This window comes from Neopsephotus bourkii, unplaced genomic scaffold (genome assembly GCF_033783945.1).
Source record: "Neopsephotus bourkii isolate Nb327-2 ecotype Australia unplaced genomic scaffold, CSIRO-AGI_Nbou_v1 NB_1511, whole genome shotgun sequence".
NCBI lineage: Eukaryota > Metazoa > Chordata > Aves > Psittaciformes > Psittacidae > Neopsephotus > Neopsephotus bourkii.
The window spans coordinates 2,169,791-2,241,879 of NW_026901987.1; the positions used below are offsets into that span (position 1 = coordinate 2,169,791).

The 72,089-nt window shown below is 38.1% G+C and overlaps 1 protein-coding gene and 1 long non-coding RNA gene across 9 annotated transcripts; one reads left to right on the top strand and one right to left on the bottom strand.

Moving 5' to 3' along the window:
- Positions 1-281: 281 nt before the first annotated feature.
- Positions 282-49,496, bottom strand: MAP3K7 (mitogen-activated protein kinase kinase kinase 7). 8 transcript variants are annotated; one of them, XM_061369825.1, is made up of 19 exons: positions 48,920-49,204; positions 38,148-38,258; positions 36,413-36,478; positions 35,477-35,522; positions 34,715-34,853; positions 33,273-33,397; positions 30,203-30,331; positions 27,257-27,387; positions 26,783-26,864; positions 24,409-24,560; positions 23,626-23,785; positions 20,969-21,049; positions 14,527-14,594; positions 8,837-8,955; positions 8,432-8,469; positions 6,906-6,992; positions 6,017-6,078; positions 5,363-5,478; positions 282-3,395 (listed from the first exon to the last, which is right to left on the bottom strand). In XM_061369825.1, the coding sequence occupies exons 1-19, from the start codon at positions 49,007-49,009 to the stop codon at positions 3,215-3,217; spliced, it is 1,983 nt and encodes a 660-aa protein (XP_061225809.1). In that variant the 5' UTR covers positions 49,010-49,204; the 3' UTR covers positions 282-3,214. The 8 variants fall into 8 exon arrangements, with proteins under 8 accessions (XP_061225809.1, XP_061225800.1, XP_061225801.1 ...); XM_061369816.1 differs by lacking the exons at positions 6,906-6,992; positions 8,432-8,469 and adding an exon at positions 49,479-49,496 and having other exon boundaries at positions 8,847-8,955; positions 48,920-49,023; XM_061369817.1 differs by lacking the exons at positions 6,906-6,992; positions 8,432-8,469 and having other exon boundaries at positions 8,847-8,955; positions 14,527-14,591; positions 48,920-49,194.
- Positions 17,118-19,680, top strand: LOC133221147 (uncharacterized). Its single transcript, XR_009727908.1, has 3 exons — positions 17,118-17,303; positions 19,383-19,459; positions 19,569-19,680. It is a non-coding gene; the product is annotated as an uncharacterized LOC133221147 (long non-coding RNA).
- Positions 49,497-72,089: the final 22,593 nt, after the last annotated feature.

The following is a 72,089-nucleotide window of genomic DNA, read 5'->3' on the forward strand; positions in this document are numbered from 1 at the left end:
ATACCTTGATACTCAGTTATGAGTAAGACTATTCATCCTACACCCTACTTCTGCACACAGCAAGGGAAGAGCTAACAGCAGAAGAATTTTCTTTTAGTGGTGGGAACAACTGCATGATGATTATTCCCCACCCAGTGTGGGATTCCATTGGAGATCAAGGATGCCCTAGCAAGTGCTGGGGCATTACTACATGTTTGTGGAAGTCTCTCAGCTTTTATTAATTAGATTCCTGACAACACAGTAAAACCCTGTAGCAGAAAGCCACACTCTTCATTCCTGAATCATATGAAATCATTCACCATTTTATGTACAAGTTTTGAATTACAATCTTCAACTTATCAGAAAAAAAAACCCCAAACCCTAAAAAGAGCATTTTGGCAGAACTGCACAGTGTACAGAAGCATACTTTCAATTACACAATATCTTACAGAACACATACTGTAACAAAAAGCAGAGCCTGTCATCTTTTCTGAGAAGGCAGTGCCCAGGCAAAACTAGGTGTTTCACCTCCATTATTAGAGGAGCAGCTTTAACTGGACAAAAAAAAAAAAAAAAAAAGAAAAAAACAAAAAAACAACAAAACCACAAAAAAAATCCTGAAAACTCCAGCTAGTTTAACACACACACAAAAAAAGTACATTTGTAAACAACTTTAAAACAAGAGCCTTATGAAAATACTAAAGGTCACTGAAAGTCAAGCTGTTAAAACTCTTCTTAGCCCAAACCACTATATTCTACCCTTAGAGGATTTTTTTTGCTAATGATACAGAGACTTTGCCACACAGAACACATCACTGAGAAACTTGGGCAAATAATTTTTCAACTTTTGATAGAATTAAGAAAGAGACAATTTGGAGGCAAAAGGCCAAACTCCAAATTCCCTTTGAAAATTGGAACAAGAGCAATATAACCCAACTACCGACTGGAGCAGAGTTCAACAGCGCATGGCAGCACAGTACTTATTTTACAATCTGAGACCCTTTTCAATGTAAACCCTAGCAAGTCATAAGCAACTGTTAGAAAAGACTTCTGTATTATGTACCATCAAGTTAGCATTGCTGTCATTACTCTAACTTTGCCATAAACTGATTCTTCATATACAATACTGATTTACCTGAAAACAGTGTCTATGTTTTACGACAGAGCAAACTGCAAAAACTGTCCTGGGAAATGATTTTGTGTATGTAATTATCTACCATGCATGTGAAGTTGAGCATCAGTATTTATGCTGCCCTACTTCATGCTTCAGCGTGTGTTAAGTAAGCTGCTGATCACTGCGTGTGTCCATTTTGGTAGAAGGACAGATGTATGTGAACAGCAATGCTCTGGATAACTTGTGCTATTCCTAATACTACAGTTATTTTCTCTGCCAATTACATTTTGCTATAAATATGTGTGCCCTTAAGTTGATCCCAATATCAATTTCAGCTAACTAATCAAATTATCTGCTAAGGATTTGGGAATGATAACCCTTCCTTTATTTAAATAAAATGAGGGAAGGGTTTCTGACTCCCAAGGGTTTGCCAGTGACAGATTTATTTTCAAGACAGGATGACACCGTTCAGTAAACTGTTCGTCATCTTTCTTGTCCACAGATAAGCAAAATAGTATTGATGTTTTTTGTCTGGTAGGTAGGAAGGGGAAGAGAAAAATCCTGTGATGTTTTTACCCTTAATATTTTTCCAAGTTCTGCTCATGGGCTTTTGTGAGTAATTATTCATTTGTAGTAAGTCCAATTTCAGATTGCTTCTCTTGTATTTCAAGAGCTCAGCAGCTAAACGGCAATTTTCTGTTTTCCTTTTGTAAGACTGTTTGTTAGTAAAACCCTGCCCACAACTGAGCACACCAAGAGCTTATGTAAGGAATAATTTCTCATTATATTTAGAAATGCCTCATTTTTGCACCAGTTAAAAGTTAATTCATAATCCAAATAACCAACCTGCAATGTAAACAAGTAGTTATTTTCTCCCATGTAATAACAGTAAATAATGACACTGATCATTACACATTCTGCTTGAGCTCATTAAAAGCAATTCTTCAGTCATGAAGACAGCAGGCATTCTGTGATGTACTTCCTCTGAACTATGTTCAAATGAGTGGAATAACTGAGATTCCTGATGGAGATCTAAGCCATTTCCCTCATTCTCTTAATAGCTTCCGCTATTTGCATACTCAACTCCATAATTTGATTTAAAATAAATTCATTTCCCCAAACCCTTCTCCTCCCTAGCTAAACAAAACTTATTTACATTTATGGTAAGTGCTTTTCAGCAAATAAGGTTTAAGAAAAAACTCCAAAATAACCAAAACCCAAGAGGTGGTATAAAGGGAGGGAGCAAGTATTTAAAGTTTTGTATTAATTCGATTTCTGAATTTTCTTCCAAAGATGCTGTAGGGATAAAAGTTTTAAAGGTCTTAAACACACTTTCACACAATTTTGATTCTCCCTCTCTTTTACAGAAGCGAACAACTGTGCCCAGTAAATCTTCTTCCTAACTTTTGCCCAGTAACTGAAAGAAACTGCATGTCATTCCCCCCAAGAAAGTAAAGAAAATACAGACTTTTACTTCAAATATTTTATGAAAGCAAGATTACAAGAAATATATTAGTCAAAATGCAGGGCTTATCAAGCACTGAACCAAGGATGCTGGCATCAGTTTGCCTACCATTTTGCATGTGGAAAAAATATACTACGTCTAAAGGTAAAAGGCATTATTAATGCATCATGAATTACTCTAGCTGGCCAGCATCACCTCTGCACCTTGATGCATGTTTAAGTCCTGAAAATAATCGTCATATTAATAGTCTGAGATGAGACACTGGAACAAAAACATTCTTAGACAGGGAAGTTTTTGTTTTGCTCATATCGAGGTAATAACCAAAACTAAAAACAAGATCTTAAAATTTAGCAGCCACTTTAACACTTGTTAGGCTAGCCTTCACACAAGGAGCATGCATACAGCCACTGGTCTTGCTTTAAACTGAGTGCTGTTGGTTAATTCAAGTCACTGTTCTCTCACCTTATTCGATTAACCTGTTGAACTGGATGTCCACCATAGGAAAAAGAAAATTAAACGATGGTAGTGTAGCAGACAAATACAGATCACACCAAGAAGCTAACACTCATGAGTTGTCATAATAAGGGATAATAATAACAATTAAAAAAATATCAGTCTTTTCTGTGCATATTTTTCATTTGAAAGGTCCCAGGAAATCATGATGTGCCTGGCCGTTTCTGTTGCTGATTTCTGATGACCTCTAATTGTTTTTTGCATTGCTGGTAGTAAGTTGAGAGACTTTTGTTTTCATCTAACAGCTTTTTATGTTCTTGTACCAGACGGGACGTATTTTGCTGGTCTTTTTCATCCTGGTCCAGTTCTGCTATTAGTTCTTGTCTAAAAGTAATAAAAAAGTAATTGTCATTTAGAATCTATTTCTATTTGTAAGACGATTTCACATGTTTCAAATCAGTATTTAATTATCAGTCTGAACTCACGGATGGTGATATTTTGTGCAAAAAAATTTAAAACCTTATTCTTTACTGTAGTCTGGGGAAAAAAATCTCTTCCAAATCAAATCCATATTTAAACTTTAAAATAGCTCCTTGCCATAGCCTCAGTCTCTGAAATTGTCCTTTATATCATGTCTTTCACATGTAATTCTACAGGTCACAGTAAAACAGCTAAGGATCCACACAGAACCTCATCAATTTATTCAACTCTTAAATTTGCTGAACTACATGTGTATTTAAAAATTCAAAAGGCAATTTAAAAAGACAAAATTGCAGTAATTTTGGTAACTTTTTAGTGAAGTGCTGTTTTCTATTTGAACTTGAACTTCTTAAAGCAGTGGAAAAGCAGAATGAAATAAATTATTTTTGTAACTGTCATTTCACTTAATTTATGCCATAAGTGCTCAATATGTTTTTTAACAACAATTTGAGAGGAACAAACACACTGATAAACTTACTATAAATTATCCTGCAAAACTGATGTAGCAGTTTGTTTTACTATTTGTTTATGAGGTGACAAGAAGGCAAGCTGCCAGCTATATTTTAGCAACAAAATAGTAGAGGAGAAAGTTCATGTTAATTAATTGTTGCCATATGGTTTGTAATTACAGTTAAAGAAAACTTAATCATTCTATAAAGACTGAACTAATAACTACTTTAACCGGCATTGAATTCATCAATCACAATACCGTTTTTTTGTTTTAACACCTATGGGCAATCATGGTCTAAGAAAAAACAGTTTGGGAGAAACACGTATGCAAACTTCCTAGAAAAAAAGATAAAGTAGGAATCTAAAGGTAACAAGTTAACAATTTTGAAACAGAAATACATTTTAATGTAATTTATTGACCTTTAGAGACAACAGAAATAAAACCAAATTGAAGATCTTCAAGCCAGCTTCAGCATCTCCTCATGAAGTCTAAAAATTCTAGTTGCACTTGAAAACTAAGGATGCTAAGCCAAAAGCAAATAGATGATAGGTCAATCTCACAGTAACTTTGCCCCCCTATTCTGTATGCTATTTCTAACGTAGAAGAGGTTTATACACACGTTTTTCTCATTAGCTATTCCACAAACACCAATGCAAGCTCCTCATTAACAACTGCTTGCCTGCACTGGCTCAGACACTGGTGGGTAACAAGCTGATTCCTTGGTCTAGCATGGAAGTATATATGACCTCTCAGAGCTGCTCCCAAGCATCAGGAAACAGAAATTATAAGAAGCACAACTGAAGTTCTAGAACAGCTATAACTTTGGCCTTAATCCAACATTACATGCAGTTGCTTCACTTATAGGCAAACAAAATCTAAGAGAAAAGAGTTTATTTCTGGTGCACAAAGCTGAGAAGGTACATGATGGCTTTTAAGTAGTAGGTCCTACACCCCCAGTAGAAAAAACTTAAGATGTGTGTTTATAATATAATTGTAAATGCAATGCTTGAAGTCAGATAGAACTGAGTAAAATGAGTAACTTTGACATATCACTCAAAATTCTATAACCCATTAATCAAGTGGTTATCTGCAAACTAAAACTGAAATTCTTCTACTGGACAGTATTGGAAATACAATTCCAAAATTCCTTGACAGTCCAGATTCTTAATTTGAGATGATACAAATATTACTAGCATGTTAAATACACAGATGTGCCACAGACTGAAGTAGGATTTTTCTAGAAGAGTCCTGGTATTAATTAAAACTTCCAATCACCTTCTCTAAACATCTTATCTGTAATGAACAGCTCAGTATTTCTATGAAACGTTACTTCATAAAGCCAGAAATAAGTTACAGATAAAAGACTTGGTGTAAAAGAAACATACAGAAGAACAGAAAAGGTTAAACACATTTAACTTACTTCCTCTGCAACAGCAATGCAATTTCTGTCTGAACTTTCATATATTCTTGTGCCATTTTGCAGTGCTGTTCAAACACAGCCATAGATTCTTTGGAGTTCGGGCATGGTGCTAGAGGCTGAAAATAAATCAGACATGTTAAAAACTAATGAACCGACATCCTAGTATACAGTGTGTTAGAATGTCTCTGCAGTGTATTTATAAAGGCTTTTCAAAATAAGTAAGCTTTTAAAAATAAGTGTTAAACCATGCCCTGCAAAATGTTACTGCAATGATGTCAAAGTTGACTTAAACCCCAAATCTATAGTTATTGACCCAATAGTCTCTCCATCACAAAAGTCAAAGTAGTATTTAACCTCACACACAATAAATAAAGTATATCCAACAATTTAATCCAGTAACACTCAGCAAATAATGTCTTATTTTGACAGTCAAACTCAGCTTATATTTGGTTTTAGGGATCGTGTTTCCCAGGGCCTGTTTTTAATAGCTTGATCAAATCTGAGTCAACCAATCTCAGATTACATATTTTTTTAGCCTTGGTTGAAAGTTAGACAGAAGATAAACACAGGTAAACACATAGCACTGTATTTTGCAGCCCAAAATTCACATATTAGAATAAACTAAAAGAATCTAATAAAGCATGTATTTATTACCTGTAATTGATGATCTAATGTAAGATATGCCATTGGGATGGAGTTATCTGACCCATTGGTCTCTGTAACAATACCAAGAAAATTTTAATGTATTTTGAGAGCTAATTCTTTTCTTACAGGAAAAAAAGACCAACAAGAATTCTAAGTATTTTCACAATACACAGTCTGAATGTGAAAAGGCAAATGGTAACAGCAGAGCTCCAATCCCAAGGCAGATGAATCATTTTTTCTGATAAAGTTAAGAACTTCAAAGTACGGTCTGTCACACCGAGAAGGAATAAAGATTAATGTTATCAGCCTACACTTCTAAAAGCCACGTAACAGCACACAGATTTCTTAAATACTATTTTTATACAGTTTGCAATCATGCTCTCTATTTATAAAAGAATTGTCATTTCATTCTTGTTTATGAAAGATCAGCCAGCCAGCCCATGCATCTAATGATTTTAAAATTAGAAGCTGTGCAAATCAATTCTGTCAAAACAAAATAAGCACAACCTCCTGCTCAGTTTTGAAACCTGCTCCCAATGAAGTCTGTTAGGATCTTCCTCACACCATGCTCTGGGGCATCTTCTCTGCTCTGTAGAGATACTTGTGGGTAGCAAGGAACCCAGTAACCAATCTATCTCCTGGGCCTGGCTGCTCTCTTCTTACATTGCAATTACTCTGTATTTCTCCAGTTCTTTCATTCCAGATTTAACATGGTTCTGAATTATTACAGATCCTATCTTTTGGTAGCCCACAATCTGGGGATCTCAGGGTTACTGTTAGGCTTTAAGAGATATAGGAGTAAAGACACATGGAGAAACTACTGATTTTACAGCTGCATTATCGCTACTAGAGGATTACACAGAGGAGGGTAGGTGGGGAAAAAAAAGGGGCTGCTTACCCATACCCCAATAGCACCTGCCACAGAGTAGTCGTGGTAGAGAAACTAAGGTGTTGCCCTCAAAGACTATGCTATCTCCAAGAGCAGCTTCAAAAGGAAACAGAAATAAGAGGGTAGAAATGAAGAAAAAGTGGTTAAGCGTACGCTTGTAAGGAAACTGGAAGGCGATAAAAAAAAAAAAAAAGAAAAAAAAAGAAAAAATCCCTAAAACCAGAGACTTCATCACTGCAGTATCTTAAGTGAGAACAGTATAAAAAGTCCTTCTCTACATGAAACTATTACCCTATATGGAATACTGTTACAGCAGAGGAATTAGTGTAATGCTTCAAATATATCGATACATGCAAAATACTTCAATATGACATTCCTGAGCCTTTCACCACTTCGTCACAGAACTGTAATCCCACCTGCGATTGACCAGATTTGGCCTCATCCCGATTTTATCATTTTGCCTCATTAACTTCAAAATGTACCCTCTTCTACAGAAAACTAAAATGACTTCTCTCTTTAGAAATTTAAACGATTCTTTGTTCATGGATGGCATAAACCTAACAAGAAAAAAAATATACATGTGGTACATTCTGTATTTACCTGAGTATAAGGTGTGTAATTTCTGTGGGTCAGAAAACGGACCTGACTTTTAGCTCTAGTGCAGTGCTGCACATAAGGCCAAAGACTTGGGGCAAACTGTCTTTACACTGGCATGCAATCCGCAACTTTCAGTTCCCAAAGAACTATTGACTGGGTAAGAGCTTGCTGCCACATAAGGCAGCAACTGCTGTTAAGTGCTAACTGCTTAAGCAACACAGGACCCATGCTACACAAAAGAGGGAATAGGGTGGGCTGTAGCAGTGGACAAGAGTTTTGGGAAATTATGAGTGATGAGGCATAGAGTGTAATCAGGTAAAGTGACAATGGACAGAAGAAAAAAAGCACAGAAGCAAAATACAAGAGTATGTTGCTCCCTCACTAAAACACGGTAAGGGGAAAGTACACATCTTATGTAATCACCTTGTATTTGGTAAAATACAAGTGTGTATATATATGCTTGTGCAAAAGTCAGTCCACATGAAAGTTTCCATTTCACAGCTGGTTACAGGAAAAGAATGGAGGAGTGATCAGCCAAAGATAACGCAGATCACATGAAAGAGACTTCGAAATTTGAGGCACTATGAGGTACCAGCTTAAGATTCAACATGTATATTCTAGTGACAAAAATGTAATTCTTACTTGTGTTGCTAAAAATAAGAATTTGTGGGGATCCACTGTTTCCATGCAGTACAGAACTGGTTCTTTTCATAATGGAGTGCATGATGACTTTTGAAATTAAATTGTACTACGTAAATTACATGGATTATTAATGCAATTTCATAACAAAAGAACAGCGATGCTATGGAAATATTTACAATATTTCTGCACACATGTTAGTTCATTTAAAACCCAGTAAGATTGCTTGCATGTGTACATTCTGCATAGGCAAAATTACAACACAGATCAAAAACAGAATTAACCAAGCTGATACTCACCTACATAGGATTTCACTCCGGAAGTCAGAAAATGAAAGCTTTAACTGTGCATTCATGCTACAATTGCACAAGACTAAATACTCTAAAATCTTTTTCCTGAATTCCCTAAAATCACACTACAGTCAAAAAACTCATGCTAAAGGACCTGCATTAAATACTACTATCTCAGTATGTACAGTACTTTAAATGCAAAATGCTTGCAATTTTATGTAACTTAATATAATCTGTATAAAAAAGTCCTTCAAGCCAGTGTGCAAAACAAAGCAGTAATGTTTTAATTAAAGCAGAACTAAAATGGACTGCAACTTTCACTGCTTAATTTTGTTAAATGTCTAGGCACACATCCCATGCCATAATCTAATAAATATTTCCTATTTTTTAAATGCAAAAAATTAACTAATGAACAAAGGAGTACCTGCATCATCAGGTGTCCATGGATTACGAGTTGGCTTTTCAGAGGTTGGTCCCGAGGTAGTGATCATTCTCACACTAGGACTAGATGATCTACTGCTGTTTCTACTCTCCTGAAGAGGTAAAATAAGATGACAAAAGTTAACAGATTTTTTTTTAAGGCTTAAAAAAAACAATCAAACAAAAAAACCCAAGCAAACAACACACAAACCCCAAACCAACAACAACAACATAAAACCGCAACCAAAACAACAAAACATTAATAACAGAAAAATAAATGTGGAGAAACCGGAACCTACAGTCCTACCAGATACTCCCTTCCACAAGCTTTTACCCTGAAAGCTCTCCAGGTAGTTTGATAAACTTCACATGCATTGCATGGACAATTCCATCTCCCTTTCTGCTTCATCTTTACCATATAAAATAAATGGATATAATTTTGCTATTCAGCATAATACAAAGCAGTGCTGAACAACATGTTTGAGATCTTTATATAAATTTGTGACATGATGTCTAGTCAATTTTACACTTCCATTCAGTGAAATCTAGCAGCTTTGTAACATTACAAAGAAATAAAGTTTGTTTCCAGTGTTTAATCAATGAATGGAATTAAATTCAACTAAACGAATGCAGCTTAACAGCTATACTAGACTGCAGTATATGAATCTACAGTTTTCTTACGGTTCTTAAGTTAACCCAGGGGTTATGTGATTCATCTCCAGAAAACATGAAAAACTGTATTTAATCAATAACGATCAAGAAATCAAAGCAATTAGCAAATAAGTACATCATCTCTCACAAAGCAGATCAAGAACTAAAAATTATGTAAGAAGTTCCTTTACATACACAGCTTGACTCCTCCAATCCTTTCATTTACCAAAAGTGCAAAACCCTATCATGAAGACTTCATTATTCTACTGAGCTGCTTTTCCAGAATTATTAGTTAGTTTCTTGTATTCCACATACCCCCTTCACTAACATAAAAGTTAACACAAGTAAAGGGCTTCAGACTACAAACCCCAGTGAGTTTTACAGGAAAAAATGAAGTAAAAAGATGCTATTAAAATATACCTATTTTCAATGTGGTGTATTTATCATCAAATTATTAAAGAGTCTATTTTTCAAAAGAACCACTCAAATATACATTACCTAGAAACTGTATTTCTTCATGACTCTAATTATCAAATATCCTATCTTAATTTGACTTCTGAAAGTCAGGATTTCAGGCAACTAACAATCCAGAGTAACAAGATTTTACACACTGAAATATCCATTATTTCAACTGCATTATGCTTGTCCTGTAATTCTTATTAACCATTCAGTGTTTTATGTCAGTGGCCAGAAAAACAGCTATAAGTTATTGTAGAAATAATCAAATGGACGATATTACCAGGATGATGGCATTTTCAAAAAGCTTTTGTCTTGCAGTCTTTGTTAGTATCAAGCAAGGTTTAAGTTGCTTACTGTCACTGTCCTGAGATATGAAAGATAAACACACTCTGCTGATGTTAAAGGTCAGAAGACAGAGCATTTAACAGTGTGTAAGTCCTTTAAGCAAAGATTTGTTGGGTATCTACAGCTGACAGCAAAGGGCACCTGAAAAGTACTTTAGTTATGGTAACTTCTCAATGCTATACCAGATTCCTTGCTGTACCAGATTGTTTTGATTCCTTGATAACATTATTTAGACAAAATTACTGGAGACAGATACAAAAAACTGGTATCTGAAGCATATATAAAAAGCATTGCAAAATTCAAGGGAAGTTCCCCAAAGTGAACACCTGTTAGATTACAGTGCTGAAGTATGTGTTAAGTGAGCTGCTTTAGGCCTCCTAGGCACCAGCCCCTCTGACATGTAAACCAGAGCCTGTTCTTCAGCCACTAGCTTCTGCTACACTTTTACAGGTATCCTTTCACCCTTGCTTCCTCTAGGTGTCTCAATACACTCAAACAGACTTGTTTTCAGGTATTCTCAAGTAATTTTTGCCAGGCTGCCAAACCCACATGACATTGTTAACTTCCATTTCTCAGACTTCCAGTCCTGAAAAGCTGTCACACTCCGAGGAATAATCCTGCTCCAGTTTAATTTAAATGGGCAACCCAATTTAAAGAAATCCTTGCTACTAGCACTCCTCAGCCAGGATTTTATCTCATTGTGAAAGGGGATGAAATAAAGTATATCTGTGACCAGTACTGAAAATGATGCAGACAGAATGATTCATCTGTATAATATCAGATCCCCAAAAATATCACGCTTAGGCTGCATGCATGTGGGCATGTACCTTCTAAGCTTGCTTCTCAACTGTTCAATAAAGTATGTGGTTTTTTTCTTTATATATTTTTATTCTACTTCAAAGTAAACTGTAAGAGTTACGAAGGCCCAGCAACAGCTACTAAAAAAAAGCATGAAAGAGGAGATAGTCTGGTATTAACTGTAGTGCTGTGAAGGAGGATGTACCAAACCAACTAACCCAATAAAAGATTCACAGGCAAGGACATGGATACCTTACTAGACAGCTGATCATAACCTGCAGTCCTTGAGTGATTATGCCAAATAATCTCAGTACCTGTATAAAATACTAAATCCTGTAAAGACTATTCAGGGTAAATAGCAGGTTTCCTGTGTTCCTTCAAGCCCCAAAAAGTTTTTATGGCTGCAGTTCTGAGTCTGCAGATCTGCTTCTGTGTTACAAAGGTGTTTAGGCAGGTGCAGTAGTGCTCGACAGATGGCACAACGCGATGTTTTAAAATGCAGGTAGAGGGAAATACAAAAGTGGAAGAAATAATTCAGTGCAAAAAAAAAATTGTGGAAAAAAATGAATAGAGAAACACACGGATGGAAACAAATGGAAATGCAGCGTTTGACTGGACAGAGACAGTTGCATCAGTGCTGCTCAGTGTCACCTGGAGTAACGTACAGTCTAAGGCCACCAAGCACTAAAGAAGTCTGTGAAAAATCAGACTTAAACACACTCTCAACACCACACCACACCAAATGCTGATCCAATGACAGAAAACCTTTGGCTTCACCTATTTTCCTAACCAAACTGTTGATGTAAAATGGTCAGTGGAGTAGTAAGATCATCTGCAAAGCACTATTACTGTCTGCACTTGATAACATAAGTAAGAGCAATGGTGGAAAATGCCTTAAGTGTCTCAACAGCATAAAAAAAAGTAATAACCAGCCACAAAAGTATTTCTTCTAATAGTACACAGAAATAAAATACACACACTATCAGAAAACATACAAGAAGGTCAGATTAAAACAGACCAGCAGTTAAGTAGGGAGAAGAGAGTCCTGGTGTACTCTTTCAGGTAAGCAATCCAAACTATGGTATATTTATTATTAGCAGTATATTATTGGTACTATTATGATGAGGTGTTTTTCTCCATCTTAAAAAAAAAATAAATCCATTCCAAACTGGAAAAATCTTCCTGATTAAAAAAAAATATTAAAATATTAGTTACAACAGAATCATTCTCTATCAGCACAGCAGCAATCTTCAGTAAAATAACATTTAATAAAAAGATTTCTGATGAGCTTTCGTGTGTCAATCCCATAGTTAAAAAAAAAAGTGGCATCACTGCAGTCCTTTAATGTTGAGCATGATAGGGGCTTACAAGGCTTGTGTGTAGGAGGGGAGGCACGCAGTGCGGGGAAGAAAGTTGTCTGCAATGAACAGAGGGAAGGGGAAGAGGATATTCACATTAGACAGGATAACCTATATATGGTCTGGTGTGTATGGGGAGACAGGATAAACTCACCAGAGCTACACTAGCCACAGTTTTTTCTGCTCTGGTTAGTAGATTGCTTATATGGATGGCATTTCACGACTTTTAATAAATTCAAGGCTATGCAGTTCAGAGCTACAGAAACCCATAAAGCGTCATCTTAAGTCTTTTGCCACAATTACATCGTGGTTGCTTTTTTCAGGTTTTTTCCATTTTTTTTTAAATATACAAACCTATGTACATCAAAAGTGAGCACTAGTTTCAGCAGACTTTTCTATTTCTTCTCACACTAAAAAGGGGATGAAAATACATTATTTGTTTATAGCGACAGTGCAAAAATTTCTTCCCAAGAGCATTTTTCATGCCTGTTGAAATATTATGTTTTCTAGATTTTATCAGAATATTTCAAAAACTGCGAGATAAAAGAATATTGTAATTCCTATGCTTAGATCTCCAATATGTACACATCAGAAGCAAGAAAACATAATGTGATGCTAGTACTTCTATAGACCCTCATCAGAAATCAGTGAGGTAAACAAAAAACCTTTTCTGCATCCTCCTAGTCACAAGAACAATTTATCTAGAACATCCAGATAAGCAGTAGAATAGCTTTCAAATAAAGAGTATTATAACAGTTATTAAAATCTAAAGTAAATGCTGATATTATATATTTTAAAATATTAACTATTCATTAAAATTAATAGAATGAAAAGTTTAGAATAATAAAGCTATAATTAAATGTATTCATACATCAATCAGTGCTACTTGATATAACTGATGTAGTGTCACATATTTTTTTTCCTTATGCCTTGCATAATTTTATTGCTACAATTAACTGAATAGGCTAACCTATTCAACCAGATTTTGTAGCTGCATTTCCTTCTAACAAACCTGTATCCTCTGAAGATATTAAAATGTGTTTAGGACAAATTCTTTATTTTCTGATAGCTGCACATTGTAAATTCTAATCATACCTGGGGAGTTGATGAGGTTTCTGTGGCACCACACTCCACAGAAATAAAGGAGGATCAAATGTTGATCTCCTGATAACTACATGTATTTTACCCCCAAATTATCAGGTATTTTAGATTACTGAAGAAGGTTGGTTAACATGGAAACCTGATTAACCTGATGAATATTCTAAGCTCTGGTTTTCTACATGTGAGTAACAGTAGGCATCTCAAAATTGCAAATTCATACTAACGACCAAATAGCCGCTGTGAATTACTGAAACAGACAACAAAGCAATTAAAAAAACACAAAATAAACACATCTGAATAAAGCATTGGCTGTACTTTTCTCATTTAAAGTTTTCTTCGTTCAGTTGTTCTTAGTTTAATTTCAATTTTATGAACTGTACCACTGTGCCTGTTACCATGGCAGATACAATACCAGATAAGAAGTTATGTTGTTATAAGATATCCTATTGAGACAGTCTTTTTTTAAACGAAACTTTGTGACAGCATCCTGTAAACCTTTCACAAGGAATGGAGAGGTAAACTGTAAGTTACAATTCAGGGTTCAGAGACTGATAATAAAAACATTTATAATAATCATGTACATGCGTCTTATTTTTATGAAAAAAAAATGAGTCTCATGTATGTATAACTGCTTCAGAAAACTGTAAGTAGCAATTACAATTGTTTTCTACATGGAGAGAGGTGAAGAGGCTTTCCTGCATAACACCTGCCCTTCACCAAATTAAGTGGTAGACAAAAAACTATATATACATAAAAAAGTAAGAGCTATACAGAAAACACCTCTCATCTAAAGCTCATTCATTAGATTATCCCCATGGAATCTCATTTAAATACAATACAAATGACATTACATTCTGCCAAGCTTCCACATCATTTCTGTGAAAGCATCAAAGGTGAAGATTTCCAGACCAATCTCCCTGTACAGAGTCAGTGTTGACTTTACTGAAAGATAAGAGACAAGAAAGACGTTACCTGACTGGACTCTGTTCCAGCAACACTAAGATCTTGAATGGATCTACGCCTCTGCTGTCCGTTTCCTGCTGGGGAAAAAAAACAAAACAAAAACAAACCAGTGAAATCTATTCAGAACAAAATAAGAAGGGTGCGACTGTTCAGAGGAGCTTGGAATTTGTACAAATCCACAGAGAGAAAGTGAGAGAGGGGGAGAGAGAGACAGCTGCAGAATTTTAACTCAAAACATGCTGGCCTGTCAACAAAAAGTATACCCTAATACAATAACCACTCCTACCACATGAATAGCTGCTGCACTCTACTCCACCATCTTCTGTCACATGTATTTGGTCAGGCTTAGTACTCAGGGCAGGAGCTGATGACGACATCTATTTCAAGTGCGTTACGTTATGGGGATTTCTAAAACCTAGACCGCGAAGATAACAGGCTGCCAGCTTTAACCTGTTGCTCTTTGGCATGCTTAAGGAACACAGCAATGACTTCTGCCCTGTGCCACTCCCCTCACAAAACTTAAGCAGCGAAAATGGTTCCTTCTGATCTTAGCTCCCTTCCATGTCCTATATTCATGCTTCAAGAGGTGTGAAAAGGGGACTGCTCGGCTGAATCACACCTCACCATCAACCTACTGGGCACAATGCTGTAACCTTTTCCTTTTCCCCTTCCACCTGTTAGCAATTATCCACCAGTGACAGCTACATAAAACAGTTTAAATTTTCACACTGACACGCAATCAAAGGCATTTCCAGGAAACAGTCTTAAAAATAAAAGGAGATTATGCAACAGAATCCCCCTTGCTACTTTGATTTGTATTACGGCGATTGTTTATAGTGCCTCTTGAGAGCAGGTCAGCTGTCCAAAAGGAAACACCAAAACGTCCTGAGTAACAGCTGACAATGCTCAAAATTCTTGCTCTTAGCTCTGCATTACATAATTTTTCTGCTGCAGGGGAGCATCCGAAACATGTACTGCAGCCGTGGCAGCCCCTCACCCAGCAACCCTGCACGCAGCAAACAACCCAGCTCTAACAGGCATCGCATTTTTAACCTTTTAGGTATTTCCTATCCAGAATCACTTCCATATGACTCCACAGCCTATCATGACAGGTGTTTTGATTTGCAACAGTTACTACTAAAATGTATAACTATTTAATAGCAATCAATACCTTTAATGTCATCATACTTTAAATTTTGAAATATAGATACTGTTACATGCAGGAACACATTACTACAAACCAGCAATACAAAATTCTCAGTGTCACTTTAACAATTTGTAGCAACATTTTGTAGTCTAAAATTTAAAGAGTGCTATCAGAAACAAGCATATGAGACAGTCAAAAAGCATTCTAGAACAGGAATATATTTCTTTGCCCTGACTAGAAATAAATCTGAATTGCAACTTCTCTGTGGTCTTGATCTTTTGCTTCTGAAATTTAGGCTAAGTATATACTTACCTAAGCAACAATGCCTACATTACATATAATACTTTGATATTAGAGATTGTTTGAATGACAAATCTAGATAAAAATTTCTCAGCTTTTCATTTGCGGTGAACTTTTTCATTATCTTAGGATTTGGGAAATAAGACTATGCATTTAATAGAATTCTCTGCGGTGGATACTTCATCTGGCTGCCACAGCTCATCTCAATATTCAAGATATGATTGATCCACCCATGACACAAAATTATGCGCACATTTCATTCAACAACACTGTTATAAAATTAGCTCAGCTGAAATAGGCTTGCAAAAATATCTGAAATTCTCATTTCAGATTAGCAACATTTGTGAATTTAAAGAACCCAGGACATGTGTTGCTGAAATATTAGACATGGCTGCCAAAAAGTTAAAATAATCAGGGTGGGGTGCAAGAAAGAAAAGGAAACTCTTTGGGGGCGGGGGAGGGAAGGGGAGGGAAGGAGGGGCCAAAATTACTGTGTTGTAATAAATGAATACCTTTAAATGAAATATCTTCACATTAGTAGCATGAGAGAAGAGCAAGCTCTACTAGGCAATGCCATTTTAATTAGTATAACTACTGCAGACATCTGGCAAATAGCTTAGACAAAGCAGAAACAGACTACGAATCAGCAAATACTTATTGCTCCAGATTCAAGGCAAACTTCAATTGCAACATTATACAATACATCATTTTTATTTGAAATCACAGAATCCTAGAAATGATCACTGCTATTTATCTATGCTCTCTTTCACAGTTTTGATTTTGTTTTTACCTCTATGTCTCCTTAAATTTTTTTTTCCTCATTATATAAACTAAAAGATTTGCAACTGCACAGAAGTTACGATACGATAGCTTGATGCACTGTGTCAGGATTTCAGTGGCTTACAGGAGTTTAAAATAACAAAAAAAAGATGATCAAACATCATAAACATACTTCCTGGCCTCAAAAAAATCCAAAACCCAACAACCAAATACATTTCACATACTGTTGCTTATTTTCTACCATGAAATTCAAAAGGAACATGAAACTTCTACCTTGCCTTGCCCTATGTACTCCAGAGAAACCAAATTCTATGACTTCTTAAGGCTTCTGATCTCTCCCCCTGCCAAATATTCAGACCAGCCAAGAACTCTTCTCCCTGCCCTTTAGCAGATGTTTGCGTCTCCCTTTACACTTTCCTGTTTGTGCACAGTACTCTCTCTTCCTTATGCACCTACAAGACCCAAACTTCTCTCACAGTCATAAGAGTGCCAGAAGACATTTTAAAGTTAAAACATGGGTCTGAATTCCAGAAGAAGGAAGTGATCTGGGGAGACAAAGGTGGGATTTCTGGCTTTTATTGATTTTAAAAGTAGACAGAAAATTTACAGACCTAAGGTATCTGTAATTCCTATCCACTTTCTAAAGACACTCCACAAAATCTGTCTATTCTGAGTCATCATTTATGCAGTGTCAATGCTATAAAAATTTTAATGCCATAGCACAGCTTCAGATGACAAAATTACAATGGCAAATGCATGTTATATGCATGAGATGTCTGATGTTGCCAGTGAAGAAAAGGCTGTACTTGAAGGGGTATCTGCAAGATGCTGCTTAATTGGTATGTATCAAAAAGGTGCTCTGATTATTTTTCTTGATCATATTACAAATTATACTTAAGATTTTTTCTGTTTCTTTAAACATATACCTACTTAAGACTTCTGTACTTACTAGGGTTTTTATTTTTCATATATATATATATAAATGTTGGTGCTTATTATCTATACTATATATTTTATATACTATAAATTGAAAACCAGCCCACTAAAAGATGATACTTCGCTTTGCCATCTGGGTGCTGAATACGACGACTAAAAACTCATTTGCCATGTTGTTACACCAAAACAGAATTAGTTGATCCCTTTTTCAGTTTCTAAGTTTTGCAAGCTATTAACATAACATAGCACCTTGAATGAACGGAAGTTCTAAACAGGTTTAAATAAGGGTGAACAGAAAAAAAGATCAAATAGATATTTAAAGAAATCTAGTTCTGCCAACATTTTACCTTCAGCTGATCAAATTTGCATTTTATGACCTTGGTAGCCTATCAGTTCATGGATGAAAAGCAGCTGAGGCAACACATTACGAAAACCCCAATGATAGCAGACGTAGTACTCATACTTCTAAAATAGCCCTGCCCCAAAGCAGCTGACTCATGGTAACATGCCTGTGTGGCGCCTCCCCTCTCTGGGAAACAGCTGCTTTACCATGTGCTCAGCAGAACTTCAGGCAGCAGCAGAGATTAGGTCGGCATTTGTGCTGCTCCAAGGAGGAAGATAAGTTGCTTGCTTCACTAATAGGCATAACCCAGGGAAGATCAGGGGAGCTGGGTATGTGGCAATAGTGCTAAGGAACATAATGGGGTGGGATTGAGATGGAGGTGCTTCTCTGGGGGTCTTGGAAGTATAACTAAAAGGGGAAAAGCATGTTAAAAAAGTCCAAGGCTGAAAGCCTTGTGATGAGAGAGTACGGAAAGGAAAGGTAAGAAATTGGCAACACTGAGCAATGTACTCATGAATAACTGCTTTAAGTATACAGAAAAATATAATTTAATGGGCTGATGATCACATCCCTGCCACATAACTATTAACCTCTTTAAACCCTCTTAAACCTTGGGATTCTTATGGAAAAGCTGTTCTGACAACCAGAAAACTTTAAATATACAGCCCACACTTATCTGCAGACAATTTACTTTTTTTTTTTTTCTTTTCTGTAGTGCCAGTACTGTCTCTTGGCTTATGTAGTTCTCTCTTGCTAGTCTATGGCTGCAAATTCATCTATAGAAAATAATTGTTCATTTCCCAGGTTTCATTCTGCAGGCTAAAAAAGCTGTGCCTTCACATTCTTCATTTTACTGTCCATACCATCCTAGTAGCTCTTCTTGCTAATATTTCAGGGCACACGTTTCTTTCATATGGCTGTTCAGAACAGTATGTTGAATCTATGATGAAACCTCAACAAGGGCCTGTAAATAGCATTAAGACTTCCTTATCTTTCCTGGAAATGAAGTCTAAGATTTCAGTTTTTCACAGCTGCATTACATTAGTGACTTATACTACCTGGGATTAACCTGCATGCATCTGCTAAAGTCCCATGTTACCTTATTAACAGAAAGTGTTGCTAGTGTATGATCCACATTGCATGACCCTGGATTTTACCCTATTTCTGTTTTTAATTCCCAGTCACAACAAAATTCACTCTATGTGATACCAGAAGTCCTCCTCTTTATGAATAGTTGCTTGTGATAAATCATTAACATTAAGTTTCATTATTGCTTATGTAAGAATTAAATAAGAGCAAATTTTGAGGAAATTCATTGTTACACTTGCTCCAATCCTATGCCTTTTTTCATTTCTACAGGTTTCTATTTCTCTTGCATCTTTTTCCAAATTCACCTTGGAACTCCCATCTTGTCAAATTCAATTAAAATAATTCAGGTAAAGAACAGCTAATTGACTTTCTCTGCCTAAGTAAGTAAAACCAGTACAGCTTATTTTGTGAAAACAACATGGCATTCCATTTCACTTCCTAATTACTTTCTGAAAGTTTCAAGGCTTATTGGAAGCCTCAGTGCTGCTACATGCAGCAGACTGTGCATAGACCAGAGGCACTCAGCTTCTAGAGTTTATTTACAAGGCTCTCAAATGTTGACACTGCAAAACTTCATGCACCTCTTCACTTTCCTTGCTCTTAAGATCTTCTTTATGTCATGGCAGGCCAGGACAGTTTGAAAATTACAGTGGAAACCTACACTGTAAATTAGTACACTAGTAAACTTTCTAACTGATTTGTTAGCCTTAATGCCAAGTAAGTTTTCTTTTCATGGGTAGTACTATTGTTCTTTGGAATCTGTTTTGTTTCTTTTTTTTTTTATTACATTCTGTGTCTTTATATGTAAACTTCAATAAACTTACTTACAAAATAAATTTGTTTTACAAAATAAGCTTTTGTAAAAAATCATATTTTGCATTCTACTTTAAAATACCAAAGAATGTCAAGATTTACAAGGAAACTTCCTCAGATTACACAAATTTAGAATTGGGTTTCTAGAGCTTTTAATGTATCGCTAGACTAGTGGTAGATAGTATTACTTGCATCTGCTGCCTCTGACAAGTAATTCTGAAGCAACTTGCATACTGCTGCTATACCAGTTCAGACTGATTATATTTATTTTCAAGGCTTTGAAGGAAATAAATCCACTTTAATTGTAAAAATAAAAAATAATAATAAAAAAGAATGCAAAATGAAAATGATATGCTGCTAGCTAATTATAGACTTGGGATATGTAAGAATTATTCATATATGCCCCAACTTAAATTATCAGTCATGGTGCCTCATTACACTGATTTTCTTTCTGACAGAAGCCTCTCCTAATAATTCTAGTTTGCATTAACTTAAACACAACAGAAATACCTCATGTAGGCACATTTTAGCTCTAGAAAATTGTAGCCAAATATAAGAATTAAGTGGATTACGAGTTATTTAATCACAAGTATCATGTGAATTTGAAGTTCTATATGTAATGTATTTAATTTTTTGTTCTATTAATATTTGATTAAAAATGGGTGCTTAAACACAACAAAGATCAGAGCAAGATAATTACCCAGAGAGGGTATTTTCAACCTAAGTCCATTTTCACCAACTGTGGTATTGTAATAAAAGACTGCATGTACAGTTTTGCTCTGTAAGATGACTCTGAACAAGATCAGAAAGGAAAAAATCATGCATTAATAGAAGTAAATCTGAACTAGAAGACTGAATCCTTTACTGATAAAAGTAGGTTTATAGTGAAATATCATGCTCCTCTTCATAGAGACACAATTGAAAAAAATTGCTGGGATAATTCCTAGTTCTGTCCTAGAGCAACTGGAGCAAGAAGTATTTTAGCAGTCTGATCATTATTCCAGCATCTTAACCAACTGACCCGTTCACCTGGTCTGCGATACCTGGTATGATGATCTCAGGGACATCCAGTATGTTGCCAAATGAAGCAGTTTTACGATGGCCTCGTTTAGGTTTGGAATAGGCTGAAAAAATACACATATACAATACACATGCAAAACACTAAAATAGCAATAGCAAAATTATTAAATTCCTAATATTGCATTTTTCATAAACTTGGTTAAACTATAGTTCATGCAAAAATGTCATGCAGAATAAACTGCATTGCCTTCCACTCATGCTTACACATAGTAAAGCAACTGTTAAAAAGCAAAAAATGCAAAACTAGCCATCATTACAACACTGTGTAATTAGTTATAGTTAGCAACACAAAAGTCAAACACAGAAAGCAGCATGGCAATAAGGAAGGGAAAACCAAATGTAACTATCCAAAAAGAGAACATATTAAATTATTTCAGATCACCTGCATATTCAGAATAAATTCATGATTGCCTGTATTTATTTAACATTTTCTATTTAGTGTTGGGTACAAACTATTTTATAAACAATATTAATAGTTGGGTACTTCTGTTTCTTTAGATTACCTCATTTCAAATGAAATCTCATCTGTCTCTGCAAAAGTGCATACTCTATAATTACATTTGATAATAATTCCTGCCTTCCATTTTTTTGACCTATTAGTGAAGAATTTTTGTTTTGTAAACTGGGTATCACTAGCAACCTTTTAATTTTTGAATGATGCTCGAGAAACATCATCTACTCTGTAATAAAATCTAATAATACATTTTTTATTTTTGTTTTACTACTTGTATAGATTAAGATAAATAGCTCCCATTTCGAGAAAAGTCTGAATACATTTCCCAAAGTTAGAACGTTGCAGCGTATCCATCTCAAACTTAAGGAATGGTGATGTGCATTATCCGATTTACACTTAGCAATAGATGGAACAGGAAGATTAAATAATTCTTGATCTAATTTACTCTTAACAACAGCTCAATACTCTCCCAACCACAAATTTTTATTTTTTTTTTTTCAGGTTCACAGCTCTTATTTCTGTCACACAGTTCACAAGAATTAAAAAAAACCCAACAAAGCAAAATCAATAGAGTGCTGTTTCAGCTCGGAAAAAATTATAGTCAGATGGGTTTGGCCTCATTTCTAGTAGTCCACTAAGGCCTGAAGCAATTTCTTAAAGAAAAACAACCCTCAATTTAGTATACTCAGCATATAATTTTGTTTCAAGAAAAAGAAACCCTACAGTAATTAAACTAAATAAAGAAACCTTAGCATATTCTGAAATAATAATTACTATTCAGGACAATGTACTTAAGAAGACAAACCAGGAAAATTAAAAGCTCACACAAAGGAGGGCTAGGTTATCTCCACTAAGTTAAAAAACTTATACTGACTTTAGAGTGTCAGCGACCAAAGTGAGTCCTGACATATTTGAAAATAAAACCAGCATGTTGTTATTATCAGGTAAGTACACAGCTGCCTTCTGTGTTAGGAAACCCTTAGAGATATTCACGGTGAGATGTGATACACAATCATTCAGTCAAAGACTGACAATACAAAAGACAAATCTTGAAATAAGGCTTTAAAATAAGAACATAAAAGTAAAAAATGTTTTTAGGCTAAGATAAATATTATTTAATGAGTAACTTCAGTATTTAGTAAAACAAGATTCTGCAGTAATCATAATACAACGAAGGACAAAAATAAAACAGTTGTGGTGCACAAGAAAGACAGAATATGATGTAAATTTCCTTATTACTGCTCCTTGATTACCATAATTTTCACATTGGTAGAAAAATACTAGGACAGCTAAAGAACCCTGGACTAACTAAAGAAATTTTGTTTCTTATTCTGTGGTTATATACCGTAACAAAAAAAAAGCAAGCTTCATAAAAGAAATTTATCACCTGGAGTTTGCATAGATTAAGAAACAATATATTTGATGAAGAAAAGAGACAAGAAAGTGTTTGCCAAGTATACACATTTTTATTAACTCTCTTCTAGGAAGAATAAAGATTGTTTTCACCATGAAAGCATGTATTTATACTTACACATCAATTCCAATTCACTCAAAGAGTCAATGTTTACACACAAGTTTATAAATATCTAAAGCAAACCTGGCAAAACATCTGTAGCTTTTGTTTTGTTTTTAAAGAAAAGATACCAATGCTTTGTTGATTGGACCACTAAAAATTTTAACTGTGTTTCTTTTCCTGAAATCTGTCAAAGTGAATTTTAAAACTTATCTGGGAACATGCTGAACTTTAAACGCAACTCAATTTTAAAATACTATAGGAATAACCTTGAAGGAAATGTTATTTCAGAAATAATTTACCCTAGCAGAAATGGTATAACATGGTTTCAGATACAAAGGAGAAAGTTTTGCATTTGAAATAGGACTGATATTTAGAAGTCTCATAACGATTTTTTTTAAAAGCTGAAAGTCTAATTCAGCAAAAGTAATCTCTTCCACAACCTTAAAAGCATCCAATTAAAATACTCAACCTTGTCAATACTCAACCATGAATGAAGCTATTTTTCCCCACAATTAATAAAGGACAATAAAGACAACATGAAAAGTGAATGATATTAACATTCTCTATGACTATGCACATTCTACATCTTCCTTTCTCCTTTCCCTCCTTCCAATTCCTTAGTTTATCCCCCAAGCATCCTTTAATTTTACCTGTGATGGAAGCTATTCTTGCTTCTATTTCAGACATGTCAGCACTCATCCTTTTGGCTTCTCCTGAAACAAGGGATGACTGTGGTCGTGCACGAACATCTGACAAGCTCTCCACACTGCTCCCACGAGATGGGGGTAAACTCAAGCGGCCAGCATCACCCTGTTTCAAAAGTTAAATTTTTAAAAAGAAAAAAACCCCAAACCTGCAGAAGCCCCTCCATGATATATGCCCAGTATGTACATTAAAATCTATTTCTAATAATGTGCTGGTTAAAAGTGACAAGTTTTAACATTTATAATTCAAGAAATGGTAATAATATAGCTACTAGTTGCAGGAACCAAATATCTGAAATGCTCTGAAAAGTCTAACTTTATGCAGATGAAAGTAGAGTATAATTAGGCCGATATTGTCACAAGAGAATCTTTGTATTTTTTCATCCTACTTGAAAACAAAACGTAGTACTTTCAAAATTCACATAACTTTAATCTTTTCATATTATACTAATACTTTCATTCTAAATTAAGGCAGTAATTTTCAAACATATATTTTATATATACATACATATATTTAACCTAAAGAATTCCTTTAAAATTAACTGGGGTTTTTATTTCATTTGAGATGATGTTAGAGACTTCCAGCTTACCTTTCTGAAATCATTCACTACTCTTCATAACTTTTCATGTTCTTTTCTTATAACTAACTGGCTCCAATTTTGTATTTTTGAAAGATGTTACGGCACTTTTGTCCATCTTTATGGTTCAAAACTGCACATGTTGGCTTACCGGCTGCTTAGCTGTATTTTTCATTTGTTGTGCCAATTTTGACTCCAAACGTTTAATAGTATCATTTGTAGAAGCTCCTTGGAAGTCACTTGGTTCCATGTTAGCATCACTCTTGTTACTTGTGTTTGTAGAAGTAATGTCCATGAATGAACCTAAAAATCAGTAACATGGAAAAATACTTGAGGATTTTAATTAAAAATACTAAAATACTTCTCTTCGTTTGAGCATTCTCAGAAGCTTAACTCTGCTTTAAAGCACGACTTTCGAAAACTTTCAATGAAAGGCAAGCTGCAAGACTGCAACAGATCCATTAATGTAAAAAGAGTAAAAAAGAATACACGAGTAAGTACTATAATGACATTCCAAAGTCAATCTTTAGCTTGCTCTCAAATTGTTTTGGTAGATGCTATAGTAACAACACAGCCAGCAATCTAATTCACAATTAATGACAAAGTCTACCGTTAACCATAAAGGACCACAAATACCTGAAAAATAACAGGCAATACATATTCACAGTTTCAAGTCGTAAATTGTATCTTGAAGTCATGTGCTGAGGGCTGGAGAACAGCTAGCACAGTCAGTACAATGTTACAGATGAAAAGATTTTGAAATATATAGGTCACTAAGTTGCAAAATAGCCAAGGAAAGTTCAACCAAAGTAACAGCAATTTGTCTGGAGGTGGAAAAAAAAAAAGCAAGCACAACCAAGCAGTGGAAAATAAAGACAGCTATGATTAAAAACAACTGAAGTGAGAAAACTGTACTCTAGAGAAGATCAAATAATTTTTATTTTCTATTATTAAAATAATTCCTCTGAGGGCAAGACTACCCGAAAAATCTATCCTGCAATTTGTTCCTTTCTCCTTTCTAGGGATTTCCTTGCACTTACATTTAAATGGCTGCATTTCCTGCACCTGAACATAAAACGACTGCAAGTTTAAATTGTGGAGAACATAACTGAAAGCAGGTGCAGTTTTCAAAAATGGCAAAAAATTAAAAAATGTCAGCTCCTAAACACTGCACGTGAATGAAATCGTGTCAACTGCTAGCAACCTTCATGGGGGGGAAATAAAAAAGGAGGACCTGGACATTCAGAGACAGCTTTTATTATATGTGTATTCACCAGTAATGGAGGTGTAGCACTGAGGGGGCTGAGTACCACAGGTGACACCGATCTCAGGCAGGCTCACCCTGGAAAAAGTGAATGACCTGCTTCTGCAGGATCAGCCCAAAACTGACTTCCACAGCCACAGCGTGTGGGTAAAAACACTGTTGCTTTGTTTAATCTCACACTGCAGCCTGGCTCCAGCTTTAACCATCATCTCCCTAGTCAAAACCCCCAGCTTTTTCAATTTGCATGAAAAATGTGGATTAAATCACGAGCTTGCCAGGACAACCAAAGCACAGCATTTGAAGGGTGTATCCTCCAAAGCCACCCTACCACCAATTCTTGCCATCTCAGGCAGCTGCCCACAATGTCCTGTTGCATTTGCAGGCTTATGACTGAACGCCTCTAAGTCAGAATCCCTCCTAGATGTTTGATGCTGTGCTGTTGTGTCACTGGTTGCTTGAGACTGACCCAGGAGATGACAATCTTGCTCAGAATGCGCGGGTAAAGCCCTTCCTGAATCTTTGTTAGCGAAGACAGGCCTTCCTCATAGGAGATTGAAAACTCCTATCTTCAAACCTGGGCTGATGGAGCTCATCTAGCCTTCTAAGGTCTTCAATCTAAGAGAAGGACACTTACAAAACCTACGACCTGAGGACTTTGCTGTCACTGTCCTAGCTATCTAGGCCATGCCAGTTAAACCTCAGGTGTAAAGGGTGGGGCCAGTTCTGCGCACACTGCGCCTCACCTAAAAAATCCACTGTGCAGGCTGGAAGGGCTCACTCTCACTTGTCTGTATGGACAGGTGAGGGTCGAAACAGGAGGTGACAAGGCGCATGGGAAGCTGCAGATCCAACCTTGCATGCAGGTGGATCAGGACTTTGGTTGCTCAAGATTGCCTCAGCAGATGACAGTCCTGGTCAGAAACTTCCTGACTGCCTAAGCAGCCTTTTTTCCAAACAGACTTGCCTATTCCACATGTCCTTAGTCATCATGCTTGTAGTAAGCATGGGTAAAGACCTTCCCAAATCTTTGCTCACGAAGCCAAGACATCAATTCTCCAGTAAAGGTACACTTCATTAAACCATTTGGCTGAGAACACTAAATATGATGTGGCATGAGGTCTTAAAAAACAACAGTTTTTTGCCAATGCTTAAGTTTTTGGAAAGGTTACCTTTCCCAGTTTGAGTTCAGAATCAGCATGAGAATGTGCTTTATAATCCATCTGCGTAATTTCATGTTGTTCTTTTACTTATACAAGCATACCTGTACTAGTAGCAGAGTTGCTTTGGCCTTCATCTGAATACTGGCAAGGATACTGCAGAGGTTCATCAGCTCCTGGAAAGTACTGTGAAAAAATCAGCAATGATTTGATAAAGAAAGTAATTAACAATTGTTTTGAAATTATTTAAATAGTAACTCATAAAATTTGTAAATATAAATTACAGCTTAATTTATTTAGAAGAGAAAGACATTTACTTATTTTTAGTAATGCATTTAAATACATCTATGACTCTTCTATTTATTTCCCAAAATCTATTATGATTTAGTATACGTCTCCCATAAATAGAGGAATGATTTCCCTTTTTTATTGTAGTAACTTGATAATCTCTATCAAAAAGATAAGAGAAAGAAAATATGCAAACCCACTTTTTGAGTATGATAAAAGGCATGCCGTTTATAATTCTACTTTCAAACTTCACAGGTTAAGAAATTACTAAGATACTAAAATTTTTATACCCGCATCAAGTGTGTCATTATTTTAACAATTTCCTCCATGGATGGTCGTTGTGAGGGATCCTTGGACCAGCAACGGGTCATTAGACTCTCAATTGGTTTAGGTAAGTTTTTGATCAGTGGTGGCCGAGTACCTGTAAGTTAAATTAGAAAAAACAATTTGTTAGACTATAAGATGACTGACAGTGATTGATCTCTCTCTGGTATTTTGATAAATAAATATAGAAAACCAAACAGTTAATTGTAGTCTGAAAGAACTGGCCTGTACTTGATTTTCTCTCTTACAAACAAAAAAACTGACACAAGTTCCTTTGTCTTTCATACAAGTTACAATTACTACAAACAAATAGTAAGAAAATTAAACTTTCCTTCAGTAATGTTTTGAATAAATTCATGACCTGACCAAATGCAACGTATTACCATGGCTAATGAATAAGCTATCATTTTCTAAAAAATAAAGCTTTAGAACAAACTAGGAATCAAGTAGCAACTTGGTTCCTAATGCCCTACAGGAAAAAAAAAAAAAAAAAAAAGGTGTGTATTTTTAAGGGCTGATTTTGTTCTTAAGAACTTCCTGAAAAATTATTAAGCACTGAAGTACCATTTCAGGTGACTTTTTCACGGCCTATACACATTTTTAGTTTTGTTATACAATGCTTAATGTAAAATACTATTCAGCTGCGTTTCGGTTCAAGTTTCTACTCTTTTTACTATTTCAACAATGAATACAATCGCAATGAGTAGATATCCAGTTGTGTTCAATACATGAGATGTAGTGACATTTTGCATAGAAAGCAGTGAGTATTTAAAAATGTATTAACTGCAACAAGTAATACAGAAAGAAAAAAAAAAAGTTGTGGGAGGGATAAAAAAAGACAGGTAAGTTTTTAAAACAAAAATAGGGACAGACAGGTGATTTGTCTTCCCCTAAAGGATACTCCCACACCTTACCAAAGCTTTCCAGTTTATGACTACTAACTACATTTATGCTTCCTTGCACAGGTAATTATTTTATGCAAGACACTCATCACTCTTAAACTCAATGGCTCAGTGAAATGGACAATCGGTTCCTTCGTTCAGAAATGCCATTTGCAAACATCTATCTTTGTTTATTATTACAACTATAATGCTCATCCAACCTATCACCGTCTGCCTGTAATCGTGTGATCCCTTGCCAACCTGACCTTTATTTCCTGTAACTCCACTAAAGTGATAACCAACAGTGGCGGACATACTGGATGCGTCTGGTTATGATGACTGCAACTGACTCAAAGTGGATTCAGGGGAGACTGGTAACACCACAAGAGCCAAGGGCTAATTTAAGCAATGCACCCACCCAACTACAGTGTTGGTCAAGGTGCAACTGAAGTTCCAAGTGTGGAAGAAACCAACATCTGTAGTCAGTATGCAAATATCACTATGAGTCAACTATCTTACTGCATGAGCAGTGGACAGTCCACGGCTCACTGAGCTCTCCTGCATGGCAGAGGGCTGTGTGCCAGGATCTCCCCTTGAGTAGGGAGGTCTCTCAAGGTTACTCCTTGAGGTTGAGAGAATCCTTATGTCAGATACTTGAAGAGCTGAATTGAGAGTGTGCTGAAACTTTTGAAATCTTAGCTAAGTGATATAAAGGATTGATTGTACACATATAATCTTTTAGACATAAACCATTGACGAAGTCTGGATTGAGCCACACCTAAACTCCCCTCTGAGAAGTAGTTTAGAGCACAAGGAAGTCCTTTCTGAACCTCATGACTCAATGGAATGTCTCCTTGACAATTTTGTCTGACCCTGTCCCTCTATGCAGTAAGTAATTGAGTGTACTTTGCAAGTGAATCTTGTTAAACCACTGCTGTATTTAATACCAAACTTTGTTAAATAAACTGGTTATATCAATAAACATAATGCTATTTCTCTGAGTGAAGTGCATCATTCCATCTGCAACAACTGCTCCTTTCTCTTCTTCATCAAACAGGATGCATGTGCTCACCTTATGCTTTTATCATTTAGTACTGAAGCAATGACACTTAGGCAGAGTGCAGGCCTTCACTACTTGTTTGTTCATTACACCTTCCAAACAAGTCTGTGCTTTCTTTAATGTTGATTTCACAAATGGCAGAAACTCTTTGCAGACATTCGCTGAACTACTTCACTATCATTACCTTTCTGAAAACTGCTTTGCTATGGTACCTAAAGCCACACTATTAAGAAAGTTACACCACTAGCATGAAGATAACTATGGCCTATTATTCTGACCCACGTTGTATCGCTGCTTTCTTTTGTCCATTTTACTCCAACAATTGTCTTCTGTTTATATTCTAAGCTTCTGAGAATCTGGTCTGTGTAGTACCTAGCACAGTAGAGTCCTGCTCCATGATTGCAGGTACCTAGATAAAAACCTAAAACAATTAAAACAGCAGGACAAAGATAAAAGCAGATGAAAAACAAAGTAACATTGTCTATGCCTAATGGTCCTGCAGGAGTTCCACGTTTTCTAGCATTTCTAAAGACAGGTCAAGCTACTTAAACTCATACATTTACTGCAGATGCCCAATTAGAAAAACAATTAGAAAAAAAGAAAAAGACAAGACAACTTGGCTACTAAAATTTTCATCCAGACAGAGGAGCTGTGGGGGTATTTTTTAGCATATGGTTCAGATCACTTTTAAAATGTAGCATCATAAAAAAAAAGAACATGGCTCCTTTTGCTTGTTTGTTCATACACTAGTTACAGGGGCAGGAAATGCAAGCACTGCAGCAGCCAAATAACATAAACCCCACACTGACACAAAAATGGTGGTATCTAAGCATTAAGTCTTTATGAGAAAAATGCATATTTTAAGCGTAAAATAGAATACCTAGTAATTTAAAGCTACACAGTTAAGAGTGTTTAGCAAATGTATAGGTCAAATACACGAATTCAATTGCAATTAAGTATTTTCAACTCACCATTGTGAACTGCCCACATTATGCGGAAAGCTGGACCACCAATCTCATCAAAAGGTTTCCTACGGGTTATTACCTCCCAGAGAATAATACCCCAACTGAAAACGTCACATTTTTCACTGTAATTGCTACCTGGAAGAAAGCCATTGATATAATTTGTCTCTTTATTATATAACACATTAAAAAGAACAGTTTGAGCTGATAAATAGCTCTGTATATGCTTCCTTTCACTTCTCATTTGTTTTGCTGAGAAAAAAAAAAGTTTTTTAAAGACTGTTAATTCATGCTAACTTAAATCTGAAATCATTTAACCATAGGACCGTTAAGATGCTTCCCTCTGGAAATCAATCCTCTTCACTTGGAGTCATCCCAAAATGATAAAATGTGTCAGTTTTCTTATGTCATATTTATAACATTTATTAAGTTTCAAAGATCCCTTCAAAGATAACTGACTATGCTTGCTTCCCCTAAATATTCTTCAACTCACTTCTTCCATGTTAGTCACAATATCCAGCCAATAACACCTCTGTCATATCCACTGCTCTTTATTACAAGTCTTTAGCAGAACTAGTAAGTTACCATATGTACAAACTGTCAGACTCCTCAATTCCTCACCATCTTATTTCCTCCCTGTTTATTACTCTTACTCTTTTCGTCATGTCATTACTAAAAGTTCTTCAGCAAAAAGTACAATATTTCTAAGACTCCCACTGAAGATGCAGAAGACATGTAGGTATATAGAATACTGAATAAAAATGTTCAGACACTGCAAAGAAAGAATGTATGCTCTGTAATCATAACTTACGCATACTAAAAAGAAACATGAATGAATAATGACATGATAATAAACATGTGTATGATAACAGATGTGTGAACGTGACAGAGATCTGTTCATCTGTCTTCAAACAAGGATCAAATTGCCATCAAATGGCCAGGAGATTTTTTTGTTAATACGTAGTCTGAAAGCATCAAGACAATTTAATAAATAGCAGAATTAAAGAAGCCTAATTTCATGTGGACATGCACCATACAACACCCAGTTGCAACAGCCTGCATCCTGCCTGTAAGCAATCTTCCTCTGCCCCCATACCTCTGACAAACTGTGCAAAGAAAGCAGCATGTTCACAGGCCAGTTCTTGCAGACCAGCCAGTTTGCAAGGCAGACAGGAGAGACGGGCTGCAGCATAAATCACAAATTCTAAGGCACTAATTTGTACTTCTCCCAGCTAGTGCATTTACAAAATCATTTAAGAACTTGGCATCTGCAAAACTCCTTACAACTTTATCAAACTAGATGAACATGTGAAATGCTATTCTCCTGTTTAAACAATGAAATTTATTTTGCTGATGAGAAGCCTTGAATTAATTCTGGAAACTGAGTCCAAAAGAAGTGAAAGAGTATTCTGTATTATTTCATTATGTAACAGACCATGGTAGGATAGACACAATGACACAGTCAATCCTTGCCTTATTATCCCAAAGGAATTTTTAAATAGTTTTTCATACATGGAATTCCCAGATTGGACACTTGCTCTCTTTCACTTTATCCTGATCTAAGTATTATTTTAATTTAGACAGTTTGATCTGCACAAGACTTTAGGTGTCCTAATATTTAATATGGGGGGGGCTCAGGGGGTAAGTGGAGGGGAACAAATCTTAATATTAGGGCAAGAACTTCAATGAACCCTTTACCACCTACAAATGATACTTCTTGTGCCTTTATTGCTCTTATCGAAAAATGTCAGTACTTGAACAGTACTAAAATATTGCCATTTATTCCATTGTTGAATTCTGATGCAGTAGCACAAGCAAACAAATTTTAACAATTTTGATATTTGGCGTGATTACTGTAGTAGTTTAATGACTGTTTCAAGAGTAATTCGATATGCTACCTGACAGAAGCTACTAGATTCCCTTCTTTCTTGCTCTTGTGTAAAGATTTGTGTCACTAGCTTTCAGATAAAAGTACATAAAACCAACTGTAAACTGAAGGCTTTTGCTCTGTCCAACAATAAATTTGCAATACAAGAATTCATTGTCCTGCCTTACTGAATACAAAAAGTGGCGTTCCAGAGAAAACACCTCCTACAACTGTGTATGGACATACATAACTTGCTGCTTCCCTCCACAACAAGGATGTAAAAGAGGCCACTTAGATCCAGAATCTGGGAAACCATTTCTGCACAGAGGCACTTGCCAAATATTATATCAAAGCCAGGACACCTGCTTCCTAAAGCAGGAAGATGACTTTTCCAGGCCACTCTGCTAATTGCAGTAGTAATTTAAGGTACTGACTGGCTAAAAGGTATTTAATTTGCAATCTAATATTGACTAGATCTTTTCTCTGATAATCATGCAGCAATTACACCTATCTAATTATCAAGTGTCATCAGTCTTCCCCAGCTACACTCCAAAAAATAACTTATTTTCCTACTTAACTAAATTAACTGTTAACATCAAGTTCCTCAGTATGCAGGAAAAAGGAAGCACATCAAATCTCTAGATTACACAAAAAGAAGATGAAGATGGAGTTACAAGAAAGTAGAGGATCGAAAATGAAGTCAATTATGTTCAATTCAGAGACACTAACAGGAAAATTCTAATGATAAAAGCTGATCAGAATAGGGAGTTAAAGTAATGACAGTATATTTAAAATGTCAGAAGAGTTTGAAATTACTTAAGAATCTCAGAAATAGCACAATCACAGGGAAATAGCCCTCTGGCTATGTTTTACTTATAAAACAAGAGCAGCTGTCTAAAGGTGGTCCTTATGTAAATCTCAGCAATAACACAAATAAAAGTTCCACATGTTAATGTAATTAACTAATACTAACATGACAGAGTCAATTCAGTGTCGCTCTTCAAAACTCTGCGTCATGATTTGGCAATACACAATCATACTGATTTGTAAATAAATTCTGCCAAGACTCTTTCAGCTGTTACCTCAAACTTTAATACACTGACAGAAAGAACACTGATAGATTACACGATGAACTTATTTCCTGCACCAAATCAATTTACAGTTGCATCCCTAGAAAGAACACATAATACTGACACTGTAGATTATTGTTACCTTCAAAAACTTCAGGTGCCATCCAAGCAGCACTTCCCTTATTGTTGGTCATGTGTGTTTGAATATCACAGGCTGTACCAAAGTCACAGATTTTTAGAACTGTCCCCCCAGCTACCAAGAGCAAACTGTCAAAGAAAATAGTAAATAAAATTTTTTAATCATAGGATTAAGTAATCTGGTAGTAAACCAAATTTCTTTATCCCAACGATTATCATTCTAATACAATTGAGTATCTATGGCTTTGCTTTTCAGTGCTTAGCTTCACAATTTGAGAAATAAATAGGGTCACTTGTGCCTAATATGAACAGATATTCTAAAATAATCAAATATGTTGTAATTTATTAATATTTCTACATGCTAGATTTTTCAATATGTATTTTAGACACAATAAATCACTAAGCATAAATTGACAAAATTGGTCTTTCTGATGCCAGAGGTTGCAAAACAGCAAGTGCTGTAACAATTTTACCAAAAGAAGTGCAATCAAGACTCTCACTAATGTCAGTTAACGTAGCTATTTATTTAAATGAAAGCACTTGAAGTTACATGTTAATAGCTCTCTAAATCAAAACTGGGAATACAAGAATTAAAGGGTGGCTTCACATTGTAATTTTAGCTGGTAATATCTGCAGGCTACCACCAAATGGAAATGACCCTGCTGATCCCCAAATCTGTTTCCACCTAATCAGTGGAGCCAGATCTGAAGCTGTAAAATGAATCAGATAACAAACTGCCTGGGCACAAAACTATTTATTTTTGTTTTGGTAGAAAATGATGGGAGATTCCGGCAGGGGTAGTGGAACAGGCTGACAGAGAGGACTGAAAAAGATGTCATGTGGGGAAACTGCTCTAATATATCCAATGAAATATAATGTCAAAACCAAGAAACCAAACAACTGCCCCCACCTAACATTGAACACCACAGCCACTGTAAATTTTGGGCATTTCAAATGCCTCTGATTAGAAGCCCTACCCCTACCAAAATCTTCTTTCATGATGCAGGGCAGAAGCAGGATGTTTTTCCTGCTTAACAGAAAATAACAGTACAGTTCATTTCCTGTAGTGTGCACCATCATTCTGTAACTGAAGTTTCAAATGCGCAGCTTCCATTTAGAATATAGAATCACAGAATGGTTAGGGTTGGAAAAGACCTTAAGATTATCTAGTTCCAATCCCCCTGCCATGGGCAGGGATACCTCCCAGGTTGCTCCAAGACCCTGGAGCCTTGGAGGCCCCATCCAGCCTGGCCTTGAACCCTGCCAGGGTTGGGACATCCACCGCTTCTCTGAGCAACCTGTTCCAGTGCCTCATCACTCCCATATACATATAGTACACCCAAAAAAGTATCAACTGAGGGTATTTCTTTCAAATGCAATGAAATTATTATAAATGATCTTAAATTCCAATTGTAAGAAAATATGAAATATGAGATATAAACCTACTTTGGTGGTTTCAGGTCTCTGTGAATTAGAGCCTTTGGTTTCATACTGTGGAGATATGCCACTCCTTGGGAACACTGTAAACACCAGCTCATGGCATGTGCAGCAGTATAATGAGGCAGAGGTTCAGCACCATGCAGCACTGCAAAACAAAGGCACAAACTAAAAAGAACTTTATTGCATATTACAACAGATACAACGGAGTTAACAACATACCAGTCAGAAAGTTCTACAGGATCTAATTATCAATGTCTCAATACTGAAGCTGAAAATATCCTGCAGACTGTTGAAATAACAGAAATACAAAAAATATTTTTCATTTTTTAGTATGTTATTCATATTCATTTATGGGAATTCAGTATGAAAGGAGTTGCTTGTTCTCAGCTATCCCTGGTAAAGTCAGTATTAAGCAAATGCTCAGGGCCTTACAAATTAAGGAGGAATCTTCAGATGTTCCACTGGAAAACCTTAAATGAGTTGCATAAAACATAACAAACTAGCATCAAGAAACAAATCAGTGGACTCCAATCTCCTCAAAATTATTTTAAGAATTTTAAAATACAACAGAATGGTTCAGGTTGGAAGGGACCTCTGGAAGTACACCAAGCAGGATCAAGCAGGCCACCTACAGCTGGGTGCCCAGGACTGTGTCCAGGTGGCATCTGAGTATTTCCAAGGATGGAGACATAAGTATGAAATAACACATATTTTAGATCATGCTTGCCCTAACACTAGCAGAAGTCACTATGTTGAAGTGATACTCACCATTGTATAGAGAACCTCCTTCAGCATACTCCATAACAAGACACACCTTGGAGAGGGGGACAAAAAAAATAGGAAGGTTTTAAATATAGAGGCAGAACACAGCTTTTGTAAACTGAAAAGTTCTTTAAGGGAAACTGCAAAATCTCCATATCTAAGCTAATGGAAAATTTATCTATGAGATAAAGAGTCAGTCTGAATGGTACATATTTACATATAAGAAACAGGAATCAGTTTTATACTTAGTACCCACTGTAAGTTAAGAAAGAATGACCTCCCTCTCCTCGGGCTTGAAAAGCAAATGCTGCCTTCAAACGGCAATTCATTTGCCTATACTTTAGTGGCTTACAATAGACTTTAAACATTATGTCAAAAGAATACCACCAGTACTAATTAAAACAGGATGCAGCATTACTTTAACCAATTAAATCACCCATACTAGAATAGCTAAGGGTACATCTGGCCTGTCATATCCTTGCTTTTCTGCTTTGAGAATTTGTGGACTGCTTGCAGCTGTGGCAGAAAGAAAGCAAATCCTGAAAATTATATATGTAAGAATAGGAACTGATGTACAAGCTATGAATCATGTGTTGTTAATGTATTTTCATATTGCTGATTTGCAATTAATAGGACTGCAGATATGAATGACACTATGTATTTAATACATCAGATGCCTTTCTGACAAACTGAAGTATAATTGGTACTTAAAAATAGCTGTGGGGTTTTCTTGAAAGAATTTACTTATAGCAGGGGAAAGAAAAAATAAACCCCTGAAAATATCAACCAATCTATGTATCTGTATATTTCCTTATTATGGTTAAAGCATACTATATATATATAAAATATACATTTTTTGTATATAAAATACATATCTTGCGCAGTGGTGCTTGCATATGTTGAACTAGTCACCTTTGCCATATTGACAAAGATATAACTTACTGGGTTTAGACAGGCTCCATATAACTTGACAATATTGGGATGGTTTACTCGTGACAGTTGTCGAAGCTGCAATACAAATCACATGTCATTTCAAACTATGGAAAAAAAATACGGCTAATGCTTTATTTTCACATTTGTAATTCGAACATCACAACATCAATTACAGTTTTATACATATGCATAACCCTAGATAGTGATTTTAGGTATTACTATTTGCATTTTAATTTGTGTAATTAGGGTTGTGTCTAACTGGAACTGTATTTGAAAAGAAATTCTGAAAAAAATAAATTTAAAGAAAGTATTTTTTTCATGGTATACTAAAATCACTCAAGTCATAAGCACTGTGTAACTATGACCTCTATGAGTTCTGTGCTCTTCCTGGAGCCTCCAATTTTGGAATCCTGATTGCCTGACTACATAAAAAATCTGAACCATATTGTCTTAATTCATAATACAGAATACTGTTCTAGAAAAAAAACCAACAAAAAAACACATGCCAAACAAACCACCCCACCAAACCCAAAGCCCTGTAAAATAAGCCAGACAATTTAATACTAATGTGACATAGTTCCAAGAACCTACTACTGCTTGTACTAATTGACAATCTGACTATTTTGCACTGAATTTTTCTTTACCAGTAGGTAGTAGACAGGAAAAAAAAAAAAAAAATCGGAAGGAATTTTTTTTTTCCCCTTTACACAGACTTGTGGGTAGCTTATGCTGTTCATTGTCTAGGGAGCTAATGTTATCTTTTCTGTATACTTCATAAGTTCTAAAAAATGGAGCAAAGTATTACAACTGATGCTTGCCCCGAGTACAGCATCCTGAATGCCAGTAACTACTGAAGCATTTCTGGGATTACCTTCTCAGATCTCTTTCTAACAAAAATGGTAACAGACTGATTAGATCTACTCAGTATTAAATTAGACTCAGATCAGTAACATTAAAAACTTTCCATGGTAATGAACAACATATAAATATTTACACAAAGGCTTATTACAAATATGCTTCCTTTAACCCTTCAGTGTGTCACATTCTTAGTTCCAAAATTGAGATTTGTTTTTAAACATATTTTGTATATATTGAACATCCAAGACCCTCACTGACTAAATACCAAGCAGTATGTCATAATATATCTCATTTAAATTACATGTCTAACTTCTGATTTCAGAAAATGTTGCATATCTTGGAAAGTTTATCAGTATATCTGAACTACTCAAGTTCTTTGTGAAGAAGTAGACAATTGAATTAAAAGAGTGATTGCCCTTAAGTTGAGTTACATGCATTCATGAACTTGCATGTAAGAAAAGAGAATTAAATTATTAGAACTGTTGACAAAACAAAGAAACAGTTTCAAGTATGGAGCTGGTTGTATGAAAACCCCATGCTGTAGCCCCCGGAAGTGTTAATCAGCTCTGAGATTTTGGTGAGTATTTCAGCTGCACCCTGACTCTGCACTAGGACATAACTTAGGAACTGGTGTTTCCCCAGCCATGTGCCCTCCTCTCTCCTCCCTTGCTTTCCAGTTTTTATGGGAAGCAAACTAAAGGAGCTGCAATGTGCTCCGACAGGTGTCCTGCTCTGCAAGATAAGGGGTCCAGGCTTCTACTGGGTACCACAGGCTGCATTTATCTTGTAATACAGACAAGATAAGTGTCTGTAGGTGGGTGTACTGAATGCTACCATGAATTTAAGAGAATACCAAACCTTGTATTTTCCAGCAAACTTACTGTACCTCTACAATGAAGGCTTTTCTTTCAGATTCACTTTCTATTTGTTTAATGGCTACATCTTTAGCTCGCCATTTTGCCTTGCAGACCACACCAAAGGCTCCTCTTCCAACGACCTAGAACAAAACATGAAACACTTGAGTTATAACTTTAAATGGCTTCATTAACTACACAGGACTTCAGGGACGGAAAAGAATTTAACTTGGAAACAGCACTTAGGTAAGCTTACTCCAGAGATCATTTACAGAAGAATTTGAAAACACACAAATATTTTACTAACATGCAGTAACAGAATGTCAGCAAAAGATGATGTTAATTATTTCAAACAAGATTTGCTCAGAAGAAAATTAGCAGAATGATGACAAATTTAGTTTTATAGATTTGACCAGTGAAATTGCATTTATCTACTGTATTTTTTTATTCTTGCTAATAACAGGAATTCAAACAATTGCACAGGACTCTGATACAGTCATGATGAGGTGCTCAATGTGATCAAAGTTATTCTTACAGGCTTACTAGTGAATTCACTCCTTACCAGGATGGTTTCTTAAAAGTGATTTGTAGGCAATCAGTGAATGACCACACATTCCCAATGCTAAAACAATGCCAACTGACTGCTGCCTGAATACTTATCCTTTGAGCGAATAACATTTAATATTTTATTTTTAATGTCCCCCAATATAGTAATAATCTGGAACATAAATTAAAGGGGCTGATCCAGAGAAAGCAACTCAGTAGCTAGGAATGTACAAGCACCAGACCGTACTTGTCAAAGCTCCATGTCAAAGCAAACTGACTATCATTTATGTAAGCCATGCTTGGGTTAGGTTCCCACTACATGCTTTCCTAATGAATGAATAAATAAATAAATAGCGAAGCTGATTTCCCTTGAGAATGGGGTGGAAAAGTCTGCAGGTGCATAGCTCAAGACCTGCTAAACTTTCATGATGAATATGAGAAAGCCTGCAGTCAAGGGCCAAATTTGAAGATGAGTAAAAAGAGAAACTGAAAAAATAATCAAGAATTTGCATTCAGAAAGATTATAAAAGGCGAAGTATGTTCAGTATTTCTGAAGGGTTACATACGGATAGGAGAGACAATGCCCAGCAATGGTGATCAGCAGCATTTTCTCCTTCTGGTTTCCTTACTACACACAAATAACAATTTTTCTCTTCTACATTATAGCATGCACTTAGCCTTCCAGGAGTTCTTGGCTTCTCACCTTTACTCTCCACAACAGGGGTTCACAGATTGAGTCTATCACAAATATATGCAGCAGATCCACAGAACATATTCCATTCTGCCCAATGTAAAAAGGCACCTGCTGAGTGTAACCTCCTCCCCCACCTACAGTAGAGGGCCTTGACTCTTCACTTGTATAACACACACCAACTATTTTCTTGCAGTCCACAACTGAGGTTGGAAACACCAAGCCATATGAATGATAGTCAGGCAGCCTACAAAAATAGTACATATAAACAAATTGGAAACAATGAGTCACTGGAAGACCTAAAAGTCCCAAGTACAAGTAGCCTCCCTTGGTATTTCCTCTTCTCTCTCAGACCACATTTTGAATAAAATTGCCCAGTTTCTTGGGTTTCACACCCCCCCTGCCCCTCGCACAAAAACTGCTAATTACAACCCCTCTATCCACCTCACACAGAAAATGACCAGACCTACAGTTAAAGAAAAATTTCATCATTCTGTGTCTGTGCCCTAAGTCTGCATTTCACAGCAGTGCGATATACTGACCACATGGAAATTATCCACCATGCAAGCACATGTAACTCAGTCAGCATTCTGTTCACACCTAGGAAGTCCTAAGACTAGACAGCTAACAAGAGAAGGATGCCACAGAGGAATTCGGTAGGACAAAGTGCACTGGCAGCAGCAATTCAGTTCCAAGACAGCTGCTCCCCTACAGTATGAAGGAAACCAAACTGACCAAGTAACTGTGAAAAACTCTCCCCTCCACTTTGGGAAAAGGAGGTGTGCATATAATGATTTCTCCTAGCTAGGTACAATTGGCCTTTTGGTACAAGGCTGAGTGAGACTCCTGTTAAAGGCTCAATTTCTTAATGTACCTTTACTTGTACTTTCATGGGTTTTGACTACAGCTCAGTTACATTTAATCCAGTGACACTGGTTTGGCAAATCAGGGGTCACAAGTTCTCCTATGAAGACAGGCTGAAAGCTGGGGTTCTTCATCCTGGAGAAGTGGAGGCTATGGAGAGACCTTATAGCAGCTTTCCAGTGCCTAAAGGGGGCCTACAAGAAATCTGGAGACAGACTTTTTACAAGGACAAGCAGGCATGGGACAAGGGGTAACAGCTTTAAAATGACAGAAGGGAGATCTAGATTTGATATTAGGAAGAAATTCTTAACTATGAGCATGGTGAGGCACTGGAACAGGTTGCTCGGAGAAGTGGTAGATGCCCCATCCCTGGAAGTGCTCAAGACCAGGTTATATGGGCCTTTGAGCAACCTGATCTAGCAGGATGTGTCCATGGGGTTGGAACTAGATGAGTTTTGAGGTCCCTTCCAACCCAAACTAATCTATGATTCTATACTCAAATTCAAAATTCAGCCCATAAGACAATATAATTATATTCTATTCCCCTTAAGATGCATCCCTATTTGCAAGTTTAATACCAAGACATGGTACCATGTATTTCCAGTTCATATACTAGAGGAAATGTTATTTTCCAATGTTGATCCATTTTTAAATAACATTTCTATTCAATAAAGAAACTAAGATATATGAGTATACCTCCTAATGTAATGTTTGATATTGTGCTATGAATGTCACAATACTTGGGCTCTAGTTGAAAAGTATAATAAATTGCAACAATCAGATGTACTTTATGAAGTCCTGCTGATGACTGAAAACCAATAATAATAATAATAAAATAACAAACACAACAACAATAATAATAACATTATCTATGTCAGGCATCAAGAGGAAGAGCTTACCAAGCAATCTAAACCTTAATTACATAATAGAAAGTTTTAAGAGACCATCAGATATACAAATCTTATAGTTGGCGAGAAGAGCTTGATAAATGACTATGCAGTCAAGGCATCATAACAATTTATCAGTGACTTGGTGCCTGCTTAGGCAGAGGATTGAACTTGAGAAGAGGACACGAATGCACTGAATATTTACCTAGGATACAGGGAAAACAGAAGAGCTGTTGAGTAAAGCAGCTCAGCTCTTGGACAGCATACGAAAGGGGCAATCGTCAAAAGCAATGACGGATCCAATCCAAACTTGGAGTTTACCCTGTGCGAAAGCCCAGTATGTCTTTCCTACTTAATCTGGAAAAAGTACTACCTTACTCATCATAAAAACATCCCTTATAACTGACAGAATGCAGCTTATGGTGGATTTCTTATTTTCTTCCTTTTAAGATTTCACTGAAAATTAAAAATCTTAGAATCTGTCAGAACAATTTAAACACTATGTACACTTCAGCACCGTGTGTTGGAACTAAGTAACTTAATAGCACAGGAGGGAGGCACTGCCTGAACTTTAGTTTCTTCATGCTCATTCCTTCTTGTCCCCTGCTGTTGGTGCCACACCATATGTTTGGGCACTAGTGCATATTCTGAATTATATGAAGCACAGTTAATGGAATTATTGACACAACAAATCAATAAACAGCAGTTGATCTGTAGCACTGTATATGTTTGGAAAATGATCTAAAAATAAACACACACAATGTTTTGGTAAATGATTTTGGCCCTCTAAATATCTTCTAGGAGAAAAAAGAAAAATACGGCGCAGATGACACGGTTAGAAATAGAACACCAGTGCTTCTGCTTCTCTGCAGAACAGAATCAAGTTTGTCAAGAACCACTCAGTTAGTACACGAGACAGATACATTTTAAACTGGCAAAAAAGCTTAAAGAGCTTTGAAGACTGAAAAGCATATACAAATTTATTCTTGTCCCTATAAAACTCATACCAATAAAAAGCTATGTTTTACTGTGCAGTAAAGCGACACGGTGAAAGAAAAGTGCATGTTTTCCAGATTATGTATTTAGAGTTTTATTTAAAGAATATGAACCATACAAGAGCCCTGGAACCAACATTACCACTGCCTCTGCATACAAATAGTATCAAATGCTGTACATAAACAAAGATACATGATACTGACTTGCAAGTATGAAGACTATATCGACTGGTAAATATGTTGACTAGAAATGCGGGAAAGACAGCAGATACATTAAAATCTTAGGATGTATTTTGTCCTAAGGGATGTGACCAATAATATCCCCCCCTCCTCCCAACAACAAAAACACATCTGTTTATTCAGATGTACCCTGTTCCCCTACCAAATGTTGAAACTCAGGAAGAATTGATTTCACCCTTTCATTAAGAGCACAGGTTTAGTATTCACTCAAAAATATGAAGATGCAAAGTTTACATCTCTCTTCATGAAGTTTCCATGTTAGTTAGCTCTGTATGCTGGATACCTAGTACTTTTCTGTTTAAAAAAAACCTTGCTGGATACATAAGACAGCAATAAAATATAATAGCTCCCTAGTTAGCAGATTCTTTGGAGATTTACTTCCATAATTTGCAGCATCTACATGCCATGTTTGTTTACAATTTTGAGAAGCAAGACAAGCAGAGTTAAAAAAAACCCAATGTAACACAAACCAAACAAAACCTGCTTCTCAACAGAGAGCAGTCTCTAAATTATCTTTATTATCAATGCCCCTTTGGTATACTTGCAGATGAAAGGTTTAGGCAAACTGAACTTCGTGTAAGTTAAAAAGGTAAATAGATACAAAGTTCTACAACGTTTTGCAAAACCAGAAACATGTTTTTAAATTTACTTGTTTCTACTCTTTCCACCTAGCACAGTTCAGGCAGTACCAATATGGCATACTAATATTTTCAGGTTTTCACACATCTGCCTGTATAACACATGGAAAGGATATAGATAAAAGAAGTGCCAAAAGAAGCCATGAACAACCGTTTACAGCCCCTAAAAATACATGCCTACATTTTCTACCATTCATTCAACCAGCTTCAAATTCCAACTTTGGTTCCTCTGTGTATGCTATGCTTTATTAAGCAGGTTGAAACAAATCGGCCCCATGCCACAAATGACTGTGGCCAATACCCTGGCAGCACTTTTAGGAAGGAGTTCAGATCTGCCAATTCTTACAGCTATGTTCTTTGACTTGTTAGATTTATTTGTACATTTCTAAATGCTGCTTTCCCTTTCTGGGATTCAAACAGCAATGAAAAATTCAAACCCCAAACCTGACTGTCATCCCCTCTCAATCCATAAGGAATCCCATTAACTTTAAGTAAACAAAATAACTTAGATTGAGTTTCCAAGTTTCAACTTCAAAGTTATACAAAACACCATAGGAAAAACACCCCACATTTCTTAATGAAAAAAATCAGTTATTAAAAAGAAACTTATATCCTCAACTAATATACATAACTTCTGCTTGCCACAGACTAATACAGTTGGTCCATATTTAGGGCATCATCTGTTAGGGTACAGCACTTTACAGTTATTATTTAGCAACTCAGCTATCTGAATGTAGTTCTGTTTTAAGAAATCGCTCTCTCTTCAACTTCTTCAGAACATGTCATAGAGAATCAAAATACCACCATATATTCCTAAAACTATGGGTGTTTCCATAAATTTTTTGCTTGCTCTAAACACACGACTAATCCCCCTTGCACTAATAGCTTAGTCATTCTAAGAAATGTGTGCATCTCAAGCAAAGATAACAATTTATCAAGGTCATACTTCCATTCCAGCTTTTACATACTGATAGCCTTTTACACATCTGTCTTTAGTTAAAAACATTAATACAACACCTGCCTCATATTCTAGTATGAATCCATTTGTTCTGTTACAGCAGCCCAGACAAGAGATTCTAGTTTAAGACACAAAATATTGGGTTATGAGGCACTCAGGGTGAAAGACTCCGGTATGAGCAGGTACAGTCTGGAAATACTGGTTTTTGAAAAACAATCATTCTGCAGTCGGTTAGTACAATACTGCTAGAATCCACTGGGTGGGAGAAATAAGGGACACACTGAGTTTGTTCTGTTGTTTTAGTTTTTCCTTAGGAAAAGGCCTTCTACCCCTGGTTCTGATCGCAGTTACGCTGTCACTCAGTTGTGATCTTAGATGCTGCATTAGGCATGGAACTTCATTTTATAACCTTCTCATAAATAACACATCTTATTTTCATCACTAGAATAGAAAAGCCTGTGAGGTTTCTTTCACATACATTCTTTATGAGAGTAAAATACAAGTTTATTATATAGGGCGCAGCCTGGTTCATTGGATAAATCTGTACGTGTAGAAATAAGTGTGAAGTCTTATGTTAGCAGTTTAACAAGCTTATTAGCTATCTTCTAACACCTACTGCACACTAAATTTCATCCACATGAAACTGGTGTTGTGTAACCACCAGTATAAATTCACATTCTGGCTGACATTTCAGCTGTTTTTCATTGTAGAAGAATGAAGAGAATCTTCCACTGGTATAACTAAACTAAATTTAAATAGTGATTTAAATCACAGAGGATTCTGGAGTATATTTTCACCATGTACTAACTTCTTGCCTTCCCTCCTGGATGCCCAACTTTGCAGCTTGAAGGCTTACTTTCTGAAAAAGGTTAAGAAATTGTAGAGGTGACTGACTTGAAATAAATTCCTAACCATCAGCCTTTCCTCTTGAAAACCAAGCCTTTTGTATTTGATGTCAGATATCCAAGAATATTGTTCAGATCTCAAATCACACCTGTGGTTCTCATCTGAACTTCAAGATTGGTATTCTACAACTGGACACAATCCCCCAGGACATTAAAACAATGGAGGTGGGTAAGAACTCCACGCTCAGCAGCAACTTCAGCAAATGTAAATCTGCTTTACTTTGTAATGCAACGTACTTAATTAGTCACTGCATCTCATTAACTTTTAAAAAATTAACTACCATAAAGGGGAGCAAAAACCACTTGTCTCGCTGTATTCCTCATTCTCTTGTCTCTGAACTGCTCTGCTCTGTAATTGCAAGGTACACATGCAGATCTCAGCACAGCTAATGAAATTATTCAACTGTTTCTAAAATGCCATAAATTGCATTTCCTTAGTTGCTGGCACCTTAAGTAGGGCTTCTAAAATAAATATTTAGAAAGTCTGTCTGCTCATCTTAAAGAAAAAGTTACCCTAAACCCCTGCAGAATTAACTAGTGTTGTTCAACTAGATTGCTGAAATAAATTTCAATACATACCGGAATACCACAGTCTACCAGTAGATCGTTAATAGGTTTCAACTAATGTATGCTTTCAGACTGTTCAAAAGTAACCTGCAATTACATAAATATGGCAATGGTTTTCAACCTGGTGACATCAAATAGTCATGGGCAGGGCCACAGCATACATGACCAGACATGTATCTTCTGGCCATGCAGTCCAAGGCATACACACATCATGTGATAAAGAAGTCTGCGTTTTGGTCATGTATGGGACTGTTATCAAGTTACATGACCAAGGAAAGGCTGTGCAATTTTCAGGAAAGAGTGGCAGGGAGCATGTTGCCAGAACAATCCAAAATCATAGTCTGTTCACTGCTTAGATGTGAAAGCTCTTCTGGGAAGAAAACGCAATAGGTTTTATCCTAGATTTAAAAAATATGAGATTTTAAAATAGAGCTGTCAGACTGTTAACTTGATTTCAGTGATATTAAGTTTTCAGATAAATTCTGCAATTTTATGTATGAAGTTTCTAATGATTTGTCTAATACCTGAAAACTTCAGAGGCGACATTCTAGCAGTCAAAAATTTCCACAGTAAAGTAGGGTTTGTTTCTGTTAAACGCAAGTTTTATACCATTTCTCTCCTTCTAGTTTTGAAGATGCTCCTACTGTGTCACACAGATTTTGATTTGACTCCAACTTGTTCATAATAATTATCTCTATATTTTACTTCAATCTAAGCATTTTAAATAATGAAAAGGCAGCTTGAAGTTGGAGACATGCTTGACTGGTGGGAAATAACACTACAGTACAGTTAGTCATGTGCATGGCAGCTAAAACGAAATATGGTATGTTCTTGGTTTTATCCAGCAGAGTTCAACCAAACCTAAATGAAGGCACACTTACAGATCTCACATTTATTAGCAAGTACTCAGGGCTTGCAACTATTCCAGAACTTCAATATCTATTAATAAACCAGTGGCAGAGTGGGACTGCTATCTGCTGACAAAACAGCCTTGATAATACAACAGCAAAGCTACGATTATACAAGCATTCATTACAGCTCTTAACAGTGTAGGTCTGTTGACAATACGTTTTGAAATATCTGAAGTTTGCCAAGCATATCAAAACCTGACCATTTTGAGTCCTTACAGCCATTTAAAAGTCATTGAAAACTTCCAAGTCTGAAGTGAGAGCACAGAAAACCCTCAGTAACTACGTGTTTTGTTATGACTGTAAAGTTGACTATTTGTGCTGAAACCGCATTATAGGTAACAGGTCAACACCCACAGTTGAGAAAAGCAAGGTCTAAGTATGGTCTCTAATTCACCTGTTTTATTGTAAAGTAGATCTTATTTTTTCCTCTGTGCAATGACTTTTAAACTGTGTTCAGCACTGGGATATCCCCATTGTCTACAAGAATTTCTGGTAGGACAGGTACCCTGAGTATAACTTCAAATGCTACATCAGCTGTCATCAGTTTCTTATGGAGCAAACACTTTACCAGAGCTCCCTTGCTTATATCCCATGAGTTTTGTCATCTCCAACAGAATACTACTTTGAGGATAATGCAACAATCATATTAAATAAATACTGTTTTAGGCATTGTCTCTACATATATTTTTGTGCCTACACCCCTGTCTTTGAGGGTGCTAGACAGGTATGCAGGACACAGACAAGCTCCAAACACTAAGCCTGAGAACAATAAATTCTAGTTACACTAATTACACACTATATAGCTCCACATTTCCTGCACGTAAAATGGCAATATAATCCTTGCTAAGAGCCTTCCCAAGGGTGTCATGAGGATTAAAGATTTGTATAGCATTTTATTAATTTAAAGTTCTATGCCTAACATATTACATGTGCTACTCCATTCTATGAGCCATCACAGGGCATGTTTCTTATGATGGATAAATTCACATGAACTTCATTTTCTTCTCTGGGTAAGAAAAGCCATTTCTCTCAAAACGTGATTTGATCCGTGTCCATTACTAAGTGTTGCAAAACCATCAAATGCAAAAATACTTTCGGTTCCCAAACACTCTGAAATTTTCTCACTTCAGAACAGTTGAATGCACAAAGGGAAGATTAGACTTAGAATCAAATATTGTAATGATTGCCATATTCATAGAGAGGGGAAGAGGCAATCTTTTGGAAGACACCATCTTCTGAGAACTTTCAGTGTCTGCTATGGTGAAAAATCAAGGTTTCCGCAATACTACTTGAACACAACAAAGTATGAAAATATTGGAGATTCTATGTTCTGTAAACTCTCCTAGGCCATGTGAGCCCAACACAGTAATGACAAATAGTGTCTAGCAAACCCTTTTAAAAACATGAGACACTGTTTGTTATACCTACAAAACCTACACCTTAAAACTAAATTCACTTCCACATAAACTTTTTAAGAAAAAGAGGGCAATTAATAATGAGAGAGAATTATGTCAATCTATGAATAACAGCACAAAGACGGTTTCAGCAGTCTTGGGTGTCTGTTAGGTCCAGCATCTATAAGCTGGCCTCATCAAATTCAGTGTGGATTTCTGATTTCATCAAAATCAGGATCTGTGTGAAGCAAGGGAGGAAGAAATTCAACAGCAGCAGTTATTTTTGTGATTCTGAGAGGTAAACAACATTGTGATATATGCATACCACTGCGCCCTTGTAGTAAAGCATATAAGCTATCCCACATCAATCCCATCCTACTTTCACAGGAAATCCAAACAGATAAGAGGTACATCCAAAATTCTGCACTTCACCAATCCCATTCCAGCCTTAAAGAATTTAAAACAGTAACTTTACTATGAAACTTTCTATATAAGAAATACTTGCTTCTAGCTTTGTTATATGACAACTGAATGCCACTTCCTGGGCAACATGTACAGGTCACAAATGAAAAGTTACAGATCCATGACTGCAAATATCACGAGGCTATATTAAGAAAAAAATAATAATATAAAAATATTTGTATGTCTTTACATCTAAGAGACCTCTAATTTAACAAATAATTAACACTGGTATGATGATTATATATACAATGGTCCAGTTATGTGGCAACAGGAAAAAGCTTACAGAAATAGAGAGCCAGAAGTATCGGAATTAACAGTTCTCCCTTAAGTCAACGTTTGACAACAGCTTTTGCCAACCATACTAAAGTAGGTGGCAAAACAGGAGGAGAATCTTCAAAACTTAAAAGTCCAAAATAAATGTACCCCACTTAAACAGCCCCCCATAACCAAGCACCAGGGTTAGCAAAAGTAAGCTGGCACCTCGGCTCCCAGGCATAACGCCTTTGTTCTCCGATGCCAAGTGCTGTAGCATCCGGAAAACGGAACCCCCACACAGGCACAATGGGGGGTGTCCCGGCAGCCCCACACACTCAGGAAGCCTCCGCGGCCCCTTCCGTAGCGGGGGCAAGCGCTGGGGAGGGCCACCCCGGGGGCTGAGAGGGGGACGCCGTGGCCCCTCCGGCCCCCCAAGCAGGCCGCGTCTGGGGAGCAGGGGGAGGCGGCCGAGTGGTGGGGCCCTCACTCACCTCTTCCACCTCGATTTCCTTGTAGTCGATTTCTTCGAAGTTGAGGACCGGGGGGGTTTCAATCATTTCAGCGGAGGCGGCAGCGGACATCCCTCCTCTTTCACCTGGGGGAGGAGAGGCCAGGGCCGGCTGCAGGCGGAGGGCTCGGCGCCGGGCAGCCGAGGGCCTGAGTCGGGGCTACGCGGGACGCGGAGGCGGCTCCTGCCCTCCGCGCGGGCGCAGGTCAGGGGGGGCCTGGCCGAGGCGCCGCCTGGGCCGCCGCGCGGGGCGAGGCCTCATCCGCGGCGGCCGGGGGCCTCAGTGGCGGCGGGCGGAAGCCCCGCCGGCGGCAGCACCGCTTCGCATCCCGCGCCCTCCCGCACCGCCGCGGAGCGCCGCGCCGGCCACCCTAGGCCGCGGCCTCTGTGGAGTCTAGGAGTCGCCTCAGCCGCGTGTCGCCAGCGGGGAGAAAGGGGCGCCCCCGAGGCCCCAGACGGCCTCCTTTGCCAGCCCAGCGGCGGCAGCAGCGGGCAGGGGGGCCGCGGCGGGGTGGGGGTACAGAAGCCACTCAGAGCCGCACCGTGGCTGCCGCCGCCGCTGACATCAGAGCCGCTTCCTGCTACCCCGGCAGGGGAGGGAACAGCGAGGAGGGGGCGGGAAGAAGGGCGGCAGCAAACACTGCTACTGAGACGGCCGCGACGAGGCCACGGCCTGGCAGGGGCGGACACGCCCCCACCGCTCCCCGCCCCGCCGCCCGCTGCCGCCAGGGGGCGCAGCCGCCTCCCCAGCCGTGTCTCCTGTTTCTGCTGCGGTCGGCTCTCGCTGGCGCAAGGGAGCGTTGGGAGTTGCTGATGGCCGGTGGCTGATGCAGAGGCGGACAGAGTTGCCCTACCCGGAGGCAGGAAGAACGCCGGCGTCTCGGCGGGGGGTCTTCGCCGGGGCGTCTTCGCCGGGGCGGGCGAGGGCAAAGGCAGGCAGGCCTCCCCGAGGACGCGCGGTGCTTCCGATCCGCCGCCGCCCCCCGCGAGTTACTGCCGTGCGGATGTGAGGCCGCACGCCTCAGTCCTGAATGTACGGTTCCATAATGCGTATTAAAGGTGTTTCTCCGGGGGAAAAGTATACGTGTGGGGGACACGCGTCTGGGAAAAAGGTTTCTCTGAAGGCAGAAGCACAGCCTTGCATGGCCTATGTTCTTGAGCGGTTCTTTGTCGGGGTGAAGTGTGTGTACGAGGGTGGTCGGGAAGCTGAGGGTAATTAAGCAAGTGGGGGTTAGCAGAGGGGTTAGGACTCGGGAATGAACTTCCACTGCTTCACTTCTTCTGTCCCCAGTTAATGGGAATCTCAGCTTATTCTTCCAGCACCTGAAGGGTAACCCATCGTGTGAAATCAGTGCTGGCACAAGCGGATGTAGCTGCTGTGTTTCAGTGAAACAGCCATGCTTCATTCTGGTATGTTTAGCCTCCGGTGGGGTTATATGTAAAAAGTTATTTTTTCTAGAATGCTATTAATAGTATGTAATTTTAGTAGATCTTTAAACTTTCTTAGCTTTCCACTAAAATGCTAGTGAAAGTCTGTACCTCCTAATGCAGTATCGTAAATGGGAGATACAGCTGGTTTACAGAGCTAGCCTGAGAAAGCTGCTTAAGCAACTGAGCAGGAAAGAAAAGTTCACAGAACGAACGTGGGCAGTGACTTGTGATGGTTCAGCTGCTATTAGAAAAGCTAAAGTGAAAGTGCCTCTATCAGAGCTACTACAAGGCTGCTGTTTGGGGGTGTTTGCTCCCCTGTTGCCTTTTTCTGTCAGCTTCAGTGATTTGACCAGGATTTCCAGGTGGCTGGCAATCTGGAAATCCCAGGCAAGCAGTAGTGGTACATGTACCAGTTGACTCCGTTGCATGCAAGATGAAACTAGTCTCCAGAACAGGTTGGGTTGGTGCAGTTACATTGCCCAAACTATCTGTGTGCGTGGGGAGCAGACTCATGTCCTGAATGTGTTGAGTTCCTGTTGCTTTTTGATTTCCTGATATGATGTGGTCTGGAAATATCTCTAGAGGCTTCTGATAGACATGGGAAGGTTCCAGGTATCATGAAATCTGCTAATACCTTCTTCATCCAGGAATGGGATTATTCAGAGCCCCTAGTTTCTCAGAGGCTCTGTATAAGTTTAGATGTTCATACCGACCCTGGTGCTCTTGAGTCTCTGGAAGCACCTGCTTATACCCAAAGGTGCGTTGAGTTACTTTCATGAAAGCCACCATTATACATCTTGCTCATTCTGTGACACAGAGTCACAAAGTGCTCTGTTTGTACCTGGGCCTGGTGAATTCTTAAAGGAAAGCATATCTCTTCTCTGTAAGCAGTTGCTACTGTCTCAGCTGCTGAGTGTGCAATCTTTTTGAAAGATTAAGACGATGGATTTCTGAGGTATGGAGACACTGTGGATCAGACCAAAACCACACTTTTCTCAGGTAAACATGTAGTGCTTTATGAAATGCTTCAGTTTTTGAAGCACTTTCAATATTCAAGGAAGCCAACACACAAAGTCAACAAGAGTGAATGAAAAGAAAAAAAGGACCTGTGAATTCTATCACTGCTGATCTTGATACCTAGTTGCAATCTTGAGCATGGTTTCAGGCAGAATTCTGAACTGAAAACTTCTTTTCTTTTTCCTTTTTTAGACATGTTGCATATTGGGAAAGGTGAACTGCATCAGTGCTTTTTAGAAAGATGGTGGTATTTTAGGTGGCAGTTGGTGATCTCTAGTAAAAGTAAATTATATCTTGAGTATTTGGCTTTTGTTATGTCTCAAAGACCTTTGCTGGGAATATACATCAGACAAGTGACAGTTGTATTATTTTATATTTTAGTAGTGAGATTTTTCTGTTGCCTTTATCTTTTTTTGTTCATGAGAATTAAGAGTGCAGAGGAGAGCATTCCAATTATAGTTGCTTGTAAGGTTCATTTCCTTTCAGAATTTAATATAGAAATATGTGTCTCAAAAAATGAGCTCTCTCTTTGTGAAGGCAGAGTCTTCATTATCAAAATGTCACTTTTATGAAGATGAGGTGGGATTTTAAGGATGTGGAAATTTTGACATTACTTTTTGAGATTTTTTGACTGACACAGACTGGGTATAACTTATACACCTCCAATATAGAATATTTTAAACATCTATTAAACACATTTGAAGGGTGAAGGAAAAGAAAAGCTGCTTCTGCCACAGACTGTGTTCAGTTTGGAGGAAAGCTGCTTTTGTGTTTAGGAGAAAACCCTGGGAAGCCCATGTTCTGGATCTTGGTCACCTATCTCTTAACAGTGGAAAGAGGTTACACTGCCAGGAAGGTGACTACTTACAGACTATTCAAGTATCAGGATACAATGGTCAGAGCACATGCAAATGCTGAAACCTGAGATAACTGCTGGGGAGTTGTTTGTAGCTCCTGTCATAGGGCAGGTTTATGGGCTATATTTTTTCAGAAGATGAGGCCTTAGGTCTTATGCAAAATATAAAGTAAGTCTACATGGCGAAATTGACAAACCTGCGACTTAGCCCAGTCATCGGTATATCTTTGCTAAAATTTATCCAACATATACAGAATGTTGCAGCTTAGAATTTGGGTACATTTTTACGAGTACTGACAAAGGTACAGATATATTATCCTGGCTACCCTCTATCCAGCTCCCTTAAAATCATTCTGTGTAGCAGTTGTAGGAGTTTTTCAGAAGAGCAAACCAGCATTATTTTTCTCTAACTTAATTTAGAAAAAAGATTCAGGTTGTGTTGTATTTTCAGTATATGCATTTTTTTTTCTTTTCTTTTTTTTTTTTTCTCTTGGTTAAAATATCTCACTTGAAGCAATAGAAGACTAATTCTAGAAAACAGTGGTAGAAGATGTTGGATGGTCTCAGCAACTGGCATACTTACGAGAATAAGTGGAATAGTTCAGCATAGGAATAGTTCAGGTTTCTGACAAGACTATTTTTTTCTTGTTGAATATTGTCTTGTAAATATGAGGTTATATCATTTAAATTCATGGAATCCCTGTGTGATTGAAGTCCTTGGCACCAGCAGTAGAACTGATTGCGAGTGATCAGCCACATCTCACCTTTGTGTTGGAAAGTGTCTGAATGCACAGTGTTTATAGGAAACCTGCAGAAATGAAAAGGAGAGGAATTCGTCTGGGTGATTGAATGACAAGAACTGGTGGGTGAACTATCTTGTGCACTGCCTTGTGAGTGTGAGGCCAGTGCAGGTCCCTGCTGACCAGTAGTATGGAGCACACCATAAAACACATGTGCTGTACAAATTCAGGTCCCAGCCAGGACTGAGTGCAGAGAAGCCCACTTCTTATTCCAGTGCAGATACAATGAAAATATCTCATGAGGACAAATCACCATGGTGATATTGAAAGATTGCTGTTGCTCAGCATGGCACAGTTGTTGTCTAATCCACTCTTCTCGTGTAGCTCCTTTGGCTCTTGTGGCAAAGATTTCCCAAGAGCAAGTTGCAACATTTTGTGTTTCAGATTTCACTATGAATCTCAAATGATTTCACCAGTTCTGTCTTACATTAGTGGTCTGCAAACTCTTGCAAAGCAGCACAAGGGTGCCTTATGCCAAATACACTGAGATAGCAGCCCCAGCATGCTTCATGTTTTCTTATTTATTTCTTTCCTTTATGGGAAGACTTCTCCATGCTATGTAGTCTTCTAAAAGGCTGTGAGTTCCTTCAATTAGGTGTGCCTTATCATTTGTAATAAAATGCCCGTGTTAAAAAAAATCCTTGCAAAATAAATGTATGAGCTGTTTTGGTAAAGAGTACACGCAGCCATATACAAGGAACTGTACTCAGTTTGCTAAAGGAAAAAAATAACTCTCTTGTATGAATGTTACAGGAACTCAAATGGTTGCAACTGTTTTTGAACCTTACCTTGAGAGATATAACATGCCACAGATGAGGAGGTAGTTTTCCAGCAGCCTGAACCACCAAGAGAGCTAGGAAAGAGGAGTAATGCAGCCACTGTGCAGTAAGGACAAAGTAAACGTGAGAGATTATCTAGATGAAGTCCTGAAACCAAACTAACGTGTTTCCTCTATTGCAGCTATCAGCAGCTGGGGTTGACTGACTAGTTGACTAGTGGGAAAAGGTACTAAAAATTTAGCACAGAGAAAAGAAGGGGAGACAGATGACAGTAGAGTGGCTAATCTTCAACTGGGAGGTCTGAGACATGGTAAATGAAGTTTCTGATACAAGATGTGTTAGAGAAAGGCAGAAATGTTACCAGGTAACTATAAAGTAGCAAATGTCTTAGAAAGGTGCAGAAACTGATACAGGCATCTAAGTATGGGTTGGTCTGCTCTCAGTAGTCTCTAAAATGAAATGTCTAGGAGAAAATAATGAAGAGAATGGAGGTAAATGGAATGAAATGTCACATCTTTTTAATCAAAAGTAGATTACCTCAGATTAACAAAAGATCATTTTTGATAAATTCTGTGATATTTTTAGGCAAAGGGAATGGATATAACTATCTTGATTGTATTTGATATATTGCCCTGTGGGAAATTATTAATTAAGCTGGACATGATAAGAATCATTAAAAGAACTGAAAGTGGGTAGAGAGAGTAGGGGAGTAGTCAGAAGACTATAGGGACCATTAAAAGGGAAGTATTGAAATGAAGGTACTAATAGATTCCTGTCAAGATTGAATTTTGAGAGCAACCTTGCTAATTTTAATAATTTCATTAACGATGTTGATAAGAGAATTAGGAAAGTGGCAGTGATTTTTGGTGGCACAAGTTTAGACAGCATAGTTAATAGAGAGGAGGATAAGAATATCAAATGGGAGAAATTAAATGACTCCGAGGACAAGAGAAATAAAATGGCTAGTATTTAAAATATTATAGTGCAAGTTCATGAATTCATTTGAGAACTCATAAGATCTTGCTATCCTATAACAGACTTTTTGGGAAGAGGTGAAAAAGAATACAACTTGCATGTTTTGACTGGTTTTAGGAAGACTATGAGTCTTGTAGATAATGCACCTGATAGCGGAATAAACTTCACAACTCGTTAAAGTTGTAAAGTAGGTAAGCTTTATTCAGCTGAAGGCACACAGGGGATTGGTCCTCCAAAAGGCATGCACACCTCAGTGCAGTTTTCCTTCTACATTTATCCTATGAAGTCATACCCGGATGAAGATAGGTCAACGGAGCGGTCTGCCTTAGTTGATGAGGAATGGGTTAAAGACCAGTTGAGCAATCTGGATATCCATAAATCCATGGGTCCAGATGGGATGCACCCGCGGGTGCTGAGGGAACTGGCTGAGGTCATTGCTAGACCGCTCTCCATCATCTTTACCAAGTCTTGGGAAACGGGAGAGGTGCCTGAGGACTGGAGGAAAGCAAATGTCACTCCTGTCTTCAAAAAGGGCAAGAAGGAGGACCCGGGTAACTATAGACCGGTTAGCCTCACCTCCGTTCCTGGGAAAGCGATGGAACACCTTATCCTTGGTGCCATCTTAAGGCATATCAAGGATAAGAGGGTTATGAGGGGCAGTCAACATGGCTTCACCAAGGGGAAGTCGTGCTTGACCAATCTTGTAGCCTTTTATGAGGAAATAACACGGTGGATGGATGATGGTAGAGCGGTGGATGTGGTCTACCTCGACTTCAGCAAAGCGTTTGACACGGTCTCCCACAGCATCCTTGCGGCTAAATTGAGGAAGTGTGGTCTGGATGATTGGGTAGTGAGGTGGACTGTGAACTGGCTGAAGGAGAGAAGCCAGAGAGTTGTAGTCTATGGGGCGGAGTCTAGTTGGAGGCCTGTATCTAGTGGAGTGCCTCAAGGGTCGGTACTGGGACCAGTATTATTTAATATATTCATCAACGATTTAGATGAGGGAATTGAGTGTACTATCAGCAAGTTTGCTGATGACACTAAGCTGGGAGGGGTGGCCAGACCGCCGGAAGGCTGTACTGCCATCCAGAGGGACCTGGACAGGCTGGAGAGCTGGGCGGGGAATAACTTGATGAAATATAACAAGGGAAAGTGTAGAGTCCTGCATCTGGGCAGGAACAACCCCAGGTTCCAGTATAGGCTGGGGAACGACCTGTTAGAGAGCAGTGTAGGGGAGAGGGACCTGGGGGTCCTGGTGGACGACAGGGTGACCATGAGCCGACACTGTGCCCTTGTGGCCAAGAAGGCCAATGGCATCCTGGGTTGTATTAGAAGGGGGGTGGTTAGTAGGTCGAGAGAGGTCCTCCTTCCCCTCTACTCTGCCCTGGTGAGACCTCATCTGGAATATTGTGTCCAGTTCTGGGCCCCTCAGTTTAAAAAGGACAGGGACCTGCTGGAGAGAGTCCAGCGCAGGGCAACTAAGATGATTAAGGGAGTGGAGCATCTCCCTTATGAGGAAAGACTGAGGGAGCTGGGTCTCTATAGTTTGGAGAAGAGGAGATTAAGGGGTGACCTTATTAGTGTATATAAATATATAAAGGGGGAGTGTCACGAGGATGGAGCCAGGCTCTTCTCAGTGGCAAACAATGAAAGGACAAGGGGTAATGGGTACAAATTGGAGCACAAGAGGTTCCACTTAAACCTGAGAAGAAACTTCTTCTCAGTGAGGGTGACGGAACACTGGAACAGGCTGCCCAGGGAGGTTGTGGAATCTCCTTCTTTGGAGACATTCAGCACCCGCCTGGACATGTTCCTGTGTAACCTTATCTAGGTGTTCCTGCTCCGGCAGGGGGATTGGACTAGATGATCTTTTGAGGTCCCTTCCAATCTCTAACCTACTGTGATACTGTGATACTGTGATACATATGTATTAAGTTGCACAATATGCCTATACATATTTATATTCTATCCCTGCTTCGTATTATAATGAGGTAAAAGGTTCTCCGTGCATGCGCACTGCCTCTTGGTGGTCTTGGGCATGGGTCTTCAGATGAAGTAAGTAGTCTTCCTCTTGTGAGTAGGGGTCTTCAAGATGAAGTAAACGAGTCTTCCTCAGGCTTGAACTTTTTACCTCTGGTCCTCACACATGCTCTTTAGGAGCCAGATGGTTCTGGTCTATGTCCAACTGATTTAATGAGCTATTCTCTTCATTAGGAGGTTCTGTCCTGGTACTGCCTGATAAGGCATTTGCTGAGCTTGTCAAACAAGCTATAACTAAAGCAGTACCCCCTTGTACAACCCCCCTGTACATTTTATCTAACCCCCTTGTACACAATAGGCCACATCAGTTTCAGCACCTAAAAAAAATGCAAGCTTATATACCCTGAATGATGTATCCAGTGAAGCAATACAAGGTTATGAAGACCTCATTTGAAAGACTCTATAGCACTGGTTATTTTTCTCCCACGAAAAAATGAGTTGAGACCTCACTAGTTGCAGAGAAAAGTGAGAAAGATGGTCAGGATAAGAGAGGGCTTACCACACAAGGGAAAATTAGACAACTTGGCATGCTTAATCCTGCAAAACAAAGAGAAGATATATGTTGCCTCTTTTAAAAGAGATTGGAAAGTTAAAGATATTGGGTGAACAGTACTGATGGAAAAGTGGTGTTCAAGCAAAAGGAAACTTCTTTTGGCACAGGAATCCTGTTGAGGCATGCTGATTGGAAACCTGAAAAATGTCTCTTGCCATCAGGGCAAAAGTTGTTTCACTGGATGGTGCCTGATCAGTGAAATCATTTATCTGTCGTAACTGTCTGCGAGAACTGAGCCCTGTAATTGTTGCCTAAGGAGGTCTCTTCCAATTGTATGTTGGCCAAACAAGTGCTATTAAAAGTGTAAGTACTACAATGAATTCTTATGGTCTTTCTTTAGCTGGGTATACAATGAAATGAGCTGGTAGGTTCTCAAGATGAAGTAAAAATTATATTGATCGAAATACGTGAGTAAGGCCTTTTTCTGAAGTAGAAGGTGAAGTTTGGAGGAAGGGAGGATTTTTACTTTTTATTTCTTGGAGAAGGGATATCAGATTTTTTTTATCTTTTAAAGCTTCACACTCATGAGTGTCCTGGGTTCAGCAGTAGCAGTCATTTTTCTCCTTCCTAGTAGCTGGTGAAGTACTGTGTTTAAGACTTTCAGCCTGGGAACAGTACTGATGACACCGATGTTTTTAGTTACTGCTCAGTGATGTTTAGTCTGACCAAGGACTTTCTGAGTCTCATGCTCTGCCAGGGAGGAGGGGGAAGCCAGTTGGAAGCAAAGACAGGACACCTGACCCAAACTAGCCAAAGAGGTATTCCATACCACACACAGCACGTCATGCCAACTATATATACCAGGGGCAGTTACCTGGAAGGGCTAGATCACTGCTCAGTTGGGCTGGGTATTGGTCCATGGGTGGTGAGTGGTTGTATTCTCTTCCCTTGTTATTTCCCTTATCATTATTATTATTGGTGGCAGCAACAGTGGTTTGTGTTATACCTTAGTTACTGGACTGTTCTTATCTCAACCCGTGGGAGTTGCATTCTTTTGATTTTCCTCCCCATCCCTCTGGGAGCGGGGGAGGGAGAAGGGGGGTGTGTGAACGAGCAGCTGCGTGGTTCTGAGTTGCTGACTGGACTTAAACCACAACGGGTCAGAGTGAGGACAGGTATTACTTTTAAGCAGTATTAGAAAAGGGGGATAACAGCCTTGTATGATTTATGGAAGATACCCAAAAGGGTGGAGTGTACAAAGCACTGGAAGCAGTGGCTTTGAAGCAGAGGGGAAGGCTGTTCATTACTTCCGTCATGTAATGATGATAAAGACTAATGTAGCCTGAATGCATGTACACTAAGGCTTCTGTGGATGAAGAGCTTGTCTTAAAATTTTTTACATTTTGGAAGATCTATTATTCTGTTTAAATGAGAAACAGGAATAAATGCTCTGTGTACTTAGTTTCTGGTTCATACCAGCTAGAACTAACAGAAATGAAGAGCTTGTAGAGCTGTAAGTCAAGTGGAGAACATGCCCTGTGAAGTCTGAAGGAGTCAGCTCTTTTCTCCCTGGGGAAGAGAATGCTCAACAGAGGATCATATGACACTATTTGAGTACTTAAAGGGTGACCTCAAACAGAATGGAGTCTCTCTTCATGAAGAGCCACATGGAGAAGAAAAGTGGCAATGGGTACAAGTGCTGGAAGAGGTATCATTTTCATTCAGTAGATTTTTTACAGTGAGAACAGTCACTCACTGGAACAACCTCCCCAGGGGCTTGGTGAAATCCATTTCTGAATGTTTTCAAGACACAGCTGGACAGGGTGCTACACAATCTCATCTAGCCTTCCTTTCCCACACAGGGTTGGACCACATGATCTTTTGAGGTCCCTTCCAACATTGGCTGTTCTATGTTCCTAGGTAATGTGCTAGCAGGCTAGAAACATCTCTGCAGAAAGCAGGCTGCTTCTTGTGTGGTTCTCAATAGTGCCAGTGCAGAACACAGACCAGCCTGGCTGGGGTCATCAGTTGTGGATGTGTTTTTGGCAAACCTACAGGATATGTATATGTACGAAGGACCCAAAACCACCATTGATATCTGATTCACATGTTATATAACAAATATGCTAAAAGTCAGTGTTTTGAAATGTGCAATAAAAATCACCAAGATCTGGCTCTTTTTAAAGAGGTACTAGTTACTGTGCTTTCGTGTATGTCATTAGGATGGTCTATGTTTCTGGAAGGTATTCTAAAAATGGTAAGTCCAAATCATCTGTAATCAAGATAACATATTCTTAACAGTGGAAAATAAATCAAATATGATCATAGAAGAAGAAAGTAAGGTGTTTATATCCTTGTATCTCTTGTTTTGTAATGAAAAGCAGACATTGTCTTCTGATTTACTTCTGACACAAGGCACATGGTGCTCCCAATTAAATGAGATCAGATAGGAGCAAAAGTCACAGTAAAACTGAAAGTGGCAAAGCACCAGAATTTTTCCCACCCCTCCTTAGAAACTTCCAGTCAGGTGGTACTTGTCCACTGTCACTGAGTGTTTCATAAAGCCAGTCATTCTTCAGGCCATTTCTGTGGCCATTACTTCAACATCCAGATCAATGTAATAGAAGTGTTCAGCCAATTAACTTGCTAAGACCTAATTTTTGGCATAACCTCAACAAGTTCTAGTATCTAAACATATAATTCTTCAGTGAGCATAAATGTACCTATCTCTTGGTATCAGAGCAGTAGGTTAGATGTTAATGACACTTGAGAGATTTTTCTTCTCAGTGAAGGTCAAGTTGCTGAATGTAAAATTATTATTCTCTTTTATACCTGGTAGTTCATAAATTTACTACTTGCAACAAGGCTCAATTTCTTTAAAAATTGTGAGAATTTTAGCCTGCAGATGCTGCCTGCTAGTGGAGAATCCAGCCCCAAAGACACTGAATGTTTTACATGGGAGGTGCTCTCAGTCATTCCGTTTTTGCTTTTCCACCCCATATGATCTGCCATTTACTGAAGCAAGGGAAGGATCCCAGAGAATGTGTTGTTAGTCCCTGACTCAATTGATTTTTCACCTTTTTTTTTTTTTACACAAAGCAGAACAAGACAGGATGAAGAACACTCCAAACACTAAACACTTAGAACACTAAAAATGGTATTTAATGACCTCTTTGGGAGATGAATGTCTGATGAATGTTTGCGTCCCCTCAGGCAGAGAAATAATTTGAATGGTGGTCTATTGCACAGTGACTGAACTATTAGATAAGAGCTTGTAACAGTGATACTTTTCTTCATTTGCTGTTGGTCATTCCAGCACAGAATTTGTTTGATTTTCTTGCAAAAAAACCCTATACCAGAACATTAAACCTAACAATTAAAAAAACCTGAAAATAACACAGCATGCAAATGTTTCAGATCAATGGCTTATTTGTCAAGTTGAGAAGCTTGTACTGGCTCGTGTCATGTGAAGAAGGAGAACTAGAGGTGCAGCTGTGAATCCCCTTCACCACTGCTTGGCTACATGGTGCTTTGCAGCTGTTCTCTTGCACCCAGGAAGAGTCCGCATTGAAATACAAACTGATACCACTGCCCACATCCCTTTCTGCTGGAGCCAGGTAGATCAAATTCTCAAAGGCATTTAATTGTGTAATTCATTTACCTTGATGAGAGTTGGAGTCCTGTGGCCTCTTGGGAATCTAAGTCTGTGTCTGTTGACCCCTACTCGTAAAGAGGAAGGAATAGAAATTTTTGTAAAAACTTTAAATATGCAGATGTCTATCACATTCTCTAGTGCCACAGCAGGCATTCCAAGGTAAATGTGCCAAGTGATGGCAGTAGCCATGGCTCTTGTAGAATGATATCTACTCTTGGCATGTGTGACAGATCCACCCTGATGAAGACTAGGGCTGTGGAGATTGAACTTGGGAAATGTGAAGGCTATGACTTCAGGTTATTGGTTTATGGAGGTGAAGAACTTGGTGATAGGGAGGCATCGGTTTTGAAGTCTTTCTGCCAACTGAAATGTGTGTTTGGAGAAGAGAGATGTTGCCTGTGTTGGGAAGAGAACAGGGAAGGTGGGTCTGTACAGCATGGTATCCTAGAAGAGCAGATGGGTGCAGAGGCATTGCTTCCTGCATATGAACACTACCTAGCAATAAGACCACATTTGCTGCTGCTGATGATGATTAAGGCCACCACTAATGGTAGGACTTGAGCTGGCTTTTTGATATCCTTCTGCTGAGGCTTGTGGCATCATGTGTACGTTATAGTTTAAACCACATTTTCCAAATCGTATGTACAATGTGCAACCTGGAGTGTATTATGAGGATGCAAAAATAGGGAGAAAGTTTGTAGTCTGTTGTACATATATGATAGGATGTGACGAATTGCTATTTGGAGATGTCTCTTTGTCTGTTGACTGTAGATGGAGTCTATATGATAGACTTCGGTTAGACACCTAGGGCTTGATTCAGCTTCCCACCCATAGCTACCTAGTGACCTTGGAGGCACCCAGAGATTTCGGAGACCTCTGCATGGGGCTGGTAAATAAGACGTAGGTCATGAGCTGAAGGTCCAGGAATCCTGAGATGACACTAGATAGGTATGTATGGGCAACTGGACTGATTGTAAAGTTTCTAGTTAAAGCCAGGTGAGAGGAATCCCACCATTGGCATCTGACCCTAAACTAGTTAAAGCCAATGTCAGTCTTCTCTCAGCAAAATATAACTTCAGATGGATCACTCCAGAGCTCTGAACGTCTAAATTCACGGCCTAGCTTTGTGTGAAGAGTAAAACTGAATACAGTCTTGTTTCTTCTGGGTTTGATCCTGCACTGTTTCCATTAATGGAAGACTTTCCATAGTGTGAATGCAAAAAGGTTTAAACTTTATTTTTTATTGGGGGAAAAAAACCCTAAAACAACTAACCAAACAAAAATTTTATCTCTCTCCCCCTCCCCACTGCCAATTCTCCTTCCCCTCCTTGCCTTCTCCCTCCAACTTTGTATTAAAGACTATTATATATACTTTGGCACAGTTTATCCTAAGTTGACCTGATTGTTGGTCTCCAGCAAAGAATACCCCAAAACGAAATGTGAGGAAGAGCTAAGAGTGCTGCTCATTGGTAAAATGCAAAGGGAATCCTGCCTGTTTTGTTTGGTGAATGCTCAAACCACTTAGGTAAGAAAGAACTGGTTGCTCTGTTTTATTGGTGGAATTAAGTTCAGAGATGCCTGTAAGAAGTTATATTTGAAAGTGTGAAAATGACATTTAATAGAGCTCTTAAAATACGATGACTAGGCAACTGTTTCTTCTGACAGCCAGCAATTACTTAATCATACAAATTTCTTTGGCTATGTGAAAGAAATGGAGAAAAGCAGGTGATAGTTCCCTTTGGGCATCTGAGGATTTGATAACCTTATTTCTTCAGATGTACTCAGGAATATTACTGTCTCTAATCTCTACATCAGTTACAGAAAAGCAATAAAAAAAGTAATCTCAAAGATCCTGGCATTAGTTTGGTTTTGTCATAGCCTTTAACTTTATGAAGCATTTTGTGGGGGTGGAATTTGACATGCCTGATGCAATTGTTCTCTTGATTTAGTGTAACTAGAGAAATAAATTTTGCAGCAAGTGGAAGTTAAGAAAGGAATGCAAACAAATGTAAAATGAGACATTTTTCTTCTGGAAAGTCTTTACATTAGACTTCTGGGCTATTTTGGCTGGAACGCGGATTCTTCAAAAAACTCAGTTGACACTGGGAGAAATCATGCATCACATAATGCTGCTGGTGACCGAGTCTGTTTCATTTGTCTTAGAATTTTATGTTATATGATGGGTATTTCCTGAAATTGTGCAGTGCAATTCAATGCTGACGCCATTTTTATTTCCCCACAAGGTGGTACTGTGGTACTGACTATAGAACTCTTGTTTTGGCTGTAGCTGATTTATTTCTGTAACCCTTCTGCAGATATTTTAAGGACAGATCTTTGTCTGTGAATACGACAGTTTTGTTGTTAGAATCAAATTTCTTAGTGGAAGGCTCTTAAGGCTTTTTTGGGGTGCTTTCTTCACTTTTTGTCTCATTAAAAATAGGTTTTATTGCAAGTTGAGATTGTCAGAAAAACCCCATTTTTGCTATTTGGGCTTTTTCATCTTTTACTGCATTTCAAAAAAATGTAATCAGTCTATTTGAGACTCCCTTGGTTTTTGGACTAAAACAATAGCTCTTGTAAGTTTATTCAGAAATTCGTCTCTCCCCCCCCCGCCCTTTAGTTACATGTAAGTAAAGAGGACCTGCAATTAATTACAGAAATTAAAATAAATTAAAACAATTAAATATTCAGGAGAATGCAGTTCCTCCCTGAAAACAGACCTAACCACTATCAAGCACAGAAACAAAACATAATTAATTAGAATTATAGAATCATAGAATAGTTAGGGTTGGAAAGGACCTTAAGATCATCAAGTTCCAACCCCCCTGCCATGGACAGGGACACCTCCCTCTAAACCATATCACCCAAATTGCTTATGTGCAGCAGTACATGGGGTTCTTCCAGTTGCTTGTGGGCATCTGTAATATCTATCACTAACAGCTCCATCTGTTCATGCACCCACCATTGCATTTGAGAACATGCATTATTTCTGTGGTCGTGGCTATACTAATACACTACTGTAGTTCGTAGCTGATATTAGAAGATGTAATGAAGGTAGAGGTCTGAGCACTAGTCTGGGGGTCTATACGCTGTTAAATGGTCAGCATGGTCCTTGATAGGGCTTTGGCACAGGACACCGAATTCTCCCCCAGTCAGGGTTTGTCAGGGTTTATCAGCGTTTGACCCTAGCTTGTGCTTTACAGGGAAGAGAGGTAATCTATACTGGTATGTGCTGTGCAGTGATTATTGGTCTCAAGACTAGAGGACAGGTTCTGATCCATTTTACTGACTGTTATCAATGTAGCCATTAGGACCCACTGAGTCATGCTTGTGCCTCTTTTATTGAGGCAGATTGAATGCCTTAAATCCACAAGCAGTTCTAGCAAGCCTTGTTTTCTAATGCCCACAGCCTGCTCTTCCAGGTCTCTAGGTCAGAGGCGAGAGCTGGTCCTGCTGTGGTGAAAACAGGATAGAAGATACTCCTCTTTTGAGAAATATGTGACTTCCCAACATGGATGTCAGGATGTGGGAGACACAGGAAGAGCAGATAGGGGCTAAAAGAGCTGAAAGGCCACTAGTTCCCCGGCAAAGTATATCAGTGGGGTTTGCTGTCAATATTATGGTCGTATTATTATGCTAGAGGCATAGGATAGGAGGAGCTACACAAGACACATCTACTCAGATATTCTGTACACTCCACAAATAGGAACCCTTTCTCTAGGCATCAGACGCCTAACAAGGAATTTCTCTATGATTTTATCTTCTCAAAGCATAAAGCTATAGTCTATTAGATGTCTGTACACCCTACCTAGAAAATTACCTAAGAGGATTTTCAGCTTTTGGCTCTGCTTTTGGCCAATCTCCACCAGTTATTGTTGATAAAGGCTTCTTTCTTTGTATTATTTTCCCCCATTACAAAGAAGTCCCCTGAATCTCGTGACTTTCCTACAAATGTGCATGCTTAAAATAACACTTTCAGTGGGTTCTTTTAGATTTCAACTTTTTCTTGATGGAGCTAATTCAGAACATTAATTCTACATGAGAGAAAAATATATCCAATGCCCTGTGAAGGTGTTCTTGACCTGGGAGCAATGTCTCAGATATATTTGAATGAGATCTGACAAAGAAGAGTAAGTATTGTATGTGTCCTAGGTGGGCTTTTAAGACTGCAGGATGGGAGAAATAAGCTAGAAGGAATCTTGTTGAAGTGCTTTGTCAATAGTGCATAGATAGGATTGCTGGTAGGGATATTTAGTAACATGGGTATGGTTCTTGTTTCCAGGACTTAGAGTTCATAAAAAACAGGTGAAAAGAGATTAAATGCTTCTCTGACATCATTTTTTCATGTCAGAATTTGCTGTCGGTGCCACAAGTCATCTTTGCAGGGGAAAAGTGAGCTACGTAGCTAGGAAGGGAGGTGTGCTTATGCCCTGTAAACTGAGAATCTTGTTTCCCATGGCACTGAATCGCGGTAACAGGATTTCTTTGTTATAAAAATGCACTTCAGAAATTGAATTGAAGCCATACAACACAATTTTAAGAATCGTACTTGTGAAAGTAGAAGAATATCACACAAAGAGTAGCAGACACTATAAATATTTGCCCTGTGGCTGCTAGCTTTGGTTTCTGTTCTTAAATGCTCCTTCTCTGAAGCCTGAAAAACTGTTACAATGGACTCACCTCTACACAGGCCAGACCTAGCTTACATTCACTTTGAAACATCTGCAGTCTCTGATGTAAAATAACCAGAAACCCCAGTGTTTTATGAGCCATTTTGGGCTTTATGGAATCTCTACTAAAGCACAGCTTTGGTATTACAGAAAGAAAATTAAGGGTCACCAATTTGAGATTTTCACTAAAGGGGGCAGCAGGATCAAGATTATAAGAAACCTTTTAAGAATGCACTTAAGAGGTAACAGATACAAAAAATGACCTTTTAAAAGTCTCTTCTTCTCCTGTAATTTCCTTCTCAGTTGTTTTTGCCCAGTATGTCTACATGGTGCTCTGGGGTGAAGTAGCTGATCCTCAAAAGTTTGGGAGTCCATGTATTTTCCTCTTCCACCGCTTTTATCATTTTTTGAAAGAATTCAAACATATATTCTAGTCACCCACAGAAGAATGGATTCTCGTTTATCTAATAAATGATATAAATTGCTGGTCTGTTCTATCTGGAAATGAAAAAGACCTCAGATAAAAGCCTTTCTTTATTAAAGAGCCAAAGACATTTTAGCTCTCATTTGGCCTTGATGCCCTACTCAATTCCTCCTCTCTTTATCTAGTGGTGCTTTGCTGATACAGTTATTATCCTTTTCAGCTACTCTAAACATATAGTATTAATTCTGCAACTGGCTTTCTACCTCCAGCTTTTTAAATAGTAAGCTCACTAAAATCCTGTAAGGCTGTATACCCTAGGAACACCCTGCGTATTTTTTAGTTGAGTATATGCATATTCCAGTTCCCTCTGAATGGCCCATTTGGGTTGTCCCCTTCTTGCTCTGTTTGTTCCCTTTCTCCTTTCTGTGCTTCACTATCTGCACCCCTTCTTCTCTTGTATCAGGAAAACTTCTTTGTCCTCATTTTCTGATGTTTGTTTCCATTCATCTGGAAACAACAATATCAGGGAAGTAGGTGGTAAGATGTGGAATTGAATCCTACCTGTGAGGCTGGTTCAAGACCTAGGTTGAAATATTTCAGTGAATGTCCATTTTGACATTACAGCCTGCTTCTTGCATTTGTATAAAGTGGTTGGCCTAGACTATCATAATGATCGTATTGATCATGGATCATAATCCATGGATTCTTCTTCAAGAGCTCACTTAAATAACCCACCACTTCAAACCATTACTTCTTTCTCCTTTCATTAGTAATCCCCTCACATGCTCATTGCTACAGTGTTGTTTCATCTTGTGTTTGTTTGTCCTAACTAATTTAGATATTAAGTCCTTGGTGACTGACAGTGTGTCTATCTATGCAAAGCACATTTAAATAAATATATTTAATAATAATTAATAATAAATACGCCATCTGAAAGCTGTGGATCTGAGCTAGCAAGGACAACACTGACATTGATGCATTTGGTTTCAGGAGCAGTGCTTGCTGTTCTCCCACCATGTCTCTTTGGAAAGCACTGTTAATAGCTGCTGCCCTATGAAGGGTTTCAGATCCCCTCTCACAGTTCTCCCCATCAGAGGTCCTCTCTGCCTTGACCCTCATTGTACACCAATTGGAAATTCAGCCTTCAAAGCTAACATTCTCCTAAAGGTACTCAAAACACCATGGAATCTGTTTTGGGGAAGAGGATCCTGCAAATCCCTGACATCTCACAGAAATCACTGTTTGCAGCTAGAAACAGTCCCTTACAGGCAGTAAAATTTGTGCATCCTTATTCATCCTTCTGTGCATTGCAAATTAATTTTTTATCTCTTTTCTCTTTCCCTTATTCCTCCCCCCCCCCCCCCAATCCATCCCTCCCCAGTTTCCTATATGCAAAAGGCTTGCAAAGCAAGTAAGAACTTTTGTGAAACAGGCTTCTGTAAACACTCAGGAAGAATCATTGAAGCTGGCGGGAAAGAATTCATGTGGTGTGCATTAACAATTGTCTAAGATAGAACACTATTTAATCTGTTATTCCTGGTGGGCACTATCTTGTAGAAAATAACATTATTACAGATATAATCTTTCAGTTAGTAATAAACCTCAGGAGTGGTCTGGCAGAGAATGGAGAGAAGCGTGTCCTTCCTGAGCAGAGGTAAACTGGGCAAAATCTGCCCTTCATGTGTCTGCTTGAAGAATTATAACTTCTGATAGAAGCAATTTAGTCACGGTATATATTGCCTTTTCATTTCGTTAAGAAAAGAAGGGATTACTTTGCATATACTTTCTCTGGTCAATCACATAGCTAGAACTGCAATAAAAGTCAGGAAAAGAATAGCTAATATGTAGCAAATGCAGAAAGATTATTATAATTTCTATTATTATTAATCCATCTTTTTATCAGAGATGGCAGTCTAGAATGTGTACACTCTATCAGCAGTTTTACTGTCATCGAAATCTTAAAGTATCTCCTGCCACAAGTAATGTTTGTTGCATGGGGTTTGTTGTTTTGGTTCATCCCTGGGGAAGTGGGGTCAGTGCTCATGAGCTTTAGCTTTTGTAGAATGTTTAATTTTTCACATAGACCTCTTGGTGGAAGTGGTGGGGTGCTCTGTGGGATTCAGGAGCTGCAGACTAGACCACAAGGGAGTTCTTTCTCAGGCAAATACCTTTTCTTCTCACCCTGTAAGGCTTCATTTTGACAGAACTTTCTGAGGTCCAAGGAGTCCTGGACCTCAGAAACACTGCAATCTTGAGCTTAATTCAATATTTTGTAGAGTCAGTGGAGAAAGTAATGTAATTTGTTCACTGTAATCAGTTAGTAAGTGTCTCTGAAGGTCTGATTGCTTCATGTTCAAATAAAATGCACTGTTACCATCCAGATGGGAGTTAATAATGGCATATATTACTAAGATGGACTTTCTTAGGATGGAGTCTTTTAACCAGCCAGAGGTAAAAGAAAGCATTATCAATGGATACAGCTCCTTGGGAGCTTGGTCTGAATGAGAAATCCAAACCAAAACTAAATACTGTGGGCATGCACTGTCAAAGAAAGGATATTGCTGAGTGACTGCAAACTTTCTGAAGCATGCAGCAGATCCTCCAACATAACCTTTGTGTCTCTCAAGTTCCAGCATGTCTAGTCATTTTTCAAAGACAAACTACTTTTGGCTTATGTGGTGATGCCAGTATATTCATCCTCCCCATCTCCCCAGCTTTCTCCACAATAGCAAAGGTGTGGCCACCCATGGCATCTTTTATACTTTATGGTGTGTGTGTATATAAATATATACACACACACGCATATACCATACGGTATATGGTATACATATAAAGTGTACATATATACTTTTATACTTTATGGTGTGGCTCATTACTGGTTTGGGGATGTAGTCAGTGCATTCAGCCATCACTCGTGCAGCTGTGACTTGAACAAAGAGTAGGGATAAAAAAAGCTATGCAGTGCTGTGTGTTGTCAATGGATTATTGTCGTTTCGGTTCATGTAGTCTGACTCCACCATTTCATGGCTACACCTAGATACTGACAAGGCCTTGAGAGACAATTGTTTCTTGCAGAGCTCAGTTTCTAAGAAGTCTATTGATGGACAAGCAATTTTCTCATTAATGCTTGTTTGGTGCTTCTAACCCTGAAATAAGCAACTATTTTAGCGTATTCCTCATGATGACTTTCTTTTCTAGGCAGGACAGCAATACCTGTCAGACCCTTTAACAGGTTACACTTTCAGCTTACCCCTGATGGGATCTTATAGGATCTCATTATCTGTATACTGAAGATTCTATTGCTGTATGTGAAGCAGGGAAATACTACATAGCGGTCTTCTAATTTTTGTTTCTTTTGACAGCTAAATACCAAGTCATTGTGAATGAGACTCATCTGCCCAAACGCAGCTGTCTGTAGCTGAACTAATCACCTTCCTTCATTAATTAATGAAGAAAACTAGGCTCATCTGGGCTGCAATTTGTTTTATACCAAAGTAGATACCTCAAATACACAAGAGGTGTTGAGACCTGGAAGTTTCACAATTAGTGACCTAAATTAGTCCAGGCCAGGGGACAAGCTGCTTAAGCCTAGGGGACAAAAGATGACTATTTATAGCTTTACTTATTGAGAGGAATCTTGGTAATTGATATTGCCTTGCTTTGCAGTACTTTATAGAAATTTTATTTCTCTTCATTTCTGTCTTTTTTTTTTTTTTTTTGTCTTTGGGAGAGAAGAGCTAGGATTCCTTTCTTTCCAGTTCAAATGTGACTTCCATGATATTTTTGAAGGGCAATTCTACCCAGGGATCCCTTAGAATGAATGAGGTGAAACTGAAAGATGTGTGCAACTCAAACAAGCAAATGCAATGAGCTCAAGACAGGACGACCTGGATGCTCTTTTAAAATCAATACAGGAGGTCAGATTAAATGATTTGGCACTTCCTTCTAGCCTTAAAATCTATTTAAAAATCTGAACAAGTTCAATGAAAATGTAATAGTGGTTTACAGAAATTGCTCTAAAACCACTAAGAATTAAACAATAGTTATTAATAGCCTTTTAATGATGTTTTCACTATGTATTTCTAGAGCTACAAATCCTAATGAAAGGGATATATTTCTCTTTAAATTGATGTGTTGGGGAAATAAGTCCTCACTTGAACAATCAGCCCTGGTATAGCAAAAAAGCTTGTTTCCTAATGTGGATGTGTCATATGCATTTGCAAGTAGGAAGAACAGTAATTTCGAAATGGGAGTGGGATCTCATTTTACCGTGAATTTTCAAAGCATCACTCTGTGTGTCATTTAGACAACCCTTGGCTATGACAGCTGTGTACAAATGCATAAGCCAGTGTGTGTGGGCAGCGTGAGTCATTCAATTTTCCTACTATATAATAATAAAAAAACAAATGGTGGTGAAGCCAGCATTTAGGTCTAGAGAAGGAAGCTGTGATAATGCCATGAATCCTAGCACTCAGGGATCAACAGTGGTGTCATACAAAGCAGACACAATGACAGGCAGATTCTTGCTTAGTGGATGTTGATCTGAGCCTCAGACACATTTATCCAATCTTATTTTTATCTTGCACCTCATGTACCCTGACTAATACCTCTAAGAAAACGAGTGATGCTTTAAAACATGGTAACTCAAGCCTTTAGAATCAAACACATTTGAAAACAAATTAATTCATCCTGGTTAATATCACAGATTTCTGGACTTCCTTCCTCTTATTCCCCTCAGTTGTATCTGCCTTACATTTTAATGTAATATATTGTACTGTAGAGGCAGTAGTTTCAATTCATGCTAGTGGAAAAGAATAAAAACCTAGAACTGCTGCAATACAATGTGCCTTCTGGGGATCCCTGTAGCCAAATGTGTCTGGAGAACTTCCTTCATAGGATGTAGCTGCTGCATTGTCCCCAGTAAGAGACATGATTAAATGTCTTGTAATACAGTTATATGCCTACTCTGCACACATAAACAAGTTTGCCATGACAGAAAAAATACTTTTTATTGCTTTTATTAGTTTTATTACACAAAGACTGGACTATGAATTGTTCTTACAAATTTTATTTGTGACAAGACATGGATATTTAAAGAAGATCAAGTGTGGAAAGAGAAGATGATTTCAATAATTTTTAATAATCAGACCATCACATTCAGGTTTACAGTCTGGTTGGAGATAATGTGATAGTTAAAACTAAGAGAACTGAGAATGATGACTGTCAGAAAGGGAGTATTAAATAGACAGGGAAAGAGACAAGCGTCTAATTCCATTACAGTATTTACAGATAAAAAGCAGTCAATTCATTGGCACATAAACCACTGACATGTTGACTCTAGAGAAACTTGGTGAGGCCATTCACATGAGTAGAATATTAATTCTGATGGCAGAAATTCTGTATGTAATATTGACTCAGGAAAGAGCTTCTGAACTGCTCAAGGCTCAGAAAAAAATGTGGGTGTCTCTCAAGTGCTTTCAGGGTGAAACATTATTTTTGTGTGCATATAACATACTGAACTATGGCGACTCCAAATGCTAGCAAAATATGCATCTCAGTGATGTGCTGATGCTGATGCTTAGTGATGCAAAGAGAAATGCGGAAGTGGAGGTAATAATACTCTTGCATAATATTTTCCTCCATATAAAAGTGATCAAGATATGAAACAGAAGTGTGGGTATGCCGTAGCAATGCCCACAGTTCCTCCCCAACCATGCTAGGCTTGGAATACTATAAATATTCCTGTGACATTTTGATGCAAAATGGAGCACAAATTGTGGGAGGGCTGAAGACTGTTTACTGCTGCTGGAGCAGTAAGATACAAATTAATAAAGAAAGCAGCACCAACAAAACGCTGCCGGTCACAATTTATGGTACAAAATTAAAGTAGACAGCCCAAAGGAGCTAGTGACAATAAGCAAATAACATTTACAGATATGCTGGAGGAAAAAGAAAAAAAGCAAAAGCAAGAGAAGCAGTCAGTCTCTCAGTCTCTTGATAGATGACAAGGGTA

Excerpts from the sequence above, each read along its gene's own strand:
- MAP3K7 (XM_061369825.1), bottom strand. The coding sequence starts at position 49,009 with ATGTCCGCTGCCGCCTCCGCTGAAATGATTGAAACCCCCCCGGTCCTC. Across the intron at positions 33,398-34,714 it reads AGAGACCTGAAACCACCAAA|TTTGCTCTTGGTAGCTGGGG; the intron begins GTAGGTTTATAT and ends TTTCTTTGACAG. Across the intron at positions 3,396-5,362 it reads GCATTGCTGTTGCAGAGGAA|ACAAGAACTAATAGCAGAAC; the intron begins GTAAGTTAAATG and ends TATTACTTTTAG.